The sequence below is a fragment of the Coffea eugenioides genome, chromosome 1 (assembly GCF_003713205.1).
Source record: "Coffea eugenioides isolate CCC68of chromosome 1, Ceug_1.0, whole genome shotgun sequence".
NCBI classification, from domain to species: domain Eukaryota; kingdom Viridiplantae; phylum Streptophyta; class Magnoliopsida; order Gentianales; family Rubiaceae; genus Coffea; species Coffea eugenioides.
This window is the reverse complement of record NC_040035.1, coordinates 43,055,925-43,116,872: the sequence shown is the minus strand read 5'-3', so window position 1 is coordinate 43,116,872 and position 60,948 is coordinate 43,055,925. Positions and strand designations below refer to the sequence as shown.

Here is a 60,948-nt window from a genome sequence, read left to right as displayed (position 1 = left end):
AAGTACTAACGCGATTGCGGTTCTTTGACTTCAAAAGTCTTTTAACGAACTCTTGAGGGATAGCAGCCTCCAAAGGCCTGAGACCCATCCTTTTCAATCCCATACCTAACCTACCCCCCATCCACGCCTAATGCGCGTTTAACCAACATCATTGCCAGGTTTACTAACGTTTCCAAATCCCACAACAGCACAGCAAGTAATCATTGGTCCCAAGAACCCAAGTCTGGTGCCCCAAAGAAAATTTGAGAATTGATAGAGAAAGACAATATCGTAGATATGAAACTGTGAAGAGGCATTCCAGTTGTATCACAACTGCGTTTTCCCGTGGAAACGCGATGTCTTCTTCCTCTTGACAACATGCACAAGCAGGTCAAGTAAATACTCGGTCTCCAGCTGTAACATGTGCCATTTTCTAGAACACATTCAGACCAAGTAATAACCCGAGGGATAATGCTCCCACCGTATAAGCAACAGTCTTGGAAGTCCGTCTTTCTTTTTCTTTTTTTCCGCCTTCTTTCCTTTGCCCAGATATAGATCAAATTATACATGTAACACCTGGAAAGTGCTAAAGCCAGATTTTAAAATGAATCAACAGATTCTATGGGAAAACTGGAACAGCAACTAAAAGAATCCGAGTATTGCAGCGCTTCTCTATCTTTGATAGCAATAGAAGAAAGTTTACAGCAGATGGGAGGGTCTGCAACTTGAAAACCAGAACTGTCACCTCTCGAATTTTGGGCATCAGTATTGGAAGGATGAGAAACCAGCATTAGAATGATGACAAACTTAATACCAAAATGGCAAAATCCTAAATGTGTGTGTGTGCGTGCGTGTGTGTGTGAGAGAGAGAGAATCCCCACCAAACAAACACCCCCCCACCACCACAAAAAAAAAAAGTTGTAAGACACGGATATGATTGTGAAATAAATACAGGGTTTTTATCTAAAGATGCATGCAATCAAAAGTATCTGGACAGGTTTTAACATTATTTTGGTAGCTGTGACTCATAAATCATAATTCAAGAAATTAAATGGGTTTTAAATGACTGGTTATATTACTCACACTGTGAATATTACTTAGATCAGTGAAACCAGTGCATCAAATTTGACAATAACACAAGTTTCCAGAGGGCACGACTTACTTTTGTGGATGCCCAGACATGCACAATAGGCATCATTTCTATAAATGAACTAAAATATCCAACTAATTGCTTTCATTATTGCTCATCATCATCACGGTTACTTTGATTGTGTTTCTGAGCTCTATACATATCTGCTACCTGCAATCCAACAACAATTCAGAAAGAGGCCCAGGCAACATTTCATTAACGTGCGAAAGATTATCAGTGAATTAATAAAGAACCAGTAGTCAAAAGATTTTTCTTTACCATATCAGCAGAAGAGGCATCCTCTGGATTCTTATCTTCTCGAACCCGTAGTAAACGTGGAAACCGAAGAGAAATTCCCTTTGGAAAATTAAAATTAACAAGGTGAAGGGATATCAGATTTGAATCACAGGAACAAAATTTTTCATTGTCTAAGAATAACTCACGATCTACATAACAATAATCTCAACACCCGGTTTACCAAAGTTTGGTATGTCAGAGGAAAAAAAAGTGCCACGATGTGGCATGAAGTTCAACAGCCATATACACTTTCCTTTGGGGGACGACGAGGGGCAGCACTCCCTCCAAAATTGAATGAAGTCTAAAGATTTTACCATGTACATAATTTATTTTCAAAATAGTCCTTTTTGACAAAAGGGTTTGCCCCTTCTAATGTTTTAAAAATCTTATAGCACTTAACAGAGCACCGCAGCGCCCCCACCCCCCCAACAACAAAAAAAACAATAAAAAAAACACCCAGCGGCTAACAAAAAGTCTTGGTTTTGCCAATGCTTGCAAAAAAGGATAGAATGATAGAAAAAGGGAGGAGAAAATGACCAGTAAAATTAATCTTAAGAGCTTAATCAAAGTATGATGGATTCACTGCCAGGAAGTTCAGATGTATTCTTTAACTTAATTATACACGCTTGGAAGTAAACAAATACCTTGTCTGAATCCACAATACCAGTAGCAGCACGATGAACAGGACTGATAGTCAGATCAGCAGCTTTTACCTCCCAAACCTGAAAGAGTATATGACTCAAAAGATCACTGTATGAGGCAGAACAATAATCTGCATAAAAAAGGAGCATGCTAGAAGAAAGTCTATATTCACAAGGAACGGGATTCCCACATGTACAACACGAAGAATGCTAATAAAGCATCCAACTTAAGTCTAAAAAAATGGATGTATCAAACAAAACCCATAGAGCAAGAAAACTTCGCTCCCAACATTTCTTCCTGAGTACAGAAACAATCTGGAAAAGAATATCACAAAACATTGGCATAGAATTATTGCCTAATTCATTATGATCAATGAGAATCTCACAAAAGAATAGACATTGAAAGATTATGTGAGCCAGCTGGCACTGATGTAAAAAGCAGAGTAATGAAAAAAAGGAAGAAAATGACAAACAATGAACAGAAAAGGAAGCAGAGGATAACTTTTACTACCTCAATAGGTTCAAACCATACATCTGGATTGATTGTATCTGAGTACCGGTAATAAGACTGGGATATCATTTAAATCCAGAAGCATGTCAGAATCCATATAAGGTTTACAGAAATACAAAATTCTTCCTATTCAATGAGGAAGTAAATGAAATACCTTTGGCTTCGGAATAACTTTAGAGCGCAAGCTGGCAGAGCGCTCTTCAAGCACAGCTTCAGAAAATCCAGTGCCTAAGCACAGCCAAGAAGTTTCTTATCACTTGATGTCAAGGGATGTATGTATTTAGAGTTTAGACAAAGTAATTGAAGTTTCCTATCAAGGTAAATTTCACAGTGAACCATTAAGTAGGCACATTACCAATTTTACATATGCTCTGGAATTCTTCGTTGTTGACATCATAACAAGCAAGGAGAAAGGCTCCATAAACACCTAAAAATGGTTCAACAAAGTTATGAACCAACTTCCAATAAATGCAGCAATACAAACCCAATTAAAAAGCAAAAGAGTATACACTGGTAACTATATCTGAAGCTAGGGTGAAGAATGTCAAGCATAGTGACACAAATCTGAATCTGAGCCAAAATAAGCAAATAATCACTTAGTGTCCTCTCAAAAATATGATATGTCAAATTACCGGTACGTTTTCCCCGGCCATGGAAAGCAGCAATGGGAACCAAATCCAGTGAGTCACCCGTACTGCAGATCATATCAGGTGAAAAGTAAGTTGCTCAAGCCCAAAAGGAATAGCCAGTGCTGTCAGTTCAATGCACATACCTATCCATGTAATCCTTTTTCAACTTCAGCCAGTTATTTGACCGCTTGGAAGGCTCATACGTGGCATCTTTCTTCAATGTCTTAATTATCAACCCCTCACAACTGCAAAGATGGATAGACAAAATAACAAACAGTTCTTGTAGAATCTGTAGAAACATTTTTGTTGATTCTGCAGAAAGAAGCTCCAAGCTAGGAACCCTCAGGTGAAGCTAAGCACATCTCAACTTTGAAGCCAGAAAAAAGGGAGAAACTACTACTTCTTAGACAAATAATATTACATTTCACCATCTATTACATGCAGGGAAAAAAAGGGAAAAAGAACTCCTTACACCACAGCACATTAGGAACATATAACAAGAAAAAATGACAGATGTACAGAGAAAAAACTGAATTAAATTATCTAACTAGTTGACTTTTCTAACCGGCCAAAATTCTAGTGCACTAGAAGCCATAAGGTTGGATGATCTTATATTGCACTAGGCAAGCATAAGATCATCGAATACAACAGGTTTGACCTAACAGAGAGAAACTGTATTGTACAAAACTTTGTCCACAGGCAAAAGTTGACAGATATAATAATTACGATTCCGCCAAGTGCAGAAGTCAAAGATTAAAAAAGAAAAATTCTAACAGTAAATAAAGTAGATTAAGCCAATTAGTAACAATACAATAAGGCCAAGACAGGAAAATGATCTTGAACTCTGCAAAGACGAGTTACCTGGCATCAACAGCAGCTTCAAGGAACTTCTGTATTTCCTCAAGATCATTTGATGTTACTGCTGTAGCAAATTGAAAAAAGCCAGGTTCTTCCTCAAATGACTCGTAAAGATGCTGCATAAAACCAGTCATAAAGAGTAAAGGAAAATAACATGACTACTAAAAGGTCGACAATCAGCATTAAAGATAATAGCCTGAGACATGTTTACTGAGCAAGCACTGTCATTTGGATTCTTTTTAGTTTATTTTATAATGGGAAAAGGAGAGGAGGAGAGTCACAAGACGTTCTTTATGCGATACTCAAAACATTTTGGTCAAACCATTTGTAATTTGACTTAAAAAAAACCCAAGAGTCTTTTGCCCAACGCTAAAAGCAGATAAAGATATTAACATCATTGAACAAAAATTAGCATACCTGCCTTCGACTGTCAAGCTGTGCTTGTAGGAGAGGTTGGCCATTGATATACAAGATATCAAAAGCATATATGCAAACACCAACCTTTATTTCACTCAAGACCACATTTTTACGAGCCCGTGTGCTGAGGACCTGCCACCAATTCATACTTTTAAGTCTGAATTTGTAATACCATTCTTACAACTCTAGCATTTCATCAAGTAACAATCATGTGTAACACTCTTTCCAGCAAAATGAAAAGCTGAACACCAGAAGAAGCTGGCTCCTAAATGACAAGAAATATACTTAGAAGGATAAAGTGTAGAGACAACAAATGTTTAGGAAACCTAAGTGTGTCCCCTTTATCCTCCTGGTGGGTGGTAGGGACATGGTCAGTAGAAAAGAATAGCCTGATATATATAAATCAGTAAAATTTGTGGACATGTTACAAGATTAAGGCAAGGCCCCTGATGGAGACTAATGATGGTCTGTTTGCCAAAGCTTGACTTGAATTACCTAAAAGAAACTAAAAAAAGTGCTTATACAAAAGCATCAAATCAAATACAATATATTCCAAATTCAATTTTCAAGTTGTTTGGCCTAACATCCATGTAGCATCATCATCCCTCAAAGTGTAAATTCCTCATTTGATCAACAAAAAGTAGCCCAATTAGTAATGAATCTACCCTTAGTCATATTCATCAAAATTTCACCACCTTCAAATATTTTAGAGCAGACACTGGACAGATCAAATTGGCCGAAACTTTAATACCTCAACACTCAAAAATCTCCAGTTCCTATAAAAAAAAATCAAGAATTATATGACATCGACTGACTCAAATGAAGCACCTGAAATAGATGCAAGAAAGAACTTGCACGTGTAGTTTTAAGATATCCCATAGGGGGACTGAAGGTGTCGGGAAGCATTTCATGGGCCAGGCCCCAGGCATGCCCCATTTAAGTTCATGATGAGATAGCCCATAACAGATAGCCCTAGGATTTTGAGCATGCTCAATACCAAGATGATTCTTACAGCACCCAAAGTTGACGAGTTCACAAATGAAAAACAAAGATGAATCGACCACTTTCCTCCCAATACAGGATTGAAGGAGATTTGTTACTTTGCCAATTTAATACTTCAGCATTGATTGTACATAAATTATTAACATTGTATATGTTGTTGTCATATGCCACAACAAAGATCATGGAGGCTACACAATAAGCAATGCTAGAGCCAGAATGGGAGACTTAAATCAGTTAGCAATCAATTTTTCTATTTAACTTCAATTGTTCTGATGTCCTCGCATAGTTAAAAGGACCACTTCAGCAGGCCCATGACAAAATCAGATTTACAAAGATCTTGCACTTAGGCAAGCTCAATATTACAGAAGTAAACAGTTCACCTGGAAGGGGAGAATTTTTTTCTTCTCACGATCAAATGCAACAATTTCACAATCAAGAACAAATGAGGTTACAGACGGCCTTTTAAACCTGCAATAAAACAGCTAAATGTCAGGAAAATTGAGAGAGATTTTCTGGCAGACTTGTAATGTTAGTAGGAAACAACTAGTCATTCTTAAAAATAAGCTCTACTGATATACTCTCATACCCAACTATGTAAATTATGTTTCTGCTCATTAAGAAAGAAATAGACTACAAAAACCCATCATGAGAAGGCCCACCACAGCAGTGAAAGTACAGTGCTAAGCTCAGACAGCCTTACTCAACCAAGTAAAGAGACTCTTCCTGTTCATCAAACCATTAACCAGCTTGTGACAGCATGTTCCAAATCAAAGTTGGAATGGGCTACAATAAAAGTACCTTGAAATTGCATCCACAACATCAGGATACTTTCCAGTGTTTCTTTCTGCATTTCGACTATATATCTCCACTGTACCATCCTCCATGTAGTGAATCTGCAGGACATGGTTAAACAAACACACATCACCAAGACTATGAAAGGAAAGGCATATAACATAGGCGTCATGTCTAGTTTCTTGCTACCTGCGCACGTTCTCCATCATACTTGTATTCACAGGTGAATTCAATATCCTGAAACTTATCCAATATTTCAGAAACTCCCTTAGTTGGTTTTGCTAGCATAGGTCCAACAGGAACACCAGGTGAAAAGCTACATGTCATGGGAAGATCCCATACACCATCAGCAAGAAGAGCAGGGATTATTTTATCATAGACTGGAATTACCGAGTAAACTTGTTTCACGATTTTAGCAGCCTGAGGGAAGGAAAGCAATTTCACAACATGTTTATGCAATAAACAAAAAACTCTCTCTTAAATTTGCACATAGTATTAGCATAATAATAAAATCTAATTAAAAAATTGATTCAAACTCTCTCAGAAGTTTAAATTCATGCCAAGATACCTCTTCTAAAGAAGAATCTATATTTGCAGGAGTTGAAGATTGCTTATCAGCATAAACTGCAGCATGGCCCAAAGCAGCTAACAGAGTTTGCTCAGCTAAACCAATGCGCAGTTTCGCCTGCATGTAGAGTTCAAGAATAATTTTCAGGGATTAAAGGTGCCAATTTGTGATATTAGATCTTCAATTGTCTCACCTGGAGCAGACGAATCAAGTACTGAGGTTCACAATCAGTAGCAGCAACCAGTAGTGCCTTGATATGATTCTTTTTCTTCTCTTGACTATCCTTACCAGATTCCTAATGCAAATCACATAGAGATACAGTTACAAAACTAAAAGAGGTAAACCGTTATGCTCTTCTCTACATCAATAAATTATAAGTTAATAAACAAGCACCAATTCATGTGCATATCTCGGCTGATTACCCATCATCCCAAAAAAAAAAAAGCCTCTCTCTCTCCCCCCTGATGTTCAACTTTTCTCACCCGTCTCTCTCTCTTCCATTTCCTGTGTAATCTTTATCTTACTCTCTCTCTCTCTCTCTCTCTACCTATGCTTCTCTTGCCCCCCTCGCAACTTTCACTTTTACCTCCTAACCCATCCTCTCCTCTACTGGTCAGCCCTCCCTTCAACATGCAACGACCATGGAAGCCAAGCTAGAGATAGATAATTGAGGTTTTTTTTTGTTGGTCTCATGGTAGATCAGCCTTTCCTACATATTAACAGTGTTGTGGGGATGTTGTTGGGAATTCATGATGGATCAAAGTTTTGATTAACAGTTTGTGGTGATTTTGGCGGTTTTGCAGATATATGAAATTTTGAAAAAATAGTGTGCTGTCATTTGAAATTGGTGGGGATTAGTGTGATGATTCAAAGAGTTGAAAACATTTCTAGTTTGGCAAGAATGGATGTGATGTTAGCGGCTGCTTTTGTTGTTTGTTGTTGGCTGAGTTTTTTTTTTTTTTTTGAATTTCGTTGTTGGCTGAGTTCGGTGGCGGTCTAGTTGCAGTCATACAGAGTCCATTTGGGAAGAAAGATAACAAAGTTGGCAAAAGGGGGAAAAGAATTAGCTAGACATACTAAAAAAAAAAAATTCAGTGGATTCCTATTTCACCACAACAAACCAAACATACGAAAAGAAGTTGCTAAAACCCATTACAATTGAGGACCTTTGATACTCATTGCTATTGCCATTCCAGAATACCAACCAAACAGGTAGTTAGTGTACTCTAGCTCCAAAACATTTCAAAAAATAGATTTCAAGTTTCATGTATGGAAACCAATAAAGGCAGCTATGAATATCTTAAGGAATAAGGCAATTCAGTTTAACTCTCATCTACAGCGAATAAGATCAAAGCTCATCATCCAAGTCCATGAAATGGGAAAATTCAAAGGTACCTTAGCAATAAGGCGAAATGTATCAAAAACTTTAACAACAGTTAGTGCTTCTGGTTTGCGCATTAAAGACTGAGACGAACGGCTTGCTTTTGCAACAAGGCCTAGATCTCCAAGCTCCTGAGGCAAGTCGGATAGTGAAGTAATCATTCAAAATCAAAAAGAAGAAAGAAATTGCGGGCAGAAACTTGCAGGATTTTGATATGTCAGGAGATTCCTGCACACAAATTGTTAAGCAAATATAACTAGACCACACCATTCGCAAGCTTTGAATGAAATTCTGCTCCTCTAACTACAAAATTTCTTAAAACAAGTGCAGTGTACTCATTGCAGAAAGATCAGCCAGAGCCTTCCATTAAATCAAGCAACTAGAGTCACAGAAGTCAAGTAAATTATAAGGAGAATAAATGATAAATTTTTCTATATCTTTAAGTAGATATCACTACTATAAAACACATTTTGCAAATTGTATCTTAGATCAATTAAAAAAAAAATTTCCAGACAAGCTACAGCGTAGAAAATGTAACAACAACCAACGTACAGCTGCAGCCAAAGAAAGTAACAAGGTAAAACTAAAGCAGCTTCTCAAATTATGCAGTTACTTCGTAGAACCAAAATCGAGCCCAGAACTAAAATCACAGGCAAAGGATCGAATGTTTTTGACATCAACATAGCACCAAAGCTAAATTCAAAATATTCAATTAAATGTGGCATTTGACTGGACAAGCTTTTTTTCTAATCCCATTCTTGATAATTTGTATAAGAACAATAGTGCTTGTACTGAGTTAGTAGATACCTTGCAAACCGAATCAGACAACATAATAATCACCATAGCAGCATTCTACAGCATTGAAGCCACAGCTAGGCAGAGGCCTAAATACAGCGTGGGACTTGTGTTTCTTTCTCCTCCCCTATTCTCCATCTCATTTATTAATGTTTTGCAATTAATGAAACAAGGCCAAAAATCTCTAGAATTTCATTTACTACAACTGAGAACAAGTTACCAGCGATCATTCTGTCATTTCACTTGAAGTACAATTTCTTTAATTTCTTGGCATCAAGTTAAGAAAAGCCAACTCCATAAACAATAATATTCAGAGATAAGAAAAGAAATTCAATCATTTCTAAACCACACCCAAGATTTGATAAACACGAGTGACTGGAATGTAGTAGAGTTTCACCTTGTACTGCTTCTTAATTTGTGCTTCTTTTGTTCCGCACGCCTCGGACAGAGCCTTAATAATCGAAGCATCCCCAATCCCAAGCTCCAATCCTTCATGAGCTGAAGCAATCCGGTTCGCCAAAAGGTAAACAACAGCCACCAAATCCTCTGGCGTCGTTTCCATCACAGTCCTCAACATGTTACAAACAATTGCAGTTATCGCAATCCGCCCTGATTCTTTAGAAATAGCATCCAACGCCTTCGCTACAAACATAAACGGCACCCTTTGTCCCTTTCCCCAATATGCCGCCTTCTTGGGATCAAAACTTGCCGCCTTATCCTTCAACTCAAGAAGGCTCTCATCAGGAGTAATTACCACCTTAGGTTTCTTAACCACCGCTTCCTCACTTTTCCCCAGCTGGGCATCCTTAATCTTGCTCGAATCGTCATTTTTCATATCTTTTTTGACTGAAATCGGAGCAGAATTTTGAGAAGTGATGGTGGGGGTGGTGGTTTTGCGTTTCTTGGGAGATGGTTTTTGTTGTTTCTGCTCGGACTTTTTCTTGCTGGCATTGGACATGAGGAGGTCGAAGGCAGAAGGGCGAGAAGCCATTGCTGCTATTGATCCTGGATTAACTAATGGAATCGAGAGAAAGAGGGATCTCTGAGAGAAGGGTTTTGCGGGGAAGGAAGAATAGATGAGAAAGTAGGGCTTAAAGCCGAGTGGTTTTCTGAGGGGATGAAGCGAAAGAGTGTGGTGGGTAAAGTAGAGTGAAGAAGAGCATGACCTGAATGCGGTGAACATCAGCTGCCGTTTTTCTGCTACGCAGAGGGAGACAACTGACACGGGTGGCTCATTGCTGTTGCGGATGCGGATGGATAGGAGGGAAGAGGAAGGCAAATGGCGGGAAAGGAAATTGAGGGTTTTGTGCACTTGGATTGAAAATTGCCAGAAAAGCCTTTGGAAAAATTTGCTGGGGAAGCCCTTTTTGGTGTTTGGGTGATGAGTTGTCAGCAAAATCTTGAGAAAGGGACTAAAATTTTCATTTCGTAAGCTAGCAATAGGTGATTTGAAATTTGTGATTTGAAGGTTTGAGATGTACCCCCAAAAAAATAATAACAGAGTCGTAAGCTAGCAATAGGTAGATTAGTGAGTTAGTGGCATATTAGTGGTTTATTATACGTTTTCTTTCACTATGTTCACACTCTGAAGTCTGAATTATTCCAACCCAATTGATGAAAAATGTCTTATAAGTTTAAAAATTTTTAGGACAAGTGCAATATCCATAGTTTATTTTTGTGATATCTCGCAATCGTGGAGTGGAAATGGTATGCATATATGCTTGGGATCGTGAGTTATCAAGTAATTTAGATTAATCATATTTTGTACCGTAATTTCGCTCAAAAGTTAATTAGGCCAACCCGTGGATCAAAAGCGTTACAATTTTGACTTATTTTATTGATTCAAGTTTGTTTAAAAACTTTTTTTGGTAAAAAATTTATGTGACGTGGAAAGATAATTTGGTCAATTCACAAAACCATGTATATTGCACGTGCCAAAATCAACTCGAAAGTGGATTATCCAACCCAATTGTAATGATACAATTTGAGAAATTGTAATAACACAAGAGGTGAACTAATTCAATTAGACATTCAAGGGAGTAACGTGAGAAAGAAGCATTTTAAATGAGTTTATTGGGAAAAAATGAGTTTAACTACTTTTATTGGATTTAACTCCTAAAGGAGTTTAATTTATAAAGTTTTGATGATATTCTCTTAACAACATTTGTTAAACTTTTTTTTTTACCTCACATAAACAACATCTAAAAAAATGACTATTATTTTGCTTATATCATAAACACATTTTTCAACATACCTTTTTATATTCCCAACTACCTTTTACATTTTACAAATATCAAATCATAAAAAGTACTACATTAATTATTTCAAATAATATCCTATCTAAACATTCCTACTATAAATAATACCCCATTCAAACATATTATAACAGTCATTATGTTTGGATAAGAGATTATTTGAAATAATTATTGTAGCATTTGTAACATTTTTTTATAATATGATATATATGAGATAAAAAATATGGTTGAAAACATAGAAAGATAATTAAAAAACATGTTTGTGATGAAAACAAAGTAATATTTATAAAAAATTTGATAACCAAACACATCAAATAATACTTTTGTATCCTTGACTTTGTATGTGTTTGGATGAGGTATTATTTGACATAATTACTGCAGTACTTCTTATGATGTGAGATATAAAAGTAATTACAGTGATACTTTTGTATAAAAAAATTCTAAAATATGTAACCTAACGAGCTCAAAAGTTGTATGGATTAGTAATAATTAATAAAGGATAAATCCTCAACAAGGGCGTGCAATATATTGAGGGAAACATGCTTCAAACATATGCTTCGCTTTAATGCACCAAAAAATGAGGTTCAAACTCTTGACCTAATGCATGGAATAACTGTAGTCTCGTGGCCACTGAAAACCGAGTGGTTAACACAGTTTAGACATTATGATTCATCCTATTTGGTGGTTTTAATTCCGTACACATATTGCAAAACCCGTACATTATAAATGGAGTCAATTTTGAGTTGGACTTATATTACACCAGTATATCACCGTGCAATGCACAGGCGCTGAATATATGAAAAAATTATCAATAGATTAAAGCTGAATTTCAAGAAATAATTGTAAAGAAAAAAAATTATAAGCTTAATAAGACTATTAATTTTTTCTATTAATTTTTTTTCCTAGTGGGGTAGGGGATGGAATTTAAGAAATAGGGAGGGACGGAACATCTAATTTTAATGGTTTCAATTTTAACCATTAGATTGATGTCTCATTGGTAAGACTGCTGCTTGTAAAAACCAAGTCAAAATTAATTGTTATTTAACCAGCTTGAATATGTTAAGTAACTTTGCCAAACTTTGGTCCCGTTTGGTTTCTATTTTTTTGGAGTTTTTATAGAAAAAAATAATGTAGCGATTTGATGCATGCGAGATAAAAGAGTGATTAGCAAATGTGTTTACGAAAAAATAAAAAAATTTTAAAAGAAAATAGCTTTCCAAAATTTTAACCCTCGCACCCATTCATACACTTTTCTACTCCTACGTATCAAGTTCAGAATTCGAACTTTGAACTCGACGACGTTGGTCATTGGACCAATCCCAATGCTTAATTTTACCAAACTTACAAAACAAGAAATAAGAAATAAAAACCGACCAAAACTTCTATAAGTATACTGATCATCACAAATAAGATAAAATCTGTTTTGACTTGCCAAACTTAGGTTATTTGCATGAGTTTCTTCATTGTTTTGTCTCATTTTTAAATTTAATAATTGATTTGACTCTTCTGAAGGTCTCTCCACAGTCTCCATGCACGGGGTTGATGGAACAGTTGTTGAATGAGAGCCATTCAAGTCATGTTGTTGATTGGAGTTCCAGAAAAAAAAAAAAAAAAACTCCAAATAAACGGAATAATTAATACACCACCAAATCAATAGTTATATCATATTCTACATGTTCTTTCCTTCTCGAACTAGCTTGCAACTGGTTTTGATACGTCAGGTTTCTTTACAGGGACTAGACTACAACTACTTGTATAGAGGAAGAAACTCCCAAGTTCCTGAGTCCACAAATTTCGGATCCCACCAGTGATATTTGTGTTGTTGGTCATGATTATTCATTAGTTTCTTCATATCTTCTCTCCAATGCAGGTCGGTTGGTCAACTGAACATGCAAGTTGATAATTGCTCAATTCTTCAATGATAATTGTTGATGAAAAACTCACAAATTATGCAGAACGATCTGGAGCAGAAGGGCCTGCATTGATTGCTTATCATGAGAATCCACTTCACTTGGGCAGAGAGGGGGTGAGCATGAGAATGGCAGCTAATTTAGTTCCCTTCAAGGCTTCAACTACTTGGTCCACTAATATTGCTGCTGCATATGGAGGTTGAGAAACAGGGGATTTCAAGAAAGTGTAGTAAACTTTTTTCATTCTTGTTATGATACTATTATAGTTCTTAAGCCTAAAAAAAAAAGAAGGAAGAGATTCAATTGCAAGTACCCGTTTGAATCATTAAGAAAGAAACTTAACGGAGGTTGATGATCACTCGTTAATACATCTGATTCGTAGTCATTATATATTATTAAAATGCATGCATATACATTTATAATATTTTTTAATTTAATTTCACCCTTTTAAAAAATGTACTATTATATGCGATCTATTTTGGCAGTGTCCACTATATAGCATTAGACAATCAAGCCATATCAGTGTGTTTGGACCGGAGATTATTTGTCCAAATTTATTTGTTTACATCACCATTACAATTTTCAATACACATTTTTATCTTTTCAATTACTTTTTAATCTCACATACATCACATCATAAAAAATGGTACAGTAAAAATATCTCAAATAATTTACAATCCAAACAAAATTATTTTTTTTTCCAACCAGTAACCGACACACTACTCATTTTCCAAAATCAACTCTTGTAATTCCAGCTTCAGCTGCAGTTCACGGGCTTCCCATAGAAAATCCATCCTAATTTAGCCTGTGCAGTTTTTGCGGGGAGACCATCCATCTCCATCTGGTAGGTCAAGACTTGTATAGGATTTAGGCTAATAATTGATGAGTCAACCAAAAAAAAAAAAAAAAAAAAAAGAAAGAATCTTTACCCCTGAATTTTAAACAAACAAAACATTAAATTATTGAAGACATGACCTCGTGGAAATCTGCTCTTATTAAAATGTTTTGAAATTAACCAAGCAGACAAAAGAAGATTCGGCATTCCAAGAAATACAAAGTTAATTTAGTGTCAGTTAATAAGGGTTGATTTGGTTTCTTTCTCATGTTTGGTGTCCTTCTTCTTCATGCTTCGATTTGGTAGCATAAATTACAAAGGAGAGTGACTAAACAATTGACCAAAAGAGAACAGGAGAACAGAATGGAATGTTGACTTGATTTGACTTGACTTTTTTTACGTTTTACTTCAATTACTACAGCCAGTGGTGACCAGCGGCCACAATATTACTTACTAAAGGAAAGCAAGTAGAAAGTAGCAACATCAACACGAAGGTCATTTCATCACTCAAACCAAATGCAAACAAACATAATAAAACGCCAAAAAAAAAAAAGCACAGTAAAAGCCAAGCAGATCCCCCTGGAATCAGCCAAAATAGATCTCTCCCAAAAAGCCAAGGGAACAGCAATGAGGCCGAGCGTTATAAAGAGGGCTAATACTACCAGAAAAGGCCTCGGGCTCTTCTCTTGGGAGAGTATCGACAAGAATGCATGCTGCGTAACACTACTTTTTTTAAAATAAGTTGTACTAATTTATTGATAGATTAGCTGTACAGTTTTAAAACACAACAGTGATATTTGTTCATTTACTAAATATGAGCTACGTAACAATGAAACACAACATAGTCGATAACTAACTGTCATGTCATCGAGAGATCAAGACCGCGAATCATTAAAAAAAAAAAAGGACAAGTGAAAAATTATTATTGATCATTTACATGGCATGTTTTGTATAGTAGATCTTGCAAGTCCCGCATGATTTGGCGCATACCAGCCCATTTTCCCTTTTTGAGACATTACAATAAGAGCTTAAAAAGTTTCATAGATCCTAGCTAGTTTTCTTCTTTCAAATTTTGTAATTTCATAGCTAGATTGAGCTTTTAAATTCATAAACGCAAGTTGTAGTTGTGTTATTGTCGCCATTATTAGAGCATCTATCTTGATTTTATTAAGTAACAAGGCAAATATCGAGCTAGATAATTTATCGACTATCATTAAAAAGAGATACTTATTTATTTTATGCACGTGTCGTGGAAAAAAGAGCTCGATGATTAGTCCAATTGAAAATAAAATCTCGGCTCTATTATTTTTTATTTTTTAACATAAATGAAAGTGTCCGAATTAAAAATCTGTCGCTTATATTCTTTTTTCGAACCATTCAATCATCTCTTCCCCTAGTCTTGGCTCTATTTGAACTCACTTGTTTCACTTCCAATTATCTATTCATTATTATTTTTATGTTTAGACAGAGAGATATCCAAAAAAAAAAAAAAAGAGGAGGAGGAGCAGAGCATGAGGAAAAGTGAAAAACGGAAGCTAGCTAGTAAATCTAGCTTTTGAAACCTTTTAGGACATGGCATGAATGAATAAAGATCTAGAAGTAGTAGGCTATACTCTATGGTAGTTGCAAAAAAGAAAAAGAAAAACGGGGGAAGGGAAGATAGAGTTTGAGAGTAGAAAGCAGAGTGAAAAAGATGGAGGTGAGATGGGACGGAGGGAGGATGGGGTGGTGGTGTTGGGGACCCTAGGGCTTTTGGGGTAGCTTTCCAGGGAGGCTACTGCCGTATCTCATCCGTCACTTTCAAGAGTGTTTTTCTCGAATCCATCTCTCTCTCACCATCCCTCATCCCTTTCTCCTTCTTCTCTCTCTCTGGCCCTCTGCTCTGTTGTTTCAGTTGCCATAACTCCACTCCCTCACTCTATCAGAATCAGAAACAGCAGTAAGAAGAAGGTAAGGTAGTCCAGTGAGTCAGTAGTGAATTCCATTTCTCAGCCATAAATTCATTTCTTTGTCCCGACGCTGCTACTCTGCAATATATACACCAGTATATGTATATCCTCTCTTTACACATTATTACTCTGTCTCTTACTGGCATTAATTCCACCCTTCCTTCCCTCGCCATTCCTCCTCTTCCACTCTGGCTTTCCTGCCGGCCCTCTCTCTCTCTCTCTCTCTCCGTTTTCTCTCTCACACACTCGCACAGTTGGAGCATCAAAGCAGGTATGTATTATGTATGTGCATATGAATATGTGTTTATAATCATTACATGCATATGATTTCATTAACCACGCGCATCTCACCCCTTTTTCCTTCTTTTTGCCCTTTTTCCCCTCTCTCGGCAAGCACAGAATAATTATAGGTTTATCGTATCGATAAAAAAAAAGGAAAATTAATCTAGTACCACTACAGCGTTTTTTTTTTGTTTTTAATATTCTCTCAGTTGTGAGATCTACAACTATTTTTGTTTGCACTCTAAGCTAGTTGAGTTGCTATTTTGAAAGAAAATTCAATAGCTAAAAGCCCAAAAAAAAAAAAGAAAGAAAGAAGAAGGAGATAAGAGGAAGGACGTTGCTGAGAAATTTTTTTTATGGTTGTGGGATTTGAATGAGGAGCGATCATTGAGGTCATGAGCTAGGGTTTTGAGAGATGGAGGGGAGAGCCTTTATGAAGAAGCACTATAGCAATAATAACAATAGTAGCAGCAGCAGCTGTAGCAGTAGCAGGCAAGTGAACAACGGTTCCAGTGCCAGTCCTGAGAGAGCTAAGGTCTGGACGGAGAAGTCTCCCAAGTACCATTATCATCAACCCCGTCACCATAATCGCAATCAGAAACAGCACCAGCAAAACGGTAGTAACAATAATACTAGTAAAGGTGATTCAAGGGTGGCGGTGGTTTATTATCTATGTAGAAACCGCCAGCTGGAGCATCCTCATTTTATCGAAGTCCCCCTCTCTTCACCTGATGGCCTCTACCTTCGAGGTATCTTTTCTTCCTTGTGTTTTTCAAACGCGTTTGAGGAGTTCATAATCCAATTTGTTTGCTTAGTTCATAATCCAATCTTGTACTAGAAAAATTGCATGATCGAGAACACGCGTTTGAGAAGTATAATCGCTGTTGCTTTTACAATTAAAGCAAGTTGGGTGAAATCACGAGTCATAAGCTTCAGAGGACATTCCATCAGCCTTGCTCGTTTACGAATTGCACGATATGGTGAAATGAGAGGCATCGACAGACCAAAAAAATTTAACAATCCAAGACTAACAAAAATGGATTTATGCAGTTGACAAATTATTGCATAATAAGAAATTTTTATGTATACTGATAATATGCATGCGAGTATGTATGTTTGTTTGTTTCTTTATCAGTTAGAGATTGGATTCTTGTATGAAGTTCTGATTTTTTTTTCCTTTTACCCTGCTGAGTAGATGTAGTTGAGAGGCTAAATGTTTTACGAGGCCGACGCATGGCTTCGATGTATTCTTGGTCTTGCAAGAGGTCAGAACTTTTTCCGACTCTCATCAATTTATTACAATTGAAGATTTCCTTTCTGTTTTTCTTGGTTTTGGATTTTGGATTGGTTTGTAAAATGCAGGGGCTACAAGAATGGCTTTGTGTGGCATGATCTCTGTGAAGATGACTTAATCCTTCCAGCACATGGTAACGAGTATGTTCTCAAAGGCTCGGAGCTCTTTGAAGATTCTAATTCAGGTACATCAAAATTGTGCCAGTGGTTGCAGGGCGGGTCAATTAGGAGCCAAAGTCATTTGGACCCTCCTTGATATTCATGTTTTTTACTTTTAGGACAACGTTAGTCTAGGTTAAAATGTAACTAATGGTTGGTTCTTCGAATTGTGGCAGTCTCTGTTCTTTTGAATCATCTTTTTTGGATTTTGCTCAATTTTGCTCATCACCTTTTCCCTTTTCACGAGTCTGTTTACATGCTTTCTGTTTTCAGGTCGGTTTACCCCTGCTGGAAACGTTAGATTGCAACTTCCAAAAGCACTACCAGAGCCGCCATCTTCTAGAAGCCAAGATGATTCTTCATCCTCTTCTAGCATGAATGAGAGAGCTACAAAACATTCTCAAGATGATGAGCTGTCTCCTCCAGTTCAGCGTCCAGGTTCATCGGCTGTATCCCCAGAGTCTAGTGTTGGGAAGAATTCCTCCTGGAATGGTTCTCTCAGCTTGGCAGAATACAAAGTTTACAAGAGTGATGGTCTAGCTGATGCCTCCACTCAGACTGATGAGAATGGCAACCGAGTTAATAAAGCTCGAGAGACTTGTACGCGAGGCGTTTCAACTGATGATGGGACATCAGAACCTGAAAGTGGTGCCACTCAACCACGGGATTCACAAGTAAAAGAAACCTCAGAGATCTGCAGGGACAGAGATTATGTTTCACCTCCTCCATCTTCATCGAGTGCATCATCTTCTGGTGCTAGGACTGATACCTTGGAATCCCTCATCAGAGCTGATGCAAGAAAATTCAACAGCTTTAGGATTCTTGAAGAGGAGGAGTTCCGAATGCCATCCAGTACAAAATTTAAGGCTTCAAATATGCTTATGCAACTGATCTCGTGTGGGTCAATTTCAGTAAAAGATCACAGCTTTGGCCTTATCCCAGCTTACAAGCCAAGGCTTACTGGCTCCAAGTTTCCTTCTCCTTTCTTCTCGTCATCCTTCATGTTGGGAGAGCTTGATTGCCTTACAGAGAATCCAAGGTTTATTGGTCTGAGGCTGGAAGATAAGGAATACTTCAGTGGCAGCTTGATTGAGACTAATGCTCGGAAGGAAGGAGTAGCTACCTTAAAACGATCTTCTTCATATAATGCTGACAGGTCAGGCCAATCTCTGTTGTAGGTGTTGCTGCATTGGTTATTTCTTTGCCTTGCATAAAAAATGGTAAGATGAAATAAAGAGTGGAACCATGTTATCTACCTAAGCCTGTTACATGCACCGATGCTTAAGCTGTAGTTTTCTGAAATCATGTAATGATAGTGATTTGACTGAAACAATGAATTATCCTTCAATTTCTCTCAAGTACCGCACAATGGAGTAGCATAATTCAATGTCTGTGTTTATTTTGTTGATTCTTATGCTTAATTGTTTCTTCTCCTTCAAAGATTAGGTAATACTGCTTATCAAGAGGAAAACAGAAAAAATATAGCAAGTGGTAAAATTTTATTGTGGTTGCCTTGTGTTGCTTTGCACTTTTTACGTATGTTGAGAGAGAGTACTGGAAACTGCAGGAGCAATAAACAATTTGATTTAGAGGAGGACAAAGAAGAGACAAGTACGACGCAATCAAAGTGCATCCCACGATCAATCAAGGCTTCTTTGTCTAAGCAACCAAGAAGTGAATCAATGAGATCTCCTCTTTCAGATGGACCTAGGATCTCGTCTGATGGAGTGGAGAGTTCACGAAGTATTTCGTCTAATGTATCAAATGGAGGAAGTAAGAGACACACAGAACCTTCTTCTGGGAATAACCAATCAAGACGAACAGATTCCTTCAGAGGCGAGAAGGAAAATGTAATCAAAATTGAAGAAAGTTAAGTTTTGATTTTGAGTTTCTCAGAATAGGCACTCTAGTTTAAAACACAGTTTTTGTTGCTTGTCATTGCTGCCCCCTGCCCGCCCTTCTCCTTTTCTTTATCTGTTTGTGCGTGTGTTCATCTGAATTGATGGGCTTTACTAAAATGTTTCAACAGGCTTGCTTCAGGAGCTCGGGTTATAATACAATCAGAGGCACCTCCAGATGGTCAAAGTGACTTGTAACCATTATCTTGAAGGTTGAGAAATTCAGAGTTATAGTCACCTATGTGGATTTTTACGTCTTTTGCTCTTGCAAGTGAATAGCATGTTCTGAAAATCTGCACTTCAGAAAGTGCAGAGCAATCAGGTCACTAGCTGTCCAGAAAATTTTGATGTAAAGTTAGCTGTAGACTTGGGGAATTCTCAAGTTCTATGGGTCCGGGAGAGCTTTCAGGTACAATGCTGTATGAGAAGGTAGTGAGTGTTTCACGGAGAATTCGGTTTAAATTGTCGCAGCTTCTGCTTTTGTAATGTGTATATGTGTTGCTTTTATTTTGCGCTGGGAGCAAAGATTCTTCTTCTGTAGGTCATCTAGCTCGTCTTAGTTAAAGATTTCACTTCATTTAATGCTATTGTCGGTGAAAATACCAATGTTCCATTTAACTCATGCTAGTTAATTTAGGTCTAAAATGGGTAACCTAAGCATTAATCTCCAATTCTCCAAAATTTTAAAAAAGCAATAAAGATTTCAGGAGCGTTTTTGTTGGGAGGCAGAATGCATTTGGGAAATTGATTGGGCATTTCCCAAGTTAAAAGAAGGCAATTTTGAAACCAATGCATTAATGCAGAACATTCTTCAAGGAGCATGGGATTCCTGCAAATTGGAAACTTGGGATGCCTGGACTTTCTAGTAGTAGTATTTGACTAAATTACCTTTTTTATTTTCTCCTTTCCAAGGTCAATGCTGCCTTTGCGTCTAAAGATTGATGCCTCGAGGCCTTAAATAGTGTAAAAGGTAATATTAATAATTGAATGCTACAGGAAAATGATGGCGGATAGCATTCCCTCCCATGTTCTCAGCTCTTCCCCAATGGAATTGCAGTCAACTCGAATTCTTAAGATTTTCATAAACAAATAGCAATACGCAGATTATATTATGATTAAAGGCTCGTAATCAGTGTTTTATTTTTCCAACAGAATTGAATTCATTTTATAAAAGCAATTAGGGTGCTCGAAACATGGGATAAAAAAAAAATCCGGTCTTGTATAAATGCCAAAAGATTTCTTCTCTAAGTTGATAGGATTCTGCAATGTCTTGATCGAGGATTTCTTGAAATAATTGAATGGTGCTAGAAAGAGCAAAGCAATGTGTAGATTCAGTTCAAATGCAAGCATTTTCTTTAATCCTTGAAGCAAGTAGCAAAATTGCAATTCGGCAGAAAACAAAGAGAATTGTCAAATTGCAATTGCTTAATAACCAACAAGTCAATTGACAAATAATAATAATACTAACCAAGAAGTTCATGTAATTCAAGACCTCTTCATTGGTTGTAGTGGTAATTGAGGCTATTAGTGGTTTATAACTTAGTTAACCACTAATAAGCTTTAAGCTTTATAAATCCAATAGGATTTGCAGAAGCAGAACGGGGTGAGTAATGCAACAGCAGCCAATGCAGCAACATCAATCGTTTTTTTTTGCAAGAAAGAGGAATTTCATTGAATAGGAGACCACACTTTCAAATTAAAGCAGCCTGCACAAAGGCACTTTATTTACAGGTGCAAACAACCAACCAAATTGAAGTGGAATATCCCGAAAAGGGAGATTGGGCTCTGGGGCATTCAATGGGCTGTTTTACTTGCATTGCCTTTTCCTCTGGAATCGCATTCTACTGAATTTCTTTTGCTTTGTCCTACTTTTTGGTACTAAAAGCGAAGAAAAGTTCAGAATTTAGCACTTTCTAAGTTGTTTGCATAAGCATGGCAGGCTGTCACTTATTTTGAATCTTGTTTGCTGACTACTTATAGTTACTGTCAATTAATACTATGTTCTGGACCAATCTCAAAGCAATGCTGATTTTGGGGGTCTTTTTATTTTTATCCCTTTTTCAGTTTTTGTCTTTTTTTTTTTTTTGAGGAAAATTTTGGGATCTTGATGTGCTGCCAAAAAATAGTTTTGACATAGGGAAGACTAAGCACAAGGAACTTCTCGTAATCCATCCCAATGAATTGGGGCGTTAGGGTCATTTGGGCTCCTGGAGCTCTGGGCACAAGGCCTAGTCAGCTGAGCTAGTTTGCTTTTGCGGTTTTGCCAATGGGTTTCTCTCAGAAAGCCAGTCGATTGCATTGTTGTTTTAGATTGAAATTAATAAGATTGATAAGGCTCTGGCTCTCCCTGCTTTGTAAGAATCTTTCCTAGTTTCAAGCCAGTAAGAAAAGAAATGATAAATCAACTTTCAAAGAAATGGCATCCAGGAATTGAAACATCAGCTGGTTAGCTAGGTTCTCTGCCCAGCTACCCCTTACAAGACTGACAAACTTCTTGAACCAATTAATCAATTATTCCTTTAGAACCTGCATAAGTTCTAGCTTAGATACATTATTTCCTTGATCCCCCAAAAGTTCTTTGGGGTACTACTACTTTTCTAGCCGTATCTATGGATGGAGCCACCGGTATCATCTTAAAGCTGCCTTGTCTAAACCAGAAGTGTCATCTGACTGCCTCGGCAATTCTATGGCCAGAGGATGATGAGCACGAAGATGCAGGGCCTCCTTGGATCTGTCTAGTGTTATAAGACTTGCATCTTAAGCATTTGTGTGCCAAAATGTGAAAATGCACTTCAGCAATTGCACCACAGTCATTGCAGAGGATCCACACCTACAATACACATATTTCCCAGAATATGAATACTAGGATTCAGTTTCCAATAGTATTAAATTTAACTTCTTGCATGTTATCTTTATCTAGGAAACAAAGAGCCTTACCATCTTGTCCTTATACATCTCAGGCATTTGAGTTGCATCAACCTGAGATCACAAATTTAGTAGAAAGTTTTAGTGTAATCAACCTTGTATTACCAACAAGTATTTATTGGGAAAATGGGTGAGAAAGAAGGAACATGGAGACATACTTCTTGGTCGATCATTCTCCACAAGTTTGACAGATCACAGATGGATTTTGAGCACACGGGACATGAGTACCTAGAGGAACATGAAGTAAATGAATCCGGTTACCTTAAGAGTTGCAATTATTAGCAGAAATACAGAAGTAAAAGTCTCAATGTTCGGTGAGCAGAGGATTGGTGTGGTTACAAATTTCTTACCGGCTGTGATGCTCCATCTTTTGCACGCAGTCCAAATGTATCGTGTGCCCGCACGGTAAAACAGTTATATCTTTTGTTGTATCAAATAAATACTGCAAATTGCAATCAAACGTTGAGTAACTAAACAAAGAACATTGGAGGTTTTGAAAATCATCTTTGAGAGTTTCGTTCTTCTGAAGTCGTAATAGTATACCTCAAGACAGACTGGACAGTTGTGGTGCATTGCCCTTTCAACACAATTATGTGCATCCTTAATCCATTTTGAGTAGCAACATCCTGGACATAAATTGTACAAAATGTCAAAAGTTGTGCAACGAAAAGGACAAAATGGAAACTTAGCTAACAATGGGAACATGAAAACTAGTAATTGTCATACCACACTTGTTACAATGAAAGAAGTTTTCTTTGCCTCCAGTTCTGTGAAGAAAATTATTTGGCAATGAATTAGGGGATATTCAACTAGAGAGTATAAGATTATACTGAACATAGTATACATGTAGCATAAATAGGAAAAAGAAACATGTACAGGTCACACGAGTGTACCTGCATATCCCACATTCATGACAGTGGTATTGTTTCTTGGAGACCTATATGTATCCAGGAAAATGTCAATGAAACAACAATAATGCGAATTGGAAAAGATTGTACAAATCAAACGAGAGGAACATTACGAAACTTACATCATCATCAAAGAATTTGCACTTCTGACAAAAGTATTTGCCCATGCAAACCCCACAACTTTGGCATATTTGTTGAACCTAATAAGTGGATGCCAAAAACAGTCAATAAGTGCCTCAAATATGCTACAACCAATACTAAATATTGTATTTAAGTTCCACATGGTAGAATGCTTTCTAATACTCACATTTTGTTCTGTGCCACACAGGGAACATATAACCTGCAACTCACATAAAGAGAGACATTAGGGGAAAAGAAAAAAAGGGAAAATGCAAGCAAGAAATTTCCCCAGAAACCAACGGGAGGACATTACAAGCAAGTTCAATGAATATAGATATTGAATACAGCTCCTATGTAAAGTATAACAGAGAAGCTTGATATGTTTGAACAGAAGGAACTCACAGTTTTAACTTCATGCCGAGGAAGGTCATGCCTATGAAGGGGATCAACCTCCAGAGAGTTCTGCCCCCAATTACAGTTGTATCAAAACAAAAGGCAAAGTATCAATCAGCTTGGGAAACCATCAGATATTGTAATTCGTGGGCATAAAAAAGAAACAGCAATAGAGAACAGGGTCACACTATACCTTAGCTTCGTTATGACAATGCCTGCAATTAAAGATCTCATTACAACATGGGGCTCTAATCTTGCATCTCCTACTGTAATGTTTGCACCTAAAACAAATCCCCATACAACAGATTACGCAAGCAAATATGCTGAAAAGTTACAAAGAGTGGCAAGAAGAAAAGGGCTTAAATGAAATCCGATCAAGAAAGAGAGGAAATTGAGAATTACCCGTGATCTCCAGAACCAAGATCCCTCAAATTCTCATCTTTCCCAGCAAATTCAGGCCCCGGTAAAATTGATAGAGACAGAACTTCACTCCCCATTGTCAAGAATTCTTCTTTGGCCTGCACAACCGAATCCAGTGTAATACAGTCGAAAAAAAAAGAGGATAAGATGATACAAATTTCCACGGTATTATCAATTACTATTACGCATTTATCAACCTTTCTTCACTTTACCTTACAAACTGTCGAATCAGTGGCGACTTTGCGGGTTGGGTTTTGCGCTTCAAAAGTTGAAATAGAAAGATGGGGTGAGCAGTGGTGATTAATTAGTAAGTTCGTTAGAGGGATGGTGCTTGGACGAATGGCGGGCAGGAAAGGTATTTATAATCATGGGGGCGGGAAAACGACGGCTCTGGCTACCCTTTTCGGATGACACCATTTCGATAAGGCCCACGTTGTTTTCGGTTTCTTTTCCCCTCCTTTATCGGTGGATGTAAGAATCTAAACCGACGAAACTGCTACCGGACAACCGTAAATGGATAACTCGTTGGATACAGAAGAATTTCCCACATCCGACCACCATTCAGTATCCAGAGCGCGTGGAGCTTAGTAAATTCTAGCACTTTAAGAATCTCAATCCCCTTCTCTTTTTTTCTCTCTTTTCTCGAAAATAACTAGTACTAGTACTAGTATAAAGTGCGTCTGTGATATTTTATGGATGACGTATAAAAGTTCAACCTTTATCCAATTTCACTCGTGTAATCCACATATGTTTAATTTTGCCTCTTTTTTTTCGTACATATATTATTTTCATTTTCATTTTGTAATCGTGACTTCTTAAAATTATGTAGAGATGGGTTGTGTTTTTGTTACCTATCTTTGCAATATAGTTGAATTAAAACCAAAAATAATTTTATATGCTGTTGACATTGCACTCGACCTGATGATCAAGTAAGTAAAATTTGATCCCAACTTGAGTTTCAATGATTTTTTAGCTTAAAATTACTATGTTATTCATATATATTCATTTTTTATGTACGAAAAATGTTGGATTCTATTTTTTTAGTGATAAAATGAATATAGATTGAGACAGAAAAAGTCGATATGGTTCGGGTTAGATCTTATTTTTTTTAAGAACAAAAATGAATATGAATCAGATCATTTGATTTACTATGAGTGGAATCTAATATTTTTGGTAATAAAAAAATGATCATTTGTAGTCATATGACGGATTTAATTCAGGATAAAATTTAGTTGAAACCTTAGATTGAATCCAAAATTTTACTGATTTAATTTTATAAAAAATATAAAATTATCACTTTAAAAGTGAAGGACGAAAAAAATTATTTACAAAATATAAGAGATATTTAGAACGATTTTTCCATCGATAATTGTCAAAAACATTTTCTTTTCTAGATTCAGATAAGGAACTTCTTTCACTGTAAAGGAACAACGTAGGACCATAGAGTTTTCCTATCCTATTTTCATAATCGATATTTTGTTCTCTGCTGTGATACAATTCACCGAGTTTATCCCACGCGCCACTGTGTTTGGCTATAAAATGACGGTTTTAGCCTATAACGTTTCAAGATTTGCAACTGACCACCCTCGAAATGGATAGGCATCCATTTGATGAGTGATCAGGTTCCACGTCATTTTTAGCTTTTTTTTTTTTTTTTGTGGGTAACAAGTGAAAGATAATCTTCGTCAGCTCCATTGCTTTCCAACTCATTGCACGAATTTTCCACTTTTCATGGTGAAGGAAGAATCTGGATAATGGAAAATTCATTCTCTTGATCTAGTGTATCAAATTTGACTGTCGACAAGTTACAATGGAGGCAAAACAAGCTCATCAATAGTGATAAATTGAGACCATAACATATACGTACTACGGTACTTGCTTTTACTAGACTCTGAGATGCAATAGTACGTTAATAGTGTAAAAGAATTGCACTAGACTCCGTTTAATAATTTAATTTATCACTTAAATTTAATGAATTTAGATATTAATATTTTCAAATGTATTTAATAATAAAAAATTAAATTTCTGAATTAATTAAGTGACATTAAATTCTTTACGTTAAACTTGCTTCCAAAAATAAGTAGTGAGTTATTTACTTATAACTTAACATGAAATATGTTCAAATATATTAGATTTTAATATTTAACAATTGAATAAATTAATGATTTCAGATTTCAATTTTCAACAAACCAAGCTACACACATACCTCTCTTTTTTTTTGGTTTAAATGCTCAAATTATGTGGTGGGATCTTTTTCTTCACTACAAAAGTTAGAAGTGCAAAGGCACGGAAAAAAACAAGAACAGCAAAACAAAAGCTGGATTGGCATACAAAGATGAGTGGTCATGACTCATGAGAGGAGGCGTAAATCATTTGGATCACGACCACAAGTGGCTTTACAGGTGGATTATGGCGTGGTTGCTTTATTTGTGCTGTGTCCACTGTTGCTTCCAGATATGGATGGATGGATGGATAAGCTATGCCAGTTTGCGTGGAAATTTTGATATTCATATCTCTGAAACATGAGTAGATGGGCTGATAAGCAGGTAACAAATAGCCAACAAAATTCTGATAGGTAGGCAGCTATTTTCATGCTTGTTCGGGCATCTATCTACCCCTTGGTACAAAATTATATGGGAGAATGTTAGGATGTAAATGTTGAAGTATTATCTGCTAGCCAACAGCTGCGAAATTTGCAATTCCTGTATAGCTATAAAACTCTCTTTTTAGATTGGAAAAGCGATACTTTATCTTTTTATAGCTCATTTAGGTAAGAAGTTAATTTCTTTAAAGTTCCTAAATAATAATCGAGTTTCACTTATCACTAAAGTTTAGTCAAAATATTATTATTATTGTCCAACATCATCATTACAATTTCCAACACACCTTTTTATCTTCCCAATTACCTTTTTATCTCACATACATCACATCACAAAAAGACAGTAAAAATATCTCAAATAATTTACAATCCAAACAGAGCTAATTCTTGGGAAGGGCTTATTCTTGGAACAAAATTTCCACTTTGAAGAGTTTAATTGGGACTTAATCAATTTCAATATCCGAATTGACACTTTGGTCTATTTTGAAGGGCCAAATTGAAATTCATCTTAAAACCAATATTGTATTTTAAGTGAACATAGATACTAAAATATCTCAGAATATAAGATGATTTACATTTAATTGCTTTAAAGTTCCTAAAAAATAATAGGGTTTCACTTATCACTAAAGTTTAGTCAAACATTATTGTTCAAAAATGAGATGAGGGGAGGGATTATTCTTGGAAAAAAAATTTGCACTTTGAAAGGTTTAATTGGAACTCAATCAATTTCAATGGCTGAATTCACATTTTGGTCTACTTTGAAGGGCCAAATTGAAATTCACCTTAGAAACAATGCCATTTATATTGATTTATGGATTATTATCACTTTACCCCCTTAAACTATATCACTACTATCAGTTTATCCATTAACATTATCTTTTAGTCACTTTATCCCCACAAGTAATTCAACTCAACATGTTAAGAAATTTTAGACAAAAATACCCTTTTATTTTATGGTATTACTACATTGTTATTATCACTTTATTCGTTTAGATTATAGTGATACAATCACTTTAGTTCCTAATATTATTTTCTAGGCATTTTACCTCATCGTTAATCTAACTAGGATGGTCAAAAAATTTTAAATATATTTACCTTTTTTATATATAATTAAAAATAAAAAAGTTGAAATGGTTATTCTTTCTTTTTTTTTTCACTTTAAGAGATCAAAAAATATAAAAATAAAATGGTTTTCTCAAATTTTTTTTTTTTACTGTCCAACTCAATCCTTCTTCTCAAAATGAGTGTCATTTAAGTAAACATAAATATTAAAATATCTAAAAATATAAGATGATTTAAAAATTTAATTTCCTGCAGAACCAACAACCCTTATAAAATATCCTTTCATATTGATTTATTCTCTTAAGCATTCTGAAGACGCCACTAGCTTCATTACTTCTCTGTAATATAAATTTTCAATAATTAGCTTAGTTTAGTATCATTAATTATGAGCCACCTCGACGTGCACAAGCTCAGCCCGTGGAAGCACAAGATTTAGCAATGTCTAGCATGACTAATTACTTAAAAATCTTGGTTTCGAACGTGCTATGTTTGACCCATGGATGTGTTGCCCACAATCACCTTGTGCTGGCCATTGGATAAGATGATGACGGTAATATGTTATTTTTGATATGTGAATCTTATTTCCTAGAAAGCTTATTGAAGTGAAATTACGTATTAAGCTTGCACTAGAATATTGTAGTTAGGTGCAATTCGAAATATACAATTCATTCATGAGAGCAGAAAGAGAAGGATTACTTGTGTGTGTGATGTATATATACATATATATATGGTTCTTGGAGAGTCTAAACAAGCCTAAAATCCATCGGTACCCCCACAATATATATATCATTTCTAATCTGATCTCTGTGGTCATCTGGTGGCTATGAATAAAGGATTACTTCTATTTTAACCAAAAAAACAAATTAATTAGTTGTTAATGGTACCCAAACTTGATTTGCGTCACTTAATTATCTAGACTACTAATTTGTATCTCATTGATCCTGTAACTAGAGTGTTGATGAACGATTGAGGAACATTTTATCTGGCCACAAGGAGCTAAACGAGGAAAACATTCACAGTACTCCTAAATTGCTTATGAATCGCGATCAGTACTGTATCTAGTTGTCGCACTCGCATGCATGAGACAGAAGGGATTGCTTGATTTCCAGAATTCCCATACTATATATTTAGTTTAAAGATAGACTGGAAGCCCCTAAATAATCTTTTGAAAAGATGAACTGCTTGTGGAATTTTACTGAGCTTTCTAAGGTTGACTTAATTTATCATTTGAATCATTCCTGATACCCGCTAGCGTGATAATAATTGGGCTTCATATGAGGCAGCTTCAAAACTTGCTGTTTCTAGTTGATGCTACAACTTAAAACATCTCGAATGACATATTCCAACAGCGTAAACGTTCAAACGAGTTCATCGTCAGTAATTCAAAATCAAAACTTGCTGCAGATATCTTAAATAGCAAAAGATGCTGTCCTTAGAGGGCTCTAGTTGCATACTCTAATATGAAAAAGGATTTGATCTCATGCTTTAGGGAGGTTACTGTATATCTTGTGTATCGCTAATGTAATCAAGCTGCTAGCTTTATGGCTAGTTTAATAGATAAAGTTATTTTTGAGTTAAACCTCCCCTTGATCTTCTTACAATACAATTGTAGAGGAAGATGAGAGGGCGAAGTTGACGGTAAAGAGTGTAAACTCATCCATACATTATTGTTTCCAGAAAAAGGAAAAACTGCGTTATGAAATTTCTGCAAGAAATATGTGGGATGGCACAGCATTTTCTGCTTTTAACATTATAAACCCCAGTTATAATTAAGCTTTATTATATGAATGTTTGTTTGGTGAAAGAGACCCAAGTTTGGTTTAAGAAAGTAGATAGTTATTTGAGAATGATCAATTGCTCCTTGTTAAAGGAAGTAAGGCAATGTAGTTACGTGCAAAAGAAACTGCAATGCAAGTAAGGTATGTTCTTTCCATCGCTGCTGCGTGCTAAATGCCTGCACTTGGTTTCTTGAATTGATTAATGTTTTTAGATCCTAAACCTCAACTTGACGAAGACAACCAAGTACGAAGAATTCGACAACATTCATATCATTCTCGTTTCACAGAATTGAGCATATTTTACTTAAGATCGAAAGAAACAAAACTGAGAGGCTAATTTTTATCTTATTTGGTATACTGATTATGTTTCTTCTATTTTCCCTGAAACAAATAACGAAAAAAACAATCAAATTAGGTGCTGTATGACAAGTGCCAGCAGTAAAGGCACAGCAATTGAGTTGATGACAATATTATCAAATTGCTAAATCCTGAGACAACAGAACGGTTAGAGTTAGAGCATCCCAGTCAAGGATTAGAAATATGGAACCAAATTTTTACTTTTTGCTGGATATTAAATGGGGTCGTTATTATTTGTATTAATTGTTACACTTGCAAAAGGACACCACTAGCTTGACTTCTTTGAGATGCTACAAAAGTAAACTTCTTGAAAGTGACAAGATTTCAGTTCTTAAATTCGGTGGCTTTCCTCAGGTTGTTACTGGTAACCTATTGTTGGTTGGAGCCTGGAGGTAGGAAAAGAAAGGAAAAAGGAAGAAGAAGAAGAAGAAGAAGAATAGGCGATTGGAATCTGCAAGACTATTTGATTCTCTTGCTCGAGTGGTTATTCTGCAATATAAGTTGTTGGTTTCAGCATGACGACTTGTATATATGAATGATGATGCTGAAAAATCATTATTCTCAAACTGCTTTCTTCTTTCTTTAAGAACAAAGCAATGAGGCCAATCATTTCCAAACAACAAAAATATATAGTTGGAACTACAAATTGCAGTTGATAACCTAATATTTCTTCCCTTAGATCATCAGCTCAGGAACAGAAAAAACTAGTAACTAGTCAAATACATGAAACCGTCAACTGGACTTTAGCTACATTATCTTTTTCATGAACTTGTCAGCTGTTTGAAACTAATGTTTAAAAACTGTGGATTACCTTAACAACAGAAACCACAGGAATGATTCCGTTCACACGAAGAGTTTTAATAAAATTCTAGAAAACAAATAAAATTTCGTAGAAGAACTAAATATAAACTCCCAGCGTTAAGGGCCATGTAACATTGACAATGGAGGGGACTGCTGATATCTTGGGGCTTGGAATGGGGAATATCAACGATTTTGGGTTCATAGATTTCATGGATGTAACCAATTTTGAGCAGTTCATTGAGCTCGTTAGAGGTGAAACTGCAGAACCAGCTGTTGAATTCTGTGCAGACTTTGATTGTGACCACATTGCTGGTTGCATTGGTGGAGAAAGCCAATTTGTGCAACCCCCGGAAGATCAACTCTTTGATTTCAACATAACAAGCTTGTCTGAGTTTAATTTAGTACCTGAACAGACTAAAGTAGCAGAGGAGGAAAATGATGGGGAGGAGGAATCTTCAGCTACAGCAACTACTCCAACTAACGGGAGTAAGAAGACTGATCGATCAAGAACTTTGGTTTCAGAGAGGAAAAGGAGAGGCCGGATGAAGGAAAAACTCTATGCATTGCGTTCCGTGGTGCCTAATATCACCAAGGTTTGCTATCTCTTTTGTCTGCCAATTACAACTAATTACTTTTCCAACAATAGCTATGATCATGTTTTAGTCGGTTTTTCGTAGTTTGGCATCGACCCCAATTTTTTTATTGACAACCAGAACTAAAGGGCTTGTGAGACCTTGCATAAAAGTGAGTTATAATAACAGAGATTAGCATGACGCGTACATTCTAGCCTAGTAGGCAAGACTGTAAATCACAGGCTCAATTTGCTAAGGTTGGCAGCCATCCGTTTGACTCCTAAACATGAGAAAATTAAAGTAAATTTTGATCGAATGCTGAAATTTCGAAATTGATATATTTAAAGATCGATCTTCCAAGGACTGCTACATGCAAAGTATCAACTAGCACCATAAGTTTACTCGCACAGATGATCACTTCTGAACAGTGAGTGACAATTTGAATTTGTTAGTGTAAGTTGTTCTGTTCACTCACAATTGGAGCATGCAGATGGATAAGGCCTCTATCATTGGGGATGCTGTGCTGTATGTGCAAGAACTGCAAATGCAGGCAAAGAAGCTAAAGGCTGAGATAGCTGGTCTTGAGTCATCTCTCAGCCAGCCTAATAATTATCCAGGGGAATCCTTCCTAAATGCCAAGAAACCAAACTTCACCATCAACCTTCCACTAATCAAGAAGATTTTTCAGGTTCAAATGCTAGATAAATTCTGCTAACTAAAAGCAATCAACTGATGTGATAAAAAAAAAAAATTACAGGATGAAAAAATCTGATATATCCTCATTTTTGTTTTCTATTGGACTACAGATGGAAGTTTTTCCAGTGGAGGAAAGAGAATTTTACGTAAGAATGGTATGCAACAAAGGGCAGGGCATAGCAACATTACTTTACAAAGCACTTGAGTCCCTAGCTGGCTTTATAGTTCACAGCTCCAACTTGGCAGCAGCTGCTGAAACTTACATCTTCACATTCACTTTGAACGTAAGTTTTCATTTTGATGAGCTAGCTTCGACTCCTCCTCAACTCTTCTGCAATGAATTCATTTACTTTCGTGTTAAAACAGGTTAACGAATTTGAGGTGGAGATACACTTGCCAAACTTGAAGCTATGGATTGCTAGCGCTTTTCTTAACCAAGGATTCGATTTTGTTACATTGCCATCATCTTAGATCATATTATCAAGGGTTCATCACATTTTATCCCCTCAAAGAATACCCCATTTCTCAGTTTACCCCCTAACCTTTAATTTTGCTCACTTAACCCCCTTTAGGACAAAATTGCCCTTGTATTATTTTGACTTTTCATTTATCTTGTTTTCCTTTCTTTTATTTCTTTTTCTCTTTCTTCTTTATTTAATCCTTCCTCTTTCCCACAAAAATCTTCACCTTAATGATTGAAATTAAAAAAGAGAATTGCAGAGATCTATCTTCTCCTTAAATGATTAAAAAAAATATTCAAATCACTTTCCTAAAATACAATTTTTTTAGCCTTTCAATTCTTTTAATTTTGGATTTTTCTCTTTCCTTTCTAGTTTCTCATTTTATTCCCAAGAAAATATCTTAAGATGAAATTGTGACCTGATTAATAATCATCAATTGAAATTTGTGACATGTGGCATCATACAAAAAATCAAAATTAGTTTTTGATGCCTTTTAAATCTTTACCCAAAAACATGCAATTACAAATTCAAAACAAAAATTTTCGTTGAAGTGGAATTTCTATTGGGAAGGATGAAAGAGAAAAAGAAATAAGAGAAAGGAAAACAATTTCATCTTATGATATTTTCTTAAGAATAAAATGAGAAACTAGAAAGGAAAGAGGAAAACCCAAAATTAAAAGAATTGAAAGGCTAAAAAAATTGTATTTTAGGAAAGTGATTTGAATATTTTTTTAATCATTAAGGAGATGATAGATCTCTATAATTCCTCTTTTTTAATTTCAATCATTAAGGTGAAAATTTTTGTGGAAAAGAGGAAGAATTAAATAAAGAAGAAAGAGAAAAAGAAATAAAAGAAAGGAAAACAAGGTAAATGAAAGGTCAAAATAGTGCAAGGGTAATTTTGCCCTAAAGGGGGATAAGTGAGCAAAATTAAAGGTTAGGGGGTAAACTGAGAAATGAGGTATTTTTTAAGGGGATAAAATGTGATTAACCCTATTATCAAAACTTGTATTGATCTTCACATCTAATGAACCAGCCAGCAGTCCCGTTACTCTTTATTGTTACATCTAGGGCCTCTGGCTATTATTAGTGTTTTGTTTTCTGGTTGAATGGAGGCGGAATGGCCCAAAAGATATGTTGGAGTCCTCGATGAAATCGAATTGGGTTCCAGGCAATCAAGCCCAACAACCGGTTTTGCGTGTTCTTGTTGAAAGGAAGCACTCTGCTTCCGCTTAGTTCACCAAGCAAGATTTGAAACCCTTGGTTTTGCTCAGTGGCTTGGTTGTTGAATGAGGGTACTTAACTTGGCTAACGAATTTCAATTTCATGACACAACTCAAAAGATTTATGATTTCTTTTTCCTTTCTCTCTTCGTTTCGTGTACAAATTGATTTGAAAGAAACTCTAAATTTAAAATTTAGTTGGGGCCCAATATGGACCAAGAACCGTTCTCAGCAATTGTTTGTTATCTGTTGAGACGCTATGATCTATGTGTAAACTGTAAAGCATCACGCATGTGGTGTTTGGTGACAAAAGTGATGATTTTTAGTTCCTACAACTAATGTTAATTTCCTCGCCTCAATATAGCAAAAATTGACATTGAAAAGAAAAAGTAACAACTCCAAAGTGGCTGGCTCTGCTCGTCTAGAAACCTTTGTCAGCTAGGCTATTTTGTCTTTTGAATAAATGTTCATGGCTATAAAATCCAACCTCAGTCCTATTTCTTTAACCAAGTAGCTATTGATAGATTATCATGATTAGGCCTTTAGAATTTTAGGTCCTGTTTGATAATTCAGTTCAACACTTAAATTTAACGGATTCAGATCTTAATATATTCAGATCGCTTGATAACAAAAAAAAATTGAACATCTGAATTAATTAAGGGGCACTGAATTTTCTAGGTAAAATTTGCTCGCATCGCAAAATTAAGTAATAAACTATTCACTTATCATTGAACAATTCAATAACTTAATGAATTCAGACTTCAGATTTTAGACTTCAATTTTATCAAATGCACCCTTAGATTCACATCTCGTCAAATTTACAATGCTGCAACAATAAAGATGTTAGCAAAGACAGAGTACCATCAATTCATGGTACCTAGACATGCAATTCTCTACTTACCCGCCGGCCCAACAAAAAAGAAAATAAATCATGGTACCTACCTATGACCTGTCCACATTGTTGCCAGTTGCCACGAACTATGATCATTTTCTTTTGTATATATATGACAATTATGAGGGGAAGGGAGGGCGGGAGGCCATTCAATTCAAAAGAGAAATGGCAATGAATATAAGGAGGTTTTGGTGAACAGAATTGAAATTCGTCAACAAAGTATCACCGACCATCTCTTGATGATTCTCACAAAATAAATACGACCAGCCATTTCTGTAGAGTCACTTTCACGGAGGACCAAAGCATTTTGGTTTTACACATGACACGAGATCAATGATTTTCCTGGATCCTGTGGTCCACTCCTCATCACTGGTCCCCCTACACCTCCACCGCCAGCCCATCCCTGTCCCTAACTAAAGACGCTATTGGCTGATTCTTAATCACCTCAATAATCACGTGAAACTAGAAGTACAAAGGGTATTCATTTTTCACCCCTTCAATTATGGCCCCTATCCTACAAATTTTTTTTAAACTAGATCATTTTTCTCTTTAAGCTTTTCTTTGAATTTTTTTTTTGCCTTGTTTGCACATATTTTCAATATTTGAAGACCATACTCACTTCAATGCTATTTGTTGAAATTTTTGTCAAAAAATTGTACTGTAACGATTTGATATATATGAGATTAAAAGGTGATTGAAAAATGTGTTCATAAAAAACCTAAAAATTTTGTAGAAAAAAAATAGCAAACCAAACAAACCCATTGATTAATACTCTAAAAGAATGTATGTGGGGTAAGATTTCAAGAAGAACATTTAGTATGAACTTATATTATAGTAGTATACTTACGAAGCAAAATACACTAGGGTTTCTCTTTTTAGGGAAAAAAAATTAAGTGGAAATTAATCATTGAAAAATTCGAGAAGGATTACACTAATCTTTGACCCAAAAACAGTGGATTTGATGGAGTAAGTTGACATGTATTTTGGAATCATTGGATCCTAGAATCACATATAGGATTAACAATTAATCTTAGATGCTCGGATCGTTGACTACAAGATTTGTCCCGTTCACCTCATTTCAGATCACGTATACATGCCTTAAAAGATACAATTCTCGAGCTTCATTACCATTTTACCAGTAGGATACAATTTGAGCAAGGTATCTGCGAATAGCTTTGGAACTTTGAAGTATGGACAGATCTGCAATTCTCCGTATCATAGTCAGACTGAGTTGGATGAGATCCACATATTATGACTAGAACGATGGCTGCAGTTCAAGAATTAATTGTTCTAGATATCTACTAGTATATCACAAACAAACAGAACTACAATCTTTGTTCTCAGCTGATTTTCAAGACTTGATTTTAGATTTCGGAAGAGAGCGGTGAAATGACCTTCGAAACTACCTAACTCGCATTCACGAAAAAATATATATTAATACAAGCGTGAAAATTACTCTAGTAAAAAGGGTTTTCAAATTATTCATTACATCTTATTGAAAGTGCTATACTTTTGATTTTGATATGTTTCAAAATGTTTGTCATATTAAGAAAAATCGAAGCATTTTTTAGTCTCTCTTTCTAATATAACTAGAATTTTACTCATGCCTTAGCACCGTCTTTTTTTTTATTTATTATGAATTTTCAATTTGTCTGTGTAATAGTTAATTCTCTGTTTTGCACTAAGTTAATTCAAAATTAAGGGAAGGGATGATGAATAATTTGAATACTAATCAATGATCTGGTGGTGAAAGGAAATAATTTATGGAATATGTAATATTTCAATAATTGTGATTTGAAAAATGTTTTACTATAGTTCTATATGTTATAATTTGATAGAAAGTAGAATCATTAAGAAAAAATTAGTTGATTTTTAAAGCAATATCACTAAGATAAAATTAGTTATTTTTTAAAGTTATTTTAAAATTAGAGATAAATTTGTAAGCATATAATATAAACAAAAAAGGATTCAATATGGGTAAAATCCAAGTGACTCATAATCCGTTAATTCTTTTCAATTAGGTATGTCATGTAGGAGTGAGAAACAATTCTAATTAAAAAAGTTACTTTCATATATATATATATATATTATTAAAAAATTGAATTTTCGAAACATAACAAAATAATTAAAACAGAAATTAAGAACAAGCCTAAGCTATTCCATTGAAGCCTTGCCAACCCCGGAGGTCTGCAACTCTGCATTCATAAATACGTCTCCTTAAGACAGGATGCAAACGACATTTACCAGCGGATGGGTCGAAAAGACGTTTGAATATGCATGGTTTTCTCTTTGATTTAACACCATTGTTCGCCTTTTTATCTTTTGGTGAATTATGCACTTGGCAGTTGCGAAATAAATCATTTGGGTAAGGTACCAAGGTGATTTCCCTCCCTTCCTTCCTTCCTCAGGCCCTTGTGCGAATTGCACATGCTGCTGAAACTGAAAGGTCATGTTTTGAATCTTTTGAAATGGGCTTTGTGGGTGGGGGGGGGGGGGTCCTTCGCAATCATATCGGAGATAAGAGTTAATTTGGTGGGGCTAGCCATGTATCCTCGAGATGCCTCTTCGGGTCCTGTTGTCTCGCAGCAGCAAGAAAAGTGCCTTTATTGCAAGCTACGTACAGAAACAGACAAGTCATTTAGCACTTAGCAGTAGTGTTTTGTTACTCTATTTACTACTCCTGCGGCCTGCTATGGATATTCTCAGGCAAATTGTTGATCACTACTATTTCAAAAAGGTTTTAAGTAACAACAAGAGCATAAACTAGAAAAGACAAAAGATGCTATTGCAAGCAGAAGGATTTAAGGAACCACCAGCTCAAAGGCTAGGTGGGGTGGAAGTCAAAAGTTACATTAAAGCGTGGTGGGATACAACCTTTGCCTCCCACCAATTCACTACATTAAAAAAAGTGATTCTACTTAAAAAATTCAAACTACCAATTCACTACATTAAAAAAAGTGATTCTACTTAAAAAATTCAAACAGGTGCACTAGTGCACCTGTCTGATTCGATGATGGTTCAGTCCCCTTCAAATTATCTTAGATCTCTTCAGGTCTATCGTATCTAAAAAAAATAAAAGCAAAAGGATTTATGGGTAAATGGACTAATGACTAGAAACCAAGTTGAAGGTGTTATGTATCAAGAACCTCTTGCAACTACCAAAATCAAGTAAATCAAATTTACTTTCAAAAGTGGTCTAAAACTTAAATTGAAACAAAAATTTTGCTAACTTAAATTTACAAAGAGACGTAAAATTAATATTTTAAAAATAAAAAGAAAAAAAAATTATTTGATAAAATGTGACAAACGTTTTATTTTGCAGAATTTTGCCTAAATAAATCCTACTCATGGTGTACTAAAACCACTGCAGCGTACTTAGCCCTGAGCTTAAATTCTTCCATGTAGTCATGTGGCGCTGTTATCCTCGAGCCATTTTGGTCTCCTATCCTGTATTTGATAGTTTCAAGTAACCATCATCATCGGCTCACAACCGTGTGGTACTGATTTAAAGCACACAAGGGAACAACTGAAGCAGGCATGATTCACGAAATTGAAAGTTGGCCCCAACAACATGTGGCACCAGATAATTACGACAATTGCAGATTAGCTCGAAACTTTTGACCTAGTCACCTTTCAAGAATAATAAAATACAATTTGCTATTAGTAATATATTGAAAGTGACAATATTATGACTTGTGCTTTGAATCATCCTTCAACATTTAAGACTTAAATTAATGGAAGCGAGGACAAACCAATCAAAACTTCTTCCATAATTATTATTACTTTCCAAATTGTAAACAACAAAGTATAAAAACATATTTTGGCAATGGGGATGAGAAATCAAATCAAGAAAGAAGAATTGGACTAAAAATACAACCACAAAACTAAGAAGAAAATGATATCGATGATGACTAGAAACAAAACAAAGGAGTACCAAACAATCCATTATTATACGCAGCTAAAACTAGCCGAAACAGAGCATTTGTTCATGAATATAATTAAATGAAGGCCGGAGAAATGCATGGCACAACTGACCAATTGAACCCATTCAAGAGCATAAACGCCACAGGACAGGCTCATGATGATGATGAAGAAGGAAAAAAAAAACTGAAAATAAAAGAAAAGAGAAAAACTCCCCAACTTCTCAACCCACATAAATTACAGAGCAAAGCAAGGAAAAATAAGCCTTCCTTAATTTTTTTTTCCTAGTAATCTGCGGCGGGCACGGCCTCATGAGAATGGTCGATGAAGAAGATTTCATAGACAGCAGCAGCAATCACAGCTCCAACGATGGGGCCAGCCCAGTAGACCCAGTGGTTAGTCCAGGTCCAGCTGACCACAGCAGGCCCGAATGACACAGCCGGGTTCATGGATGCTCCGTCAAAGGCACCACCCGCCAGAATGTTGGCCGCCACAATCAAACCAATGGCAATGGGTGCAATCGTTCCAACATCACCCTTCTTCGGGTCAATGGCTGTGGCATAGACGGTGTAAACTAGCCCAAACGTCATCACTATTTCCAGAATAAATGCATCCCACACAGATACACCATGCGCCAGAGATAAGGCTGAAGTTTTCTGCCAAATTCAAGATTTTCATTCATCACTATCAATCATGTAGACATGGCACCAAAAAATGGCAGAGAAATCATGATTTTACATCACAAGTACTATTGATCTTACAAAACCAAGAATGAATCTGCAACTTGGATCAACCAAATTCTTGTAGACAATTTGAAATATATTTATGAAATACATTTATTGCCACCTTGGGATTAGAGGATCTGGATTTATAATCCTTCTTAGCCCTCTTTGGAAACCTTTTGGTTGGTTCTAAAAAATGTTTGTTACCTCCTTGAACGTACTATAAAGGGTAAAGATATCTATATATTGAGCTGGTAGTCTAGTAGTTGGATCTTTCACTGTCCAGAACTAAAATTCCAAAAATCTTGTATTCTTTTTTTTTTTTTTGTCAAAGAATGGATCTACATATTTGATAAAAGAACTTGATCATAGGACAAAAGATGTTGTAAATAAAAAGTCCAAATATTTACTCAGGCTTTACTTGACTACTGTCTACTGGCAGTGAAGTGTTAAGTCAGCTTTTTTTATCACTAATGGTTCGTATTTATCGTTATACTTTCGGATCGTCTAGCAAACATGAATACTCACCATGCCTCCAGTGGAGACCTTAAGGAGCAAGCAAGCAATGATTGATCCTACCAACTGGCCGATGATGTAGAGAAGACCCCTGAAGAGGGTGATGTTACCGCCAAGAAAAGCGCCAATAGTCACGGCCGGGTTGACGTGGCCGCCGGAGATGTTAGCCGAGACGGAGACGCCCACGAATAGCCCTAAACCATAAGCCAAGGCGGCGGATATAAGCCCAGCTGGAGTACTTGGAGCACCACCAGTCAACTTGCTATATGCCATGCCGGAACCCTCACCTGCGAAGACAAAGATGAGGGTGCTGATAAGCTCAGCCAAGGCTGCCTTGATTGCACCGGGCTGCCGGATTTCTTCACGGTTTCCGAATGCAATTCGCCGGAATGGCACCCTGATCACTTCAGGCATTTTTTTTTTCCTTTCTTTCTTTCAAGAGTTTAATGAGGTTTTTGGAATACTCGAAAACTCACTGTACTCACTCACTCACGCAGGAGTCAGGACTGAAGACTGAAGTAGGTTCAATGGGTGCGTGAGTGATTTGGCCTGTTTATATTGGAACTTTGCATGGTTTATTAGGAACTGGGTTGACCGGTAACAGGTGAGTGTGGATGGGGCAAATTACAAAAATAGTTCCTTATATTTGTTGAAAAATCACTCACTGTTACTCATATTTAATATCACTGTCCCTTATATCTTTAAGTTGCATCACTGATCCTTTATTGCACTTTGAATCATATATTAGACCTAAGAGTGAAAAACAAAATTTTACTCAGGACATACAAAGTTTGGACTCATATATTAATGAGACTGTCACACTATCTTCTAGAAAAATTGCAAGAATCAAACCATTAGATACTTATGAAGCTCTTCTCAATATTTTAAATGATCAGAAATCTAATTTTTGAAGTCTTAAAAGCTCGTTTGAATTGCATTTGTTGATAGCTTTTGTAGAAAATAACACAGTAACACTTTATTTGAATACGATGTATTTACAATAAAAAAAAATAGATGGAAAATGTGTTAAGAATATTTTCAACTAATTCGATATAAAAACAACAATTCGATTAAAACCACGTTTTGTGGTAACCTCTCTCATAAGCTTAAGTTCCCCCGTGTCTCTAGTCGAGTCATTAAATGCAGTAACTTGTTTAGTACCAATGATTTGATAAGCAAAAAGTGAAATAAAACTATATGTGCTTTGCTCTAATATGAAATTATAGATTAATTATACGGTCATATTATAGATTAAGTACATGGTATCTTATTACCAACATTGAGGAAACCATAACGTGCATGAAGACGTGTAGCTGGATTTTTATGATAGAGCAACCACGTTTGTACAAAATCAAAAGGGAAGATAAAGAAAGAAAATAATTAGCAATTAATTAATTGCATCTTACTTCTTAGCCCAAAATGGCAATGTTTAAAAAGTGTGGCATGGGAAAGGCGTTGTAAAAATATCAGGCCCCTTTGTGCAATTTGGTCCTTGTAGATAAATATCAAAGGGTTTAAATCAGAAGTTGTGGGCGAACGGGAACCAGGGACCATCCATTGGCTCCAGTGCCAGCTAGGTTGAAATACAATCCTAATTGATCGAACGTTAAAGATAAGGGACACGTCAGATGCGTTGTGGCTGATGTGACGTGATAATGTATCGGGTTTGGCCCTTTCTAACCACTTTCGGCCGGTGTCAATCATGCTAGAAATGTCTAGAATTTCACAAACCTCTCTTGAGGTTTGACTTAATACCAATTAGCGCCCACATAGTTTTAAAAATCTCTCTTACCTCCCTAATCAGATTGATAAGAAAATAGATCTCTTTCATGGATGATAAATTGATGATATTACCCTGCTGAAACCCCTAACTGATTAATTAAAATTGGCACAAAAGAAAAATGAACTTGGAAAGCAAAAAAAAGAAAAATCAAGTTAATTGTTAGTAAAACTCGCCATTTATGATAGAATCTTCTTTTTTTCTCTGTAATAATAAAAGGCAAGGAACTTTTGATATAATTATTTCCTAACATATTAAAAGCATATCAAATGGACATTAGTAGAAAATATAGTTTATTTGAATTCATTTCATTATCTGAAATCTTGATTGTCGTCTTCTCGTTATAACTTATGTCTCTTATTTTGTTGTCCTATTGCCTTCACAGTTTCAAAATTGAAATACTACCCGTTGCAATAACAGTTGTAAAGTTACTTAATAAAATGTTATCTCTCCTCTTATATGAATTTTTTAATCCATAATGGATGATAATGTTACAAAATACGTCAATTATAGGGTGGTGAGATAATTTTTAAAAATATGAAGGTGCTAAATGATATTAAGGCAAACTTCAGGGGAGGTTCGTGAAATTATCCCCAGAAATAGGAAGGGTTTACGATGTAATCGAGGTGAATTTCCCATTAACTTTATACCAGTGTTGTTCGTTGTTGTTTGGCCATGAAATATCTCCTATCAATTATTGCACGATAAAAATTCTTTGATGTCATCATCTTTTAATATGCTACTTTCAGATTGGTTTGGTAGAGCTTGAATGAGAAAATTTTTGCGGTTGAAATTTTTTAATATTGTATAATTGCCTCAAGTAAACTTGCAAGAGACCTTATTCTTATTTTAGAGAATCTTCTCATAATAAACAACGACAAGACTTAGGAGCGGCCTTGTGGATAAACTTGCACGACTTGGCTTACTTATCTTTGCTAATGTTACTTCTTATATAAAATTTCTTGAAACATTCTTATATAAAATATTGAACTTGCTTTGAGCTATTACATTTCTTTTTCTTTCTTTTTTGGACAATAATAATGTTTGGTTTACTAAGATAGAAAAAATTGTTCTTGTAAATTAAGTAATTAGAAAAAATCTTTTTACTAAGCTTGGTTTGGATTGACACTTTTTGGAGAATTTTTTCTATTTTTTATGAATATTTCTTTTATACATTTTTCATTCATATTTTTATCTCACATATATACATATATATATATCATATTCTAAAAAATGTGTTACAGAAAATTTTCTCTAAAAATTCAACCCAAAAACATTTCACAGCATAATATTCTTTCAACTAGCATATTAGAAGAATTTGAATGAACCTTTTAGCAGTCACAATCGATTCACATCAACCTGTTTGGATTGTTATTTTTTGAGTTTTTGTAAAAAAATATACTATAATTATTTGATATATATGAAGCAAAAAAATGATTGATAAATATATTCACAGAAAACTTAAAATTTTATTTTTTAAGGTTTAGCTCGGCTCAAATTCGAGTCGAGCTTGAACTCAAGCTCGAATTTTGTAAAATTATTTTGAAACTCGATTCGATTAGATCGAAATTCGATTCGACTCAACTCATTTACACTCCTATTCCTAACAGCATGTGTCACGTTGCTAAGGACGAAATAATCCCTAATCATTTTCGTATACCCTTTCCTCCATTATCACTAGAGGGTAGGATTTGAGTAGACCCAAAAAAAATATTTAAAAAAATCCTCCGAAAAAAAGGGGGTATTAGATGCTTTCACACTGTAATGACGCGTTTCTTTCATTTTGGCCATGAAATGTAAAGATGAGAAGCCGATTTTCCTAGTTTTCGGCACGGCTTCAAAAAAAAGTCTCAACTGTGCATTGAGAGAGGATTTACAGCCCACGAACAATGCGTAAATTGTAGCGCCAAAGATAAAAAGGCTATTACAGTGCATTGATGGTAGAACAAGTCAGACGGGATTAAGGAGGTGTGGTGAGTGGCATATGAACCAGCCATTAGTGCACTTAAGATAGCATTCGACTTCATTTTCAGAAATAATCTATGGAAGGAAAGGAAGAAACGTCAAGTTGTTAATGAAGTTTGTGGAATAAATACTTTGAAAGTTCATGTTTTATGTAATGGTAATGGTAATAGAGAATGTATTAATTGCCCTATGGGATGTTAATTAGTAATAGATAAGAATGAGTTGCTAAAACAAGTTAAGATATCTGTTCCTTAAAACTTTAGCGCATAAAAAGAAAAAAAAAAGATAAAACGATTCTAAGGGTTAAAAAAGAGGTTGAAGAAGATCATAACATAGAGGTTGAAGATTCTCAGGAGAAGCAGCTCAACTAAAAAAAAAAAAAGAGAAGGGAGGAAAATCAAATACTCCACAGCTCCAAGAATATTCCTTTGCATGATAATTGCCTTTTGATGATTGATGCTGACTTGCTATAATTATGCCTTGCAGAGAATGTGGTGCCAAAATATTTTGAAATGAAAGTGCATATAAAAAAAAAGCTACTAGTATATGATACATACTAGGCAAGGGGTAGTAAACGACAAGAATTAAAGGCAATAGGTACAAGCATTAGGAGAAAAATAAACCCTTCTCAATAATTTTTTTTTTTTTTTTTTTTTGGTACACAATTGGAGACAGAAACGTCCCTTTTTGACAGACGGACACCTGTTCATCAAAGGCATATATATAGCTGCTTTTTTTTCTTTTTTTCTTTTTTTGGCCCTTTCCACCAGATATTGATCGTCCCGACATTCTATAAAAGGAAAAGTGCATTTTCACCTAAAAGTCGAAAGCAATCCATTGTTATTAAGTAATGGAAAATTTTCAATTGAGTGGGAACTTCTGTTACTCCCCAACCTTTTGCCCTGATTACAGGGAATACATCCAAACATTTTCATGTGCTTTCCTACTGATCATAAAGCAACAAGTGATTTTTTATTATTTTTTTAACGAGTATCTAATGAAAATCAGTTCAGTACATAAAAATTATCAAGTATTAAGAAGGATCATGCCGACATGGAATCAAGAAAATTAAGAAGCATCATCGATGATATCATGACACAGTTAGGGCTGCAAACGAGTCGAGTCAAGTCGAACTTTTGACTAATCTAGTCGAGTCGAGCCTGACTTAACTTTATTAAGTTCGAACTCGAGTTTGATTCAAATTCGAAAAAATAAAAATAATTTAATATTTTTTACAAATAATAAAATATTAGAAATATATATGTAATTTTACTATTAAAATAAAAAATAAATATATCTACTCGAACTTGTGAGGCGACTTGCGAACTAACGAATTTAATATTTTAAGTTCTAGTTCGATTTGACCAGCTAGAGCTTGATCAATATTGAGCTGGAGCCGCTCGTGAAGCCTAGGTACAGATACATTTTAAAAAAAAAAAATAAACAGTAAGAAAGATAGTAATTAACATTTAATGTTGTACCATCTTCCGAGTCAATTTCTTATTTAATTCGCCTGTAACGTTTCGTGTGGTGGTGGATTAGTAGTACATGCCACTTTCAAGAGACTATATACTTTTTAAATTAGACTAGAAAAAGCTCATATGGCGGTGGAAGAAAGTTCCATCTACCTCTAAACCTTCTTTTTGTTATTATTATTCTTTTCAGGAATGAAAAGGAGAGGGATGTGCATACAGATCAACAACTCCTAATGAAGAACAAAAGTTGTGGATGGGCAGTAAGGACAAACCTAAATTATGCAGGCCTTCTCTAGTCTCTCTTGATAATAATAAATATATGTTTTTGTATTTGTTTCCAATATTGAAATGTGTATATATTTCTTTGTTGGTGTGTAGTTTTCAGGATTTTAGCTGTTTGGATAAAGTTGAGAGAAGTTTGTTTGTTGACCCAGAAAAGGCAGAGCAGGAAGGACGTGGGAGCGTTAGGCATGTGATTGTTGCCATTTGATCCCACAAGTTTTCGTCCATCCATTCATCAATGGCCTCTGATACGCCAAACCCAGCCTGGCTTTCGACGATTGTGTGGACAGATATAAAGATTCTGTCCAGGATTTTTTTTGCATCTAAAAATGCGTTTTTTTTTGGTCTGTTGTTGACCGACTTCACGGTTAAAGTAAAAAAAAAAAGAAAAAAAGAAAGGACATCGGCAAAATTAATCATTCAAACATGTTTCTTGCCTCTCTTAGTCTACTGTAATAAGAACCCACTTAAATTGCTATTTTGAAGAATTTTTGTAGAGAGATATATTATAACGATTTGATATTTATGAGATTAAAAAATGATCGAAAAATATGTTCGTAAAAAACGTAAATTTTTTTTTTGCAAACAATTACAATCCAAACAAGGAGACGCTACGACTCGACTCATCTTTGTAGCTGCTTATGGAAGCAAGACTTGTTAAATTGAAGAATTTGGATAATGTCTTCAAATATGTATACTTTTCTTTCGGTTCTCAGCAATGATTTGATGATGCATGCACAGACGTCAGCGAAAAGGATGCAATAATTGTTGGTCACAGCTCAGAAACTGTAGAATGAGAAAATATTGGACGCAATAACTTCCCATGCATTCATTTTGCAAAAGAAAATGAAATACAAATGTGACAGGTAATTGACAAGTAAGCATGAAGCCATCCGCAGAAGAACTAATGAAAACTGCATTTTTCACATCCTTTATTCAAATGTGGCATGCCCAAGTTGCCATCAATATGATTAAGCAGATCCTCTAGGAATGGACCTCTCGGAGAGGGAACTTCTTCAGATGGGATAAGGCAGTTGCCCCCTCCCTGATCCTGTAAAAGTAGGCCTCCAGATGAGTTAAATAATCACATTTATACAACTCTTTCAACTTTTCTAAAGCGCCCGTGAATTCTACCTTTCATTGGAACTTGAGGCTTGAGCAACCGGCTGAATCCATTCTGGCAGAAAATTGTGCTTTGTCATAGCTTGCAATCCCCTGATTTAGCTGATACATCAGAGCTCAGGCAACACACACCCTCTCCATGTACATAAAAACAAGAGGCAAGAACCAAAAACGTTGGCATAAATGGCAATTAGCAAATAGTTGAAGGAACGTTACCAAGAATATTTTCTAGTAGCATACTGCTAACAAATTGTATTCTGCAGATGCAGGAAGATTAACCTGAACCTTAGTGTAAGCAACTAAAAGTAATTGTTCCATCCAACCAATACTGCTGTTCCTTCTTTTTGACTCCATTCGACTTGTTTTTACTTCGTGTTCCCCCTCACTAAATGCTAAAGAACTCTTGTGCAAACACACTAGAACTTGAAAAGGAATTGAGATTTGAGAAGGCAAATATATTGCACGCATTCCCCAAAAATCAGAAAAAAAGATGGCATGAGTTAAAACCTTCCCGCCTGACTGATTACTTACACAGACATGCGTAACTAGTTTACTTTCGAAGAAATTGAGTGCCCAAGCCACACAACAGGATAGCTCTAATGTACTAAGAATTAACCCAACATTGTTGGCTTCTCATAGTTTATGATCAGGTTCAAAAAATCAAAAAGGATAAAGGAATTGTACCAAAGGTTTCTGCCACCCGCACAAGTGTCATCTACCATGGGTCCATGAATAGCAGCATGACAATGTGATCTCAACATGATTGAGGTGCACAGGTCAATCCAATTATCTGAAAAACTGCTAAATTAAAGTTACAAACTTGGAATTCCTGGACTTTATTGACCTCCTCTAACTATGTATATCCAACTCCTTTTAAGTGCAGAAAAAAAAAATTTACCCATCAAAATTCTTAACTTGATTCATGTTTCAATCAAGACATAAAAGCAACTAGTAAGAACTCTTGAGTTATTTAAAAGCTATACACGAACACTTGAATAAATTCAAGTACAAAGCTCAATTATCGTAGAATCATTAGCTTTAAAAAAAAGGAATTATGCAGAGGAGTTAAACTAAAGTGCTGAAGAAAGAAATTTCAAATTTCACCACATCAACTATTATTAAGTCTGGATGGTAAAGTGCAAAGTAACTTAGGGCCATATAATAGACGCTAATCACCTTACTAATATTTCACACTTACATCTCACAATTACTTATTTTAAAACCCATGGATTTCTTTTTTCATGGTATCTTTCCCAAGATTACATGTTCTAGAGTAAGAAACAAGATGCTTTGCGAAAATCAGATACATCAACTACCATTAAATCCATTAAATAGGCACCAGGTTAGATCCATCCACACGCCGCCACTTTTAAGATGCAGAAGGAAGCACTATAGTGCATGACTCATGAGATTCTGTCACCTTCAATAGTCTCATTTGGTCAAGTAGAAATAATTCCACTTGCCAAAACTTTGTAGATACAATAAATTAATAAGTTTGTTTTTGTCAAACACATGGGATAAATTTTGAACTTCACCCTTTTCTTTCTTTCTATCATCTTAACAAAAGTTAATTGTGGACTTCAGCAAAGAGCATATTTGTTATAACAAATCTTTACCAGACAGCAGGTTAGCTGAGCAATCTGCCTCGGAAAGCACAAAGTGAACCATACTATTTTGATCATCACTCCTCAGGTTCACCAAATTTCACTACATGTAAGCTCCTTCAGCAAGATTGCTTCCTTGAGATACAACCTGCAATGTGGTGCCTTTGGTAATCCAGGCAGTCAGTTGCGGTTGATCCTCGAAAGGCGTAAGAGGATGCACTTTTCCATCATCCAACTTTACACCATAAACAAAGGGAAGCCTGAGTGAGAGAAAACTGTCTGGAGGCAAAATTACCCGACAGCCAAGGCCAAATTGCAGCTTTTCTTTGCAATCTGGGACTGTTGAAGGGAGGCATGAATCCTGTGAATTAGCCAAATTATCTTTGATCAATTGAAAACCGTTCCAAATAACATATTGTTGAATACACCAAATTAAGCTGCAACCATATCTATATTATTCAATTCTAATCACTTGAATGATTCGAAGCTAATATATGATAACATACCATCCCGTATTTAAGATAATATGTCATAATGATCCAAGCATGCAATGGAAGCAAGTCCTATTTTTTATAGACCACAAGCTGGTGCAATAAGCAGTCACAGTTGAGACAATTATCAAACAGTAGTTGTGAATATCTTGCACACCAAACAATTTTACATTTGCAACAGCAACACCTGAATCTATGTTGAGTTGATGACTATGGTCATATAAAGAATACAGTGCCCGATGCCAGCTTGGTGCAACCTTGGATAGCAATAACACTTTAAATAGTTTAAAAATTTAAACGAGTCGTTTTGAACTATAAATAGATAACTCATATTCAAATGTCCCAGGAAACAAATAAAGCAAGTTTGTAATGAAAAATCCTAATAATGATGAAAGCACATTTCCAGCAACTGGTGCATACCTCAAATTGCACAATTGGGCAGGCTGCTAAAATGACTGGAAAGGCAGGCGTGACCTACACATTGAGCAACACAATAATTAAGATGCACAGTCACAATAAAATAATCAACAGCATATCAACAGTATCTGAACTCATAAAAACCACACTGGCAATGTAGATCTCAGGGAATAAAATAATGTAATTAATCTCCTTGGGTGTCCATTCACATGTGATGTAGAAAGTATAAAAGAAGGCTCTCATGGACATGCATGGCAATGCAGTAACTTTTATTTAAACGTGCTTCTAAAAATTCACTTTACCATGGTGGTATAAATCTGAATCTATGTTACCAAAAGAAGACAAGATAAAGATATGACAAAGTGAGTCAGATAAATGCAAAGAGAAGAATAATATCATTTACAAGCTTGGACTAATTTCGCACTGATGACTATCAATATGCATGACCAACCCCATTTCTAAGTTCTATCTTAGAGATGCTGTTCCTTTATTATCTCCGACTTCATACATGTTATAGCCTAACAAACTTTTCCAGAGATCTAGTTTCATTACCAAGACAAGTATTATTAGTAATCTTTACTGGCCGCTGGAAGTACAATTAGCCAAGTAATCATCCTGTGAAAACCTTTAAACATGCATTGATGCATCAAAGAATAGAAATTCAATTTTACATGAGGCATATAACTGTTTACTAAGAGAAGATGAATATATTCAGACACTCACAGTCGCACTTAATTGTTAAGACGATAAAAAACGTTTTTTCATACCAAAAAGATCCTTTGCAGCTGTGAAATAGTGCTAGCAAATTTAACATTCATTGTATCTTTTTTCTTCCTTGACTCCCTGCAGTGAGGGCAGTTCATGTAAATGGGTAGACTTCTATTCAAGAGGGAGAAAGCAGTTCCACCATCATCAAGATTAACAGACTGAAAACCAGCTGCAAGGTCCATCACTGAAGAAGTACCTTTAGCTTCACTGAGATTTTGTTCTCTTAATATATTGGAAACTTGCATCTGTCCATTTTCATATACACTTTTATTGGTGCTTCTCACTTTTGACTCTTCCAGATTACTTGTCATGCGAAAAGCATTGTTAATAATTCCGTTTGACTGTTTGCGTGCCCTAGCATGACCACCATTCTTACCAGATTTAGAAGAATCTGCCATATTATGATCTGAGTTCTCAATGGATGATGTAACAAGAGATTCTTCAGGCATTGCATAAGGGGAACCAAGGCCTTTGAGATGATCTGGCGTCAATATAAACCGGTGCCCATGGGGACACTCATGCTCGAACCCAACATAAATCGATACATGCTTCAGAGGAATAAATTCTCTCACCTTACCTCCAGTAGCCATGTTCATTGGAACATCATTGCTACCTATCTGTAATGGTGGATCACTATTTGCATCAGCATTAATATTAATTGCAACCCCATTGGTTGCATGATCAATAGTAGCAATATTTGGAAGTTTTTGAGACCCTTGATTATTGGCAATTTCCATGGCCTTTGACAAACCCTTCTCTCTTGTATCATGCTGCTTAATACCCTTCTCAGAACCTGGCAGAGGTTGTTTTCTAGTTTGAAGAGGAGGAAACCCTGAATGTGTTCCAGCTGATCCAGCAACCACCTCAGAAAAAGGTTTTCTCATTGTCGAGTTGGAAACTCCCATCATTTTGTCACTAGCTTTATTGTTTAATAAAGGCCGCCTTTTCGGTACTTCAACTTCACTCTGCACTTCTTGTGCCTGAAAATGAGCATCACCAACCTTCTTTGTGTCTTTACCTGCAAGAGGTTCATCTTTGTCGCTGCCACTTAATTTATTTGAATAAACTTGTAGCTGATTACTCAAAGACAAACCATTGCTCATCTTCTGTTTTCCAAGAACAATTGACCATTTTAAAAGGAATTTCTGAGTTGTACCAAAGCCACTTTGGAGTAGACCTTTTGCAGGGTTATAGTACCTTGCACCACCAACACGTATCAATCTCCAACAAGAAGGTTTAATAGGCCCTTCAACACTACCTTGAGGGATATGTAGTGCAGGAAGAAGCTTGTCACATTCTGGAAAACAATTGAAAGTAATGTTGGCTGTTTCAAAATCAAAAGGATCAGATCGTAGTTGTCTTGAACGACCACATGCACATGCATGAAGGAATACAAATCCACTGGAATGTGGCTTGATCTCGTCGGTTACAAGCAAATCATCAGTTCCAACACTGTGTCTTTTATGCATGCATGGTTTTCCTGTCAAACTAACAGCATCACACAATTGTCTACCAGAACTCCAGATGGATGTGCATTCATCCTTGAGTTTTTTCATGTAAATTTGCACAGCAGGTCCTTTTACCATTGACTTAAAAGCCACCAGAGCCCTCTCCAAGTGGGCTTCATGCCGTGAAGTTGGATAACAGGGTGGCAACTCATTCAGATAAATCTCTTTAGCGATTGGAAGGGATTTTTCACACCACAAAGTAGAAAATTTGGCGCACAGCCCTCTACCACTCTCCAAAATAGATATGGCATTTTCTAAGGAATCAGTAGCTTTTGAGGCATTCCCTTCAACGGCAGGCATAGCAGCATTTTGTTGGTCCGGTTTTCTTTTGCTAAATTCACTTTTGCCAGTATACCCTGGTTTCACAGAAAGGATTCCATGGAGAATTGGTTGACTCAAAGATAGCCAGGTCTCTAAGCTCGGAAGTTCAGGAGTACTAACTGTCTTCCCAGAAGCAGCTGAGGCCGCTGCGGCAGCGGCAGCAACTGCTACCATGCCAACACCAGTAGCTGGGCCACTGCTGGTGCTAGATACCATACCCCCTCTTCCTCGCAGGATATCGGACTGCCTTAAAATGAATTCTTTAACTGAAAGTATGTCCTCCTTGTTTGCACTCTGGCTATTGCTTTCGAGCAAAAGAGAATCTGAAGTTGCCGTCCCATCAATAACATCTTCAACAAGGCGAGTGGCAAACTCAAGAGATTCACCTCTATGGTTTGAGCACAAATCTACAAGTATAACAGCTTTTGATGCATCTAGCAAAAATAAAGGTGCTGCACTTGAAATGCCTCCACTTCTTGTACCAGCATGACCAGTTTCAGAGCTTGAAAGTATTCGGCATTTTTTGATAGAGAAACGAATTTGTGCTTCAAGGGATGACTGTAATTTCTTCCTGAAACCACCTTCAGGTTTATTGACAGGACGAGCCAGTACAACAACTGACCCAGATCCCTTTGTTGGTAAGTTTGGCCTAGCCATATTGTTTGAACTTGATGACTGACTTAACGGGGAACCCTCCACTTGCTCTCCCAAAGCAGAACTAGGATTAGCATCACTAAAATCGTCAAGAAAAATGAAAAGAATAACAGGATAACACTGTCCCGGCAATAAAGAGGAGTGTGAACCTAAGCCAGACATCAATGTCACTGCAGCACCACGATTTAAGATGCTGCGGCTTCTACCAGGAGATGGACTATTTGATGATGCTCCTGACAGGAACATTCTAGAAGAAGATGAAGCATGAGAATTTGGTGTCAATGGTTGCATACTCTGTGATTTGAAATAGGGAGACATAGCATGTTTTGCAGCTTGCAACACTCGAAACTTTTTCAAAATCTGTGTGTCAAAGTGTGATCCTTCTTGGGTTAATATTAGTACATGGCAAACCTGCATTGCTAAATAAACTAGAGTCATTTACTAGTTGTAATTAGAACAGGAGACCATTTTATTCAAAGGGAACTAGTAAATTCAAGAATGGAAATTCAAAAAAAATGGAAATAGGAATATAACAAAATAAAATTCTGTTCAAATTTGTAATTAAACTCTGAAACTATTGGGAATTGCAAAAATTACTCTGAGAAAATAGCTTTGCAGAACTAGAACCATGGTGTTGAAGTAATAGTGTCTCTACTTCAGAAAACTATAAATTCACTTTTCAGAACGTTTCAAAAGAATCTTCTGAAATTAGTAGGTAATCTAAGCCTACAACTTCCTGCAAACTTCTGTTTCAATCTTAATGTAGTCCTCATCAAAATTGTTAAATTCCAAACTCTTCATCTTGCTGTCATAACACAGATGCCCAACATACTCATGCAGACCTCCTTTTAAGCTTTCATGTTTATCTAAGTAGAATACCATCTATAGAAAGGAACCGAATACGACTTCGTATTTAGATATACGTCTATGAAGCAATTAATAACTTAATGTAAAACCTTCTACAGAGTGCAGCCTCCTTCAAGAAACAAAACTATTATCAGGTGAGTTGATATTAAATTACCAAATGAATCTGTTCCTATGAGCATCTTATTGATGTATCACTATACCTCTAGATTCTTACCTTGCATGTGATAGATAGTTCATAATACAGTCTGAAGACAGCTTTCCTGCATGAATATGCAAAATTTCCCAACCGTACAGAGTGGCAGAGATAAAAAATCACCAATTCATAGATGCAACTCAAAAAGTATCCAGAATTCCTACTTATATTTTGGTCAGACAAGTGCAATGATTGATGTGTACAGACCTGGCTATCAGACAAAAACTTGAAAGGCGGCCAATGGATCTCAAATGCCACCTTCTCATCCATGGGAAACTATAATAGTTATTCTCCATAGATAAAAAAAAAGGCCATTTTAACTATCCAATCCAAACTCATGCCACGCCTTACATTTGCAATGCTGAATTAAACAAAAAAGGCATCAACTTCGAATATTTAACTGAATGTCTATGTTTGCGAATCTGCCTATGAGGTGTAAGCGTTAAACAGATAAACTTCAGTCCCTTTTTTAATCTACGACCTAAACATATTGAGTATTTTAGACAAGAATATTTGAATCTTTATATAAACAACTTCACAATATGAAAAGAGCCTTAGAATCGAAGCTAACAGCACAAATAAGATTCAGAATGTAAATAAAGTTAAATGCTTCATAAACAATAGGGAACGAGAATGCTCACAGAGAACATAAAAAGCAATCCTTGAAGATCACCGAATTCTCGGTCCTCGAATAAAGAGTCAAATCCCAATTGAGACTCCAAATCCACGTCCATGATCGGACAAGAAATCGAAGAAAACTGCAAATACAAAATCCCTTTTTCCTCTTCAAAATAATAGCTGATGCATCTCAGCTTAAACCACTCCTCAATCTCCTCACTAATCAATTCTTGCTTATTGAAACGAAAGGGGGTGTCAAGATTCCCAGAACCAAACACATTTGCGTCAATAACTCGGTTAATCAGTTGGGTTACATCGCCGTGGCGCCTGCCTGCGAAACCCACTACAACGATGCCGTTTTGCTGAGATGGGGTGGGAGTTGGACTTTGGATGGGTGAAGGATCAGGTGGTGTCGGAGGAGGAGGGGAGGGTGGTGGTGGGTTTGGAGTTGGGGGCCGAATAAGGACTCTCATAGGTTGGGAATTGGGATTTGGTAAATCCATGTGTGGAATTTGAACTTGGAGGTTTTTGTGCCTTTTTCCCTTCCCTTATTTGTTTTCAGTTTTGAGTATAGCTACTTGGGATGTTGTTTTGGAAGTTTGTTGCATTCAGATGATATTCTTACATGGGAGGTAAGATAGCTGCTGCTCTGCTGAAGAAAGAAGATGACCAGAATTAATTTAACGAAAATCAATCTAAAAAGACGGTTGTCTAATGGGGAATGGTGCTGCTGCATACCCCGCCTGCAGGATGGGGAGGAGGAGGACAAGGTGAGACACATTTTTCGATTTTTTAGGCCGTCAAACAGAGGGACTAAAGTTCACATTACTATTTTATTTTACTTTTTTGGGTAATAAAAAATTTTGAGTGAGTTCAACTTCGGTCATCACCACACGATGAAATCAGGACATGCATTCGAGAACGCCTAAAAATATTTCTCCTAGAGTAGTTGTTAATACGAATAAGAAAAATTCTGTTACAGCTATTTTTGTACGTTCAATGTACTCCGTAGATAGAGGACTGCATAGAGTTGAACATAGTAAAATATAAAATTGAAAGATTTTGTTGAAATTGTTCGTTTGAAAATTTTTTGAAAAGCTAATCATGGGTTCTTCTCTCCATCGGAACAATAGGGCCGTTTTACTCATTACTAAACTTGTTGAAAAGATGAAATATAACCAATAACTCACAATAGAGACATAATTGACTACATTGGTGTCAATAGCTGCGCCTCCCACAGAATTTAAAGAATCTAAAGGGGCATGAGTCGTATATTTTGCAGAACACCATTCTTGCCAAGATTGTATGTCTTTTTTCAATTTACTCAAATCCAACCCATTTGGACCTCTTATAAGAGAGTGTGCAAGTTCAAAAAAAGCAAGGTTTCTCCTCAAAAAATGACTTCTTCAATTTGCGAACTTATTAAATATTTAATTAAAGCAGTAGACCCTTAGGCGGCACATTAGTCTCAAGACATTGGTCTCTAACTAAAAAAAAAGTAAATGTCTAAGCTTGAAAGGCTTTTGGGAGTTCTTACAGATCGTTCATCAATATAACTCTCACATCGATAATTGAATTCGAACAGAACACGATCTTTTATAAGGAAATGCCCGTCGTTGTCACTCGATTACTCTGTTTTCTTTAGCTACATAGAAAAGGGGTTAGGGAGGAGTGAACAAGGTAAAATAATCTTCCACCTTGTGATTTTTCACATTGAATTGCTTGAGGAGGTGTTTAATTAGTACTTCTTGTTAATATTATGGATTTATGATTTCTATGTACACACTTGTATGACATGGCGACTAATGGATTCCATACTTAAGCCTTTCTATGTATTTATTACCTTCAAGATTATGAGATTATGTGGTATACTTGGTATGATTTTGTAATTGAAGGATGTGGATATTTTCTTGATTTTATTTCACTTTACCAAAAAAAATTTAACACTTGGCTTCCTCTAACTAGTGTCCAGCTGTCCATTAAAAACCAACTAGACATATCTCTTAGCTTCTAAGATTCTATGACAAGTGGTGCTCAAGAGATAGTTAAATAAAAAGAAATGGTTAGTGGTTAATCTTGTATACAACAGTGGTATATACACTATTGAGTGTGGATGTGAATCACTTGATCTCAATTCGAGCGTAAATTTCAATTGCTGTACATGTGACATACATCTATGTTTACTATCATATATACTGTCGGTGTATATAATATTGATTTAAATACTTAATAATCAATGATTTAATGAGTTAGCACTACCTTTTTTTTTTTTTTTTAAGTTTTACTCTTTTAAACCTAGGATGTGGGGGAGGGGCAAGAGGTGCAAATTGAGGGTTGATGGTACGTGTATGGAAAATATTTAGGTGGATTTTGTATGTTAGGATGCAATCAAAGTTGAGATGAGTTAAGTTCACATACTCTGGCTTCTGAACCACATGAAATAATTTGAAATCAGGTCAATCCAAACCAAAATAAAATACTTCAATAGGAAGACAAATGTACTAGATTGTAAGTTTTAATTGAAACTCACAATGGTGGAATGCATACAAATGGAGCGCATATAACCAACAACACTACGTTATGCTGCCAACAAATACCTGTTTCTAATCAAGTACAAATTGTACCATGAGTAAATACGTTATGTTGTCAAAAGTTATTTAGCAATTGCACACCGTACAATTGGGCTAATTACTTAGAATATAGGTAAAAAATAGAAAGGTCGGACACTTATTGGTTTGACACAGGCTGGCTGGGTATAAATCTATTGGTGCCGGGCTGTGTCAGCTCGGCACCTGACCGAATTTTTTTCAAAAAGCTGGCAGGCTGCCAGGCTTTTGCTTTGACTCGCTGCCTCCAAAAAGTACAAAACAAAGCCTGACTCTTGGACAAAAAAGGAAAAGGCTAGCCCAAACAGAACTGCATCTTATTACAAAATGAATGGGATATTTTGTTTGAAAAATCTTTCTTAGTTTAACATTCTATAGGAGTAATTAGTGATTTTGTACAAATCTGTTTTCATCTTTTCTTACATTTCAACTTTGAAATGTAAATTAATTAACTTAAAAGACTGTTAGATTAGTACTTCAGGTCGAGCCAGTTTTTTATTAAACCATTTTTTCTTGTTTTGGTTTTTTGACCTTTTTGTTTTGTATAGGAGATTTATGAAATTATCCTCAAAATAAAAACTAAGACAAAAATTCAGAATTTAAATAGATGTTCTATTTAAATGCATTATGTTCCATTGGTAAAATGCAGAAATTCAATACAAGTACCAATACGAGAATGAATACAAAATCTAAAATGTTACGGTTAATTATAGTTAATTCCAATAACATATATCTCATTTCTCACTTTACCCTGTAATTTTCATTTACCTTCAATTACCCTTCAATTTTTTGTCTCTTTTATTCTTTTTTTTCTCTTTCTTCTATCTTTCATCCTTTACAATACAAAACTCCATCTTAATAAAAAATTTTATTTTCGTTTTGTAATTGCATTTCTGGGTGAAGATTTAAAAGGTATCAAAAACTAAGTTTGATCTTTTGTATGATGCCACGTGTCACAAATTACAATTGATAATTACTAATCACATCACAATTTCATCTTACGATATTTTCTTGAGAATAAAATGAGAAACTATAAAGGAAAGAGGAAAATCCAAAATTAAAAGAATATGAATGCTAGATAATTGTATTTTAAGCAAAGTGATTTGAATTTTTTTAATCATTTAAGGAAAAGATAGAACTCTACAATTCCTCTTTTTTAATTTCAATCATTAAGATGAAATTTTTTGTGAAAAAAAAGAAGATTTAAAGAAACAATAAAGTAGCAAAGAAAATATAAGAGCACAAAAGGGGAAGAAAAAAATGCCAGAGAAAAAAGAGTTTACAATAGTATAGGTATAATTGTGTCCAATGCAGGATAAAGCGAGACAAAAAATTTGTTAGGAGCTAAAATGAAAAATGATATATATTTTAAGGAAATTAATTATGATTAACGCCTATTTCTTATGCTCAATTTGTAACAGGTCCAAATCATCCTTAGCTTTAGGAAAAACCCTAAGTGCTGATTTTGGTATCAAGACTAGGAATTCTGTAGTGGGAAAGTTGGAGTCAAGAGGTGTTATTGTTAACGTACGCTAAGAATTCCTAAAGCTAGCCACGGGATGCTAAGGCATTAAGGGATGCCCAGCCTAGCTTTTTCCTTTTTTGTCCGAGAGTCAGGCTTTGTTTTGTATTTTTTAGAGGCAGCGAGTCAAAGCAAAAGCCCGGCAGCCTACCAGCTTTTTGAAAAAAATTCCTTTAAAAAAAAAAATTTTCGGTGTCAGGTGTCAGGTGCCAGGCTGACACAGCCCGACACCAATAGATTTATACCCAGCCTGTGTCAGACCGATAAGTGTCCGACCTTTCTATTTTTTTACCTATATTCTAAGTAATTAGCCGTACAATTGATCTGGCAGATGCTCAAAACTGAAGAACTTGCGTTTGCAATTTGAATACTCAAGTTCAACTTGATTATCTACTTAGGTTGAATCACATTAAAAGCTCGGTTAAAGTCCGAGATAAATTGAAATTACCGAAACAGATGCGACATTTTGTAGTTTTAGTGGAACAAACGAACTTTCTTGAAGTTGAAGCAGATCCCTGGTATAGATAATTCACTAGAAAGTAAAATTAAAACTTGACAGTGATTCTTAAATGCATGCAGAAGGAAAAATGTGGCAGAATCAAATCAGGACCTTCATCATTAATAGATAATATTTTCATCGGTTAAGTTAGGTATTAAAGATATTATAAAGAATGTTTGCATTATTGCTCATATCTCTTGGCTATGGGCAAGGAAGTTGGATTATTTTCAAGATCATAGAAGCAGACTAGAAACACTAATAAAACAAGTAACAGTACACAATGTAAAGGTGTTTTACTCTTCAAAGTGACAATTGGACCAGTAATTCAGGGTTGAAACAACGATACCAAATGCCAGATTCTTCTAACCGGAGACAGAGATAACCGCCCAACCTGGGGCAGCTCGAGTGGTTTCGTTGCTCCTTTTTAGGATATGACAATCATGGTTTGAGTTCGGGAATAATATGTGTTCAAGGGGATTGAGCCTCTCCTTTCGGACTGCAGGGAAGTAGTCGGGTCGAAGACCCGAATAGAAAAAAAAAGAAGAAGACAGAGATAACACCTCATGTGTAGCAAGCAGTAGTGATATTACATATTTTTCTAATACAAAAAAAGTTTGAATCGGTCCAGGCGTTGAGCTACATCCCGGCTTGGATCAGAGCATGGCTCCGTTTCCGGGACCAATAACACGGCTCGGCTCCAGGACCATAGGTGGCTTTCAGGGCTCTTACCGGCAGTACTGCATATTTTAGTTGGCTAGTGACTCCAGCAAACATAGGAACAACCCAGGCTAAGAAATCCCGCTTCGCACCTCCCAATCACTCACTAGCCAACATTATCAATTTCTTCATCTAAATGCAAGCTGCTCTTGCAGCTATGGCCGCCCACGCTATCCTCTGTTTCACGGCCGTCAACCACCATCCTTTCCTCTCCCAACTCTCCAATCCCATTTCCGCTTCTTCTTCGCCTTCTTCTTTATCACTTCATTCCTCATTTCATGGGGCATCTCTCAAGCTTCCCCGCCAATTTTCCGCCGCCGCACCTAAGCCTCTCACTGTCGTGGCAGCCACCAAGAAAGCGGTTGCTGTCCTCAAAGGCTCCTCGGATGTGGAAGGCGTCGTCACTCTCACCCAAGATGATGATGGCCGCACAACTGTGACTGTAAAAGTTAATGGGCTTACTCCAGGGAAACATGGGTTCCATTTGGTTAGTCTTTTTATTCCTTTAATTTTGTTCCACTTTATTACTGTTAGCCAAATATCTATGGTTTGTCTTGCTCAAATTTCTTTTTTTTTTTTTTAATTGGGATTTTCATAGCATGAGTATGGTGATACCACGAACGGGTGTATGTCAACAGGTTCGATTTTTATTAGTATTTAAAGATTATTTTAGAGGAAATGATGGTTTATTCCTGCATTTTTCTGGGCGTGATTGTGGTTTGCTGTGCATTAACAGGAGCGCATTTTAATCCGAAAGGGTTGACTCATGGAGCTCCTAAAGATGATGTCCGTCATGCGGGTGACCTGGGAAACATAGTTGCCAATGCCGATGGTATTGTTTAGAGATATTGTTTAGATTGATAGTTTTATTCAGTTTCAGAAATATAGAAGGCGTTTTCTTAGTGAATTGCAAAATAAGAAAAGAAATGTAACATGAAGGGAGGATATGAGGAAATGGATTTCTTACTCGTTGACTTTTAAGTTGATATTGCAGAAACCAACTTATATAATTATGGAGACCTAATAAAAGCATAAATATTTCTTAAATTCAAAGTTACTTACTGGAAGTAACCTGTAATTGTTTACTAAAGATTGGATCTTTTTGTTTTTAGCAGAGCTGATGATTGTGACTTTTTCTGTAATCCTGATGTTGTTCAATGTTATCCAGGTGTGGCTGAGGCAACCATCGTGGACAATCAGGTACATTGGATAACTTCATGCTGCTCTGACTTGTGTGTATGATCATATATTCACAATTCTTATTGAGGAATGTGATTCTATTTTCACGTGCAGATACCTCTGAGTGGTCCAAACTCGGTTGTTGGAAGGGCTTTGGTAGTTCATGAGCTGGAGGATGACCTTGGAAAGGGTAAAGTGACCGTTTATGTTCATATTTTATTCAAGATATATTGTTCTTGTTGTTTTTGAGTCCGTAGAATCTAAGGATAACCTAAATTGCTGCTGTTATGAGCTTTATTAGTATGTCATTATCCTTTCCTTTTGGCTGTCAATCTGTAGGTGGTCATGAACTCAGTCTAACTACAGGCAATGCTGGTGGAAGATTAGCTTGTGGTATGCAAATACATTTTCCTC

The 60,948-nt window shown here is 36.0% G+C and overlaps 7 protein-coding genes across 13 annotated transcripts in view; 3 read left to right on the top strand and 4 right to left on the bottom strand.

The window, feature by feature from the left end:
• Nucleotides 1–249: 249 nt before the first annotated feature.
• LOC113750804 (DNA ligase 1) lies at nt 250–10,316 on the bottom strand. Of its 4 annotated transcripts, none has more exons than XR_003464663.1 (18): nt 9,397–10,316; nt 8,219–8,335; nt 7,017–7,118; nt 6,824–6,940; nt 6,445–6,675; nt 6,262–6,356; nt 5,844–5,931; nt 4,462–4,593; nt 4,048–4,160; nt 3,330–3,431; nt 3,190–3,251; nt 2,913–2,984; nt 2,712–2,785; nt 2,558–2,614; nt 2,050–2,127; nt 1,388–1,465; nt 1,142–1,279; nt 250–565 (listed from the first exon to the last, which is right to left on the bottom strand). XR_003464663.1 is itself a non-coding variant. In XM_027294750.1 (17 exons), exons 1-17 carry the CDS (start codon nt 10,180–10,182, stop codon nt 1,217–1,219), a joined length of 2,367 nt encoding a protein of 788 aa, XP_027150551.1. In that variant the 5' UTR covers nt 10,183–10,316; the 3' UTR covers nt 941–1,216. The 4 variants fall into 4 exon arrangements, 2 of the variants coding, with proteins under 2 accessions (XP_027150551.1, XP_027150563.1); XR_003464662.1 differs by having other exon boundaries at nt 250–555; XM_027294750.1 differs by lacking the exon at nt 250–565 and having other exon boundaries at nt 941–1,279.
• Nucleotides 10,317–15,725: 5,409 nt separating this feature from the next.
• LOC113751171 (protein UPSTREAM OF FLC) lies at nt 15,726–20,125 on the top strand. Its single transcript, XM_027295075.1, has 7 exons — nt 15,726–16,219; nt 16,348–16,979; nt 17,426–17,495; nt 17,593–17,708; nt 17,956–18,838; nt 19,250–19,552; nt 19,712–20,125. The coding sequence occupies exons 2-7, from the start codon at nt 16,646–16,648 to the stop codon at nt 19,776–19,778; spliced, it is 1,773 nt and encodes a 590-aa protein (XP_027150876.1). The 5' UTR covers nt 15,726–16,219; nt 16,348–16,645; the 3' UTR covers nt 19,779–20,125.
• Nucleotides 20,126–21,965: 1,840 nt separating this feature from the next.
• LOC113776234 (E3 ubiquitin-protein ligase RZFP34-like) lies at nt 21,966–24,838 on the bottom strand. The gene is made up of 13 exons (XM_027321352.1): nt 24,559–24,838; nt 24,329–24,444; nt 24,120–24,207; nt 23,936–23,995; nt 23,721–23,753; nt 23,536–23,613; nt 23,399–23,442; nt 23,232–23,272; nt 23,049–23,131; nt 22,856–22,947; nt 22,664–22,733; nt 22,518–22,559; nt 21,966–22,410 (listed from the first exon to the last, which is right to left on the bottom strand). Exons 2-13 carry the CDS (start codon nt 24,421–24,423, stop codon nt 22,243–22,245), a joined length of 894 nt encoding a protein of 297 aa, XP_027177153.1. The 5' UTR covers nt 24,424–24,444; nt 24,559–24,838; the 3' UTR covers nt 21,966–22,242.
• Nucleotides 24,839–31,083: 6,245 nt separating this feature from the next.
• On the top strand, nt 31,084–32,682 carry LOC113773138 (transcription factor FER-LIKE IRON DEFICIENCY-INDUCED TRANSCRIPTION FACTOR). Its single transcript, XM_027317691.1, has 4 exons — nt 31,084–31,536; nt 32,006–32,203; nt 32,322–32,495; nt 32,578–32,682. The coding sequence occupies exons 1-4, from the start codon at nt 31,084–31,086 to the stop codon at nt 32,680–32,682; spliced, it is 930 nt and encodes a 309-aa protein (XP_027173492.1).
• A 6,017-nt stretch (nt 32,683–38,699) lies between these two features.
• Nucleotides 38,700–40,475, bottom strand: LOC113750441 (probable aquaporin TIP1-1). The gene is made up of 2 exons (XM_027294416.1): nt 39,959–40,475; nt 38,700–39,364 (listed from the first exon to the last, which is right to left on the bottom strand). The coding sequence occupies exons 1-2, from the start codon at nt 40,358–40,360 to the stop codon at nt 38,993–38,995; spliced, it is 774 nt and encodes a 257-aa protein (XP_027150217.1). The 5' UTR covers nt 40,361–40,475; the 3' UTR covers nt 38,700–38,992.
• A 5,767-nt stretch (nt 40,476–46,242) lies between these two features.
• On the bottom strand, nt 46,243–54,683 carry LOC113748506. 3 transcript variants are annotated; one of them, XM_027292036.1, is made up of 7 exons: nt 54,035–54,683; nt 49,850–52,744; nt 49,086–49,139; nt 48,187–48,535; nt 47,255–47,360; nt 46,583–46,705; nt 46,243–46,499 (listed from the first exon to the last, which is right to left on the bottom strand). In XM_027292036.1, exons 1-4 carry the CDS (start codon nt 54,512–54,514, stop codon nt 48,278–48,280), a joined length of 3,687 nt encoding a protein of 1,228 aa, XP_027147837.1. In that variant the 5' UTR covers nt 54,515–54,683; the 3' UTR covers nt 46,243–46,499; nt 46,583–46,705; nt 47,255–47,360; nt 48,187–48,277. The 3 variants fall into 3 exon arrangements, with proteins under 3 accessions (XP_027147837.1, XP_027147838.1, XP_027147839.1); XM_027292037.1 differs by having other exon boundaries at nt 46,583–46,663; XM_027292038.1 differs by having other exon boundaries at nt 49,850–52,752; nt 54,035–54,122.
• A 4,610-nt stretch (nt 54,684–59,293) lies between these two features.
• Nucleotides 59,294–60,948, top strand: part of LOC113782382 (superoxide dismutase [Cu-Zn], chloroplastic) — a 4,587-nt gene continuing 2,932 nt past the window's right edge. Inside the window, exons 1-6 of one of the 2 annotated variants that reach the window (XM_027328276.1) lie at nt 59,294–59,842; nt 59,954–59,993; nt 60,092–60,187; nt 60,524–60,555; nt 60,649–60,724; nt 60,874–60,927. In XM_027328276.1, coding sequence (XP_027184077.1) covers nt 59,492–59,842; nt 59,954–59,993; nt 60,092–60,187; nt 60,524–60,555; nt 60,649–60,724; nt 60,874–60,927 — 649 coding nt within the window. In that variant the 5' untranslated portion in view covers nt 59,294–59,491. The remainder of the gene's footprint in view (nt 59,843–59,953; nt 59,994–60,091; nt 60,188–60,523; nt 60,556–60,648; nt 60,725–60,873; nt 60,928–60,948) is intronic. The other variant, XM_027328280.1, reaches the window with a different exon arrangement.

Coding starts and splice junctions, on each gene's coding strand:
- LOC113750804 (XM_027294750.1), bottom strand. CDS start 10,182: ATGTTCACCGCATTCAGGTCATGCTCTTCTTCACTCTACTTTACCCAC. Junction 7,119..8,218: donor CATTTCGCCTTATTGCTAAG/GTACCTTTGAAT, acceptor GATTTGCATTAG/GAATCTGGTAAGGATAGTCA. Junction 4,594..5,843: donor AAAAAATTCTCCCCTTCCAG/GTGAACTGTTTA, acceptor AATTGGTGGCAG/GTCCTCAGCACACGGGCTCG.
- LOC113751171 (XM_027295075.1), top strand. CDS start 16,646: ATGGAGGGGAGAGCCTTTATGAAGAAGCACTATAGCAATAATAACAAT. Junction 16,980..17,425: donor TGATGGCCTCTACCTTCGAG/GTATCTTTTCTT, acceptor CCTGCTGAGTAG/ATGTAGTTGAGAGGCTAAAT. Junction 17,496..17,592: donor TATTCTTGGTCTTGCAAGAG/GTCAGAACTTTT, acceptor TGTAAAATGCAG/GGGCTACAAGAATGGCTTTG.
- LOC113776234 (XM_027321352.1), bottom strand. CDS start 24,423: ATGGGGAGTGAAGTTCTGTCTCTATCAATTTTACCGGGGCCTGAATTT. Junction 23,132..23,231: donor CTTTCATTGTAACAAGTGTG/GTATGACAATTA, acceptor ATTTATGTCCAG/GATGTTGCTACTCAAAATGG. Junction 22,734..22,855: donor AAGATGGAGCATCACAGCCG/GTAAGAAATTTG, acceptor ATGTTCCTCTAG/GTACTCATGTCCCGTGTGCT.
- LOC113773138 (XM_027317691.1), top strand. CDS start 31,084: ATGGAGGGGACTGCTGATATCTTGGGGCTTGGAATGGGGAATATCAAC. Junction 32,204..32,321: donor TAATCAAGAAGATTTTTCAG/GTTCAAATGCTA, acceptor ATTGGACTACAG/ATGGAAGTTTTTCCAGTGGA. Junction 32,496..32,577: donor TCTTCACATTCACTTTGAAC/GTAAGTTTTCAT, acceptor GTGTTAAAACAG/GTTAACGAATTTGAGGTGGA.
- LOC113750441 (XM_027294416.1), bottom strand. CDS start 40,360: ATGCCTGAAGTGATCAGGGTGCCATTCCGGCGAATTGCATTCGGAAAC. Junction 39,365..39,958: donor AGGTCTCCACTGGAGGCATG/GTGAGTATTCAT, acceptor TGAATTTGGCAG/AAAACTTCAGCCTTATCTCT.
- LOC113748506 (XM_027292036.1), bottom strand. CDS start 54,514: ATGGATTTACCAAATCCCAATTCCCAACCTATGAGAGTCCTTATTCGG. Junction 49,140..49,849: donor AGCTGCAAAGGATCTTTTTG/GTATGAAAAAAC, acceptor CTCAATGTGTAG/GTCACGCCTGCCTTTCCAGT. Junction 48,536..49,085: donor GCCCAATTGTGCAATTTGAG/GTATGCACCAGT, acceptor GCTAATTCACAG/GATTCATGCCTCCCTTCAAC.